The sequence below is a fragment of the Helianthus annuus genome, chromosome 11, assembly GCF_002127325.2.
Source record: "Helianthus annuus cultivar XRQ/B chromosome 11, HanXRQr2.0-SUNRISE, whole genome shotgun sequence".
NCBI lineage: Eukaryota > Viridiplantae > Streptophyta > Magnoliopsida > Asterales > Asteraceae > Helianthus > Helianthus annuus.
In genome coordinates this window covers 17,426,139-17,498,227 of record NC_035443.2, presented here as the reverse complement: position 1 = coordinate 17,498,227, position 72,089 = coordinate 17,426,139, and the positions used below count along the sequence as shown (strand labels likewise).

Below are 72,089 nucleotides of genomic sequence, written 5' to 3'. Positions count from 1 at the left end.
TATGTGTATTGACTATCGTGAGCTCAACAAGCTTACTATCAAAAACCGATACCCTCTTCCTCGCATTGATGACCTCTTCGATCAATTGCAAGGCGCAACCTGCTTTTCAAAGATCGATCTTCGTTCTGGGAATCATCAACTTCGAGTACTCGAAGAAGATGTACCTAAAACCGCTTTCAGTACGCGTTATGGTCATTACGAGTTCGTGGTCATGCCCTTTGGTTTGACCAACGCACCTGCTGTTTTCATGGATTTAATGAACCGCGTGTGCAAAGCATACTTGGACCGTTTTGTGATCGTCTTCATCGACGATATTCTCATCTACTCCAAGATGCAAGAAGAGCATAAGCGACACTTGCACCTTATCCTTGAACTCCTTCGTACTGAACGTCTATACGCCAAATTCTCCAAGTGTGAATTTTGGCTAAAAGAGGTTCAATTCCTTGGTCATACTGTCAACGAACTTGGAATTCACGTTGACCCTGCTAAGATCGAAGCTGTGAAAAATTGGATCTCACCTAAATCTCCGTCTGAAGTTCGCTCGTTTCTTGGTCTTGCTGGTTACTATCGTCGTTTCATCTCCAACTTTTCAAAAATCGCTGTTCCTTTGACCTCCTTGACTCAAAAAGAGAGACCTTTTGTTTGGGGTCCCGAACAAGAGGAATCTTTTCAAACGCTCAAGGACATGCTTTGCAATGCTCCTATCCTAACGCTTCCTGATAGTAACGATGACTTTGTCGTGTATTGCGACGCTTCAAACCTTGGCCTTGGTTGTGTCCTTATGCAACGTGACAAGGTTACCGCTTACGCATCGAGACAACTCAAAATTCATGAGAAAAACTATACTACCCACGACCTTGAACTTGGTGCAGTCGTTTTTGCATTGAAGATTTGGCGACACTACCTTTATGGTACTAAATGTGTGGTCTTCACCGACCATAAGAGCCTTCAACACATCTTCAACCAAAAGGAACTAAACATGCGTCAACGTCGTTGGGTGGAATTGTTAAACGACTACGATTGCGAAATCAAATACCACCCAGGTAAAGCGAATGTAGTAGCCGACGCTCTTAGTCGTAAAACTCATGTCAAAAGTATTCGTTGTTTCCAGCTCGTCCACGATCTCCAAAATCGCATACGTAACGCTCAGTATACATCCGTTAATGAGGGTAACCTCTACAACGAGATGCAATGTGGTGCTGAAAATAGTCTCGTGTCCAAATCTGATGGCATTTTATACTATCTCAATCGTATCTGGATTCCCGACCGTGATGATCTTCGCAAATTCCTGATGAAGGAGGCCCATAACACGAAGTATTCTATTCACCCTGGTGCCGACAAGATGTACCATGATATGCGTACATCCTATTGGTGGCCTGGAATGAAGAAGGATATAGCCACTTTCGTCTCAAAATGTCTCACATGTTCCAAAGTGAAAGCTGAACATCAACGTCCCTCTGGCTTACTCAAACAACCAAGGATTCCTATATGGAAATGGGAGAGCATTGCCATGGATTTTATCACTAAGCTTCCTCGCACTACTGCTGGTCATGACAGCATTTGGGTAATCGTTGATCGATTGACCAAGTCAGCTCACTTCCTCCCTATTCGTGAAGATTTCAAAGTCGAGAAATTGGCTAAGGTCTACATGAAGGAGATAATCTGTTGTCATGGTATTCCCATCGACATCATTTCTGATCGTGATGCTCGTTTTACGTCTCGTCTCTGGCAAACTTTTCAATCTGCTATGGGTACTAAACTCAACCTTAGCACTGCCTTCCATCCTCAGACTGACGGTCAAACCGAGCGTACTATCCAAACCTTAGAGGATATGCTTCGTTCATGCGTAATAGATTTTGGTGGCAACTGGGATTCACACTTGCCCTTGGTCGAATTCTCGTACAATAACAGTTATCACGCGAGTATTCAAATGGCACCTTTCGAAGCATTGTATGGTCGCAAGTGCCGTTCGCCTATTTGTTGGCACGAGATTGGTCAAGCCCAAATCACCGGTCCCGAGCTTATACAAGAGACGACGGACAAGATTTTACAGGTTCGAGACAACTTATTGAAAGCCAGGAGCCGACAAAAGAGTTACGCTGACAAAGGACGCAAACCTATGGAATTCGAGACAGGTGACTTCGTGCTTCTCAAGGTATCCCCTTGGAAGGGCGTGGTTCGATTTGGCAAGAAAGGGAAACTCGCACCTCGCTACGTTGGTCCTTTCAAAATTCTCGAGAGGATTGCCGAGGTTGCGTATAGACTGGACCTGCCCGAAGAACTCAGCAATGTACACCCCGTCTTCCATGTGTCCAACTTAAAGAAATGTCTAGCTGACGAAGGACTCCACGTTCCTCTCGAAGACTTGCAAGTCAACGAAACACTTCACTTTGTGTAATGATATGCATGCTAATTACCTTGCTTACAAATTGCCATGTGGATTCGAGTAAAATGTTTTTATACTTATGTTATACTATTTAAACATTGTGTACTCGCCTTTGCTTTTGCATTGAATTTTATTTTAACATGTTACAGGTTGATGATGACGATGCTATGAAATGAAGTAGCAATGATGCCTAGATACACATATAGACGTTTAGGTTTAATATGTTGTATCAATTTTGTTATGTTGTTATGTTATTTCGTTAAACTTGTCGTATTTGAAATTTTTGCAATGTTGACAGTTTATCTTATGAAATGAAATCGGATTATTTAAATACTTGTCACAATTATTAGCGTTATGATGTCTCGAGCAATCTTCACACTTCGTCTCATCCCGATGTTTCCGCCATTGGTTGGGGTGTGACACTATCGTTCAATCAGTTGAGTCAATCTAATTATACCACGAAACCCCATATTGCCGATACACATACACATAAACAAGACACCAAGGAATGTAGGTTAAATCCATAGGTAACATACTAACCGAGTTACAAGAAAGAGGAGTAACGTGCAAGACTAGGAAGAAGAAGAATTCAATCTCGTGAGGGCTGCCGTCGAGCTTAGATAGATTTAGGGTTTGTGTGTTTAGAAATTATGAGGACAATCCATGCATAATCGCAATATAAGTTAGGGGTGTACGGCTCGGGTTGGGCTTCAAGTGCTATGGGCTGAGGGAATCAAACAACACATGTGGTGAGTTGCGCTCAGATGATTCGGGTTTGACATGAGTGTATGCGGCCCATTACATATGCGGCCCAAACATAACAACTTCTGACACTAAGGATAGCCCAACTACACACTCAAACATATTCCAATACGTTTTACGTTTAACAAGTTTATCATAGCAAAACGTTTAACAAAATATTTAATCTAGCAAAAATGTGGAATGAGAGGATTATGAAAAGTTAGAATCACGAGACTAAACGACACTAACCTTGAAAGTTCGGGCTGTCGCATCATCCCCAACTTGAAAGAAATTTCGTCCCGAAATTTGCTAAGTAAGCACAGAGAAGTGAAGTGATAAATCAAGATTGCTGCAGATTTTCCTCAGGTGCCACATCATCCCCAACTTGAAGCGGAATTTCGCCCCGAATTTCACCAGTGATCCCAGAATTAGCTTGACCAGTAGGGAAGAGTTTAGGATATTTGAGCTTCATCTGATCCTCGCGCTCCCACTTGAACTCCGGTCTACGCCTTGAGTTCCAACGAACCCTCACGATCGGGATTCGATTATGCTTACGAACCTTGACCTCCCGGTCCATAATCTCGATAGGTTCTTCGACAAACTGCAACTTGTCGTCAATCTTGAGTTCTTGAAACGGCACTACCAGAGTTTCATCAGACAAACACTTCTTCAGTTGCGAAACATGGAAGACATCATGAACATTACCCAACTCAGCAGGTAACTCGAGCTTGTAAGCCACTCTACCGATTCTCTCCAGGATTTTAAATGGTCTAACATAGCGTGGATTAAGCTTGCCGTGTTTCCCAAAGCGTACTACACCCTTCCACGGCGAGACTTTCAGCATAACACGATCACCTACCGCGAACTCCAAGGGTTTCCTACGCTTGTCAGCGTAGCTCTTCTGACGGTCGCGTGCTGCCGCTATACGGATTCTGATCTGGACAATCTTTTCTGAAGTTTCAAGTACAAGTTCAGGACCTGTGATCTGGCTGTCACCCACCTCAGCCCAATAGAGAGGAGAATGGCACTTTCGTCCGTACAATGCTTCAAATGGAGCTTCCTGAATGCTGGTATGGTAGCTGTTGTTGTAAGAAAATTCTATCAACGGCAAATGTTTCTCGCATCCTTTTCCAAAATCAATCACACATGCTCGCAGCATGTCTTCAAGTGTCTGGATGGTTCGCTCGCTCTGACCATCCGTCTGTGGGGGATAAGCAGTACTCATATCGAGACGTGAACCGAATGACTTACGCATCGAATGCCATAAATCGGATATGAAACGCGGGTCTCGATCGGAGATAATAGAGGTCGGCACCCCGTGCCTAGAAACCACTCCCTTAAGATAAACAGCTGCAAGTTGTGAGAACATATCCGTTTCCTTGATTGCTAGAAAATGTATTGACTTCGTGAGACGATCAACGATCACCCAAATTGTATTGTTTCCGCTTTGAGTCCTTGGTAAACCGGTTACGAAATCCATAGCAATCTGCTCCCATTTCCACATGGGTATCTCTGGTTGTTGAAGCAGGCCGGAGGGTTTCTGGTACTCCACTTTGACTTTAGCACAAGTCAAACACTTACTCACATATGTCGCTATGTGAGCTTTCATCTTCGGCCACCAATACATGATTTTGAGATCCTGATACATCTTATCCGAACCCGGGTGGACAGAATATCGAGACTTACGCGCTTAGTCCATCACATGCTCTCTAAGATTACAATACAAAGGAACCCATACCCGTTCCATAAAATAATGAATGCCGTCAGATCTCTCCACAAGTCGTTTTCCATGCCCCGCAAGTATTCAGCCTCAAGGTTTTCTTCTTTCAATGCTTTGGTCTGAGCGGAACGAATCTGATCAGGTAAGTTAGAGTGAATAGTGAGCTGCAGAGCGCAAACACGCTTAGGCTTCGTCTCCTTTCGACTAACGGCATCAGCTACGACGTTAGCTTTACCCGGGTGATATTTGATGGCACAATCGTAGTCATTCAAAAGTTCAACCCAACGACGCTGTCGCGTGTTCAACTTTTTCTGATCGAAAATATGCTGAAGGCTCCTGTGATTGGTATAGATAGTGCAGTTGGTACCATACAGATAATGCCTCCAGATCTTTAGCGCGAAAATCACGACCCCCAACTCCAAGTCGTGAGTCATGTAGTTCTTCTCATGAACCTTCAACTGCCGAGAAGCATAAGCTATTACCTTCTCGCGTTGCATCAGCACGCAACCGAGACCCTGAATAGAAGCATCACAATATACCACAAAATCCTCGGTACCTTCAGGTAGATCTTGCGCTGCAGAGTTTCTGTTTCAAGAGTTGGAAAGCATCCTCCTGCTTCGTTCCCCAAGAGTATACAACGCCCTTCTGCGTCAGTGAGGTAAGAGGTTGAGCGATCCTTGAGAAATCTTTAATAAACCGGCGATAGTACCCAGCGAGACCAAGAAATTGTCACATCTCCGATGGATTCCTCGGTGCTGCCCAATTTCTGATAGCATTAATCTTAGTAGGATCTACGTGTATCCCCAATTCGTTAACAATGTGACCAAGAAAGTGTACTTCCCGAATCCAGAAATCACACTTAGAGAACTTCGCGTAGAGTTGCTCCTTCCGCGGGAGCTCCAAAATAAGACGTAAGTGTCGCTCGTGGTCTTCCTTGCTCTTGGAGTAGATCAAGATGTCGTCGATGAACACAATAACAAAATCGTCGAGATACGGTTTGCACACGCGGTTCATGAGGTCCATGAAAACCGCTGGTGCATTAGTCAACCCAAATGGCATAACCAAAAACTCATAGTGGCCATACCGCGTTCGAAAAGCCACTCTTGGAACATCTTCCTCTCGGACTCGCACCTGATGATAGCCCGATCTTAAGTCGATCTTTGAGTAGAAACTTGACCCTTGCAAGTGGTCAAACAGATCATCGATACGTGGTATAGATAACGGTTCTTGACGGTCACCTTGTTGAGTTCACGATAATCTATACACATTCGAAAGGACCCATCCTTCTTCTTCACAAACCGAACTGGGGCTCCCCAAGGCAAGGAACTGGTCGGATAAAACCTCTATCCAGCAGCTCTTGGAGTTGATTTGACAGCTCTTGCAACTCCCCTGGTGCAAGACGATAAGGAGCACGAGCAATCGGGGCTGCTCCCGATGTGAGGTCAATCTGAAATTCCACCTGACGATGTGGAGGTAAACCAGGAAGCTCTTCAGGAAACACATCAGTAAACTCACGAATAACTGGAAGGTCTTCGATCTTCCTTTCTTCAGGTTGCGGATCAGTAACGAGAGCTAGAATAGCAGGGTAGCCCTTTTGTAAGCACTTCTGGGCTTTCATAGATGAGATGATACCAACCATTGCACCACTATAATGGCCTTGTACCGACGAAGATTCTCCACTAAGGAGAGGGATACGCACAATTTTCTCTTTACAGAGATTTGCGCCTGATACTTAGACAACCAATCCATACCGACGACCACATCAAAACTTCCAAGGGTAACGGGGAGTAGGTCAATGTCGAACACTTGACCCATAAGATCGAGTTTACACCCAACGAGGACATGTGAAGCTTCGGTCGATTTGCCATCAGCCAGTTCTACTACATGTTTGTTTACAAGAGGTGTAGGACTCAACCCTAACTGACGACTGGACCCCAAAGATATACAACTCCAATCAGCACCAGAGTCGAATAATACAGAAGCAAATAGATTGTTTACTGAAAACGTACCAGTCACCATGTTGCCGTTATTCCTAGCCTCCCCAGCACCAATAGTAAACACTCTCCCACGTGCACCGTTCCCATCATTGTTCCCATTGTTGTTATTCCCAGTGTTGTTTTTATTATTACCCGTATTCTGATTCAACTGAGGGCAATCCCTCCTGAAATAACCCTCGTCACCACACTGAAAACAACCCTTGCGGTTAACCTGATTCTGCTGAGGCTGCTGCCTATCCTGCTGCTGTGGCTGCTATTGCTGCCTTGGGAGTGGAGCCCTACAATCTCTAGCCATGTGACTCACTTTGTTGCACCTGTGACAGACTCGGGTACACGGCCCACGATGATGAAAGTTGCACTTGTTACACTTTGGCTGCTTCCCCGTGTAAGAACTCTGATTCGAATTGCTGCTCTGGTACTGATTAACAGAAGAGGTCTGACTGAAACTGCGATTGCTACCGGTGTCTGGTTTCTTCTGTGACTGCATCGAGTTAGATGCCTTGTCCACATCATTCCATTTACGCTTGCTGTCAGTGGCGGGAGTAGTAGCTAGGGGTGTAAACGAGCTGAGTCGAGCCCGAGCTCGACTGGGCTCGAGCTCGGCTCGTCATGTTTTTATGAAGCTCGAGCTCGGCTCGATTCGAGTCTACTTATTTGAGCTCGAGCTCGGCTCGCAAGTAAAACCTAAAGCTCGAGCTCGGCTCGACTAGGCTCGGGCTATTTTAAGAACAACCTCGGACGAGCTAAAAACTCAGCTCGAGCTCGCTTCAGTATCACTTAAACGATCCAAAGCTCGTCTCAAGGTCGGCTCGCCAATGTTATCATCATTATTAAATATTATATATAAAATAAATAACTTTTTGTTTGGGCTCGTTTAGGCTCGCGAGCCTAATCGGGCTTTGTATTTCAGGCTCAAGCTCAGGCTCGATAACTAAAGGAGCTCTATTTCAGGCTCGAGCTCGAGCTCGGGCTCGTTAAAGCTCGGCTCACTCGAGCTTTTAACCGAGCCAATAACTAGTAGCTCTCGAGCCTCGAGGCTTGTTTGTAGTAGCTGTAGCAGTAGTAGCAGAAACACGCGGTGGTAGCGAGCCACGCTCCACCTCCTGATCCGTGATCTTATGGGCTAGACGTATGATTTGAGGCAGGTTGTCAAGATTTGCAGTAGTGACCAAACTCTTGACTGACGGTGCTAACCCCTTGATGTACAATTCGATTCTTCGGGGTGGTGGTCGTGATAAGTTAGGACACATATTCGTGAGCTCATGTGACCTTTTTGTGTACGCTTCAATTTCAGACCCTTCCATCTTCAAATTGTAGTACTCGTTCTCAAGCTTCTGAATCTCGTCACGAGGACATTACTCCTCTCGCATCAACTCCTTGAAATCATCCCAAGTAGTTGCATTAGCCATTTCGATGCCCAACATTTGCACCTGGGTATTCCACAAAGTTAAGGCACCATCCTCCAATGTGCCTGTAGCATACTTCACCCAGTCCCCCACGGGACAGTTACACATAGCAAAGACCGATTCTGCCTTCTCAAACCAACGTAGGAGTCCCACAACTCCTTCAGTCCCACTGAACGTCTGTGGCTTACAATCCATGAACGTCTTAAACGTACAGACAGGCCTATTGTTTTGATTATGATGCACCTGTTAACCTATTGACAAAAGAACATAAAACACACAAGTAAGATTCGAGTATACGACATAAGGAGAGAGAGTGTTTGGCACGTATCGTACCAGCTTGCTGAGCTGCTGGAGCTTCAGCCACACGAGTATTGATCAAATCAGTCAATTCAGCCTGGGTCATATTAATGTTGCCACGTCCACTGCCGCGGCCTCCACCACGTCCACCATTACGTCCTCCACGTCCACATTATTCTATATAAGGAAACGGGGAAAAGGTTAAGGGTCGAGATTGAGTGGAAATCAATCTGTACTACGACCCCTTCTACAGATTACTGAGTTATAACTTTACGTCAGACAACAAGGCGGAACCCCTTTCACACTTGTCAAGTTTCACTGGGACTCACATGCATCCCTGTTAGAACTTATGAGATCGTTGATACTTGTGCTGGATTAGTTTAATAGTAGTTTGTAGCTATTTTGAATGTATAGGGGCTTATTTTGTAATTCTCTAGAATTAGTAATCCTGACTTGGTGTAGTTAAGATTCCAGCAAATTTATAAATTTGCTGGCAAGTCAGGAGTTCACTATAAATACCCCAAGCATTGTAACCTAGCCAAGCTTTTGGCTCTTTGATGAATATTAGTGTTGTTACTTTCTCTTGTTGATCTAGTGCTCAAATCTGATATCCAAGGTTGTTTATTGTTATATCTTATTGTTTGGATTCAATACAACACTTGTTGTATTCATTAATCCATTAGCTTCACCTTCATCTTTGTTTCTTCTTGACTTTTCATATCTCAAACACCTAATCAATAGGTGTTGTGGGTTAAAACAACCAACCACTATGATCCGGATACGTTTTGGGACTTACAATTTGGTATCAGAGCCTTTGTGCTCTTGGTTGGTGTGTTCTTGTTGAGATTTTTCATTGTTTTGAAGGTTTTTCAAGGTTTCAAGGTTTTTCAAATTTTTGAGCTTAAAATGGATTGATTTGGTGTGTTTAATCAATAGGTTGTTGTTAATACTTGATTAGGGAGTCATTTTGTACATTTTGTTGCATCAAAACATGGTTTTTGAGCTGTTTTTGAGTGATTAGAGGGTTTTAGTTCATGTTAAACCCTCTGTCCAGCGAAATTAACTTGAAGCTAGCGAACAATATTTGAATGTGGCGAAATTATTTGTTGAAGGCAGCGAACTCAGCGTTGAATATAGCGAAGTAAACCAAATCGTTGAGAGTCTTATCGCATAATCATTAATTTCGCCGACCATTGTTCGAGCGAAATTGTTGATCATTAGCGAAATAGTGTCAATCGTCCCTTGAGCGAAATTATCGAAGGCGACTTCGAGAGCCGTGATAGCGAACCACAGCATTCTTATCACGGTTATCGGTGAAATTAACCTAACATCTGTCTGTGTTTTGATTTGTCAGCGAAGTTACGTGATCGCTCGTGCAGGATTGCATAACTCTCCAGCGAAGGTAGCGGATTAGCTAGCGAAGGTCTTCAGTTATCATCGATCATCGGCGAAATTAAGTCTCCTGTCAGCGAATTTAAGATCTGATCAGCTCACATTTGTCTAAAACAAGCAAAGATGTCGCTAAATCAACTAAGTCCAATTGCTCAAGCGGAACTTGAAACTGGAACTACCACTCGCCCACCAAAGTTGAAAGGGGCGGAAGACTTTAGCACTTGGAAAAATCGCATTCAATCGTTCTTCGAGTACACGGACTACAATCTGTGGCTCTCTGTTACCGCTGGACCTCACATTCCAACGGTAGTTCGAGGAGATGCAGTAGTTGCTAACAATGACGCTACTACCTTCACTGATGAAGACAAGGCTCTCATTCAACGTGATCGTCGCGCACACGCTGCTCTAACCATGGCTCTATCAACCAATGATTGCAACATGTTTGAAGAACACCGAACTGCAAATGCACTCTGGAATGCATTAATCGAGTACTATGAAGGAAATGAAGAACTGGTCGAAAGCAAGAGAGATATGGTGCAGAAACAATACGACATGTTTTGCGGAGTTCGTGGAGAAAGTCTTTCTGATCACATTAGTCGCTTCTTGAACATGATGACCAAAATGAAGAAGGCAGGAAATCCTGTTACAAATCGTGCTGCAATAAAGAAGCTGCTTGATTCACTCCCCAAGGAATGGAGCCTACAATGCATGATGATCAAGAAGGATTTCTTCAACAATCCTAATCCTGTTACTCTGTCAGATCTGATCAACACCCTAAGAGCCTTTGAAATGGATGTTAGCAAAAGAGAGATGAACACTGCTGGATATCAACCTAAGTCAACTCAACCTTCAGCTGGATTGAAGAATGTGGCATTTCTCGCTTCAGGGGGCATCACTCCACAAGCTTCTGACTTAATTTACGCGAACGCTTCCGCAAGCGCATCTAAAGCTCCACAACTTGTTGAGAAGACCATCACTGTGGATACTCAAGCGTTGAAAGTATCCACTGAAAATGTGGCACTCTTCAACACATTTCTGAGCAGCTACGAAGCCCTAATGTCGGGGGAACTGAAAAAGGAGATGTTCACTGCTGAAGACATGTATCAGGTTGATCCAGATGATATGGAAGAAATGGATCTGAAATGGCAAATGGCCATGATCACTTTGAGGTTAAAGAAATTTCAAGACAAGACAGGCAAGCGTTTGGGTCTTGGAAAAGCTGGCTTTGACAAATCTAAGCTAAGGTGCTACAACTGCAAGAATCTAGGACACTTCAAGCGCGATTGTCCTATGTTAAAAGAAGGAAACAGTGAAACTACTCCTGCTGTAAAGCAAATCACAGTTGAAGAGAACAAAAACAATGCGTCTCCCAGCACGCCAAAAGCTTTAGTCGTTGAAGACTATGATTGGAGTGAGGAAATCACTGAAGCAAAGGAGCAAGTTAACAAAGCCCTGATGGCCAAGATCCCAGGTGAATCATCTGCAAGGCAGTTTGAGAAGCAGACAGCTGGAATTCCGACTGGAGACAATGCTGCTGACAAGGGATTGAAAAGCATTCTTACTTCAGTGGAGACTTGTGATCAAGCAGAAAAACATGTTGCTAAAGAAACATCTGAGAAAGGCAAGGATAAGGTCCAAGCAGCAGCCATGAAAGCAGATTCATCAAAAGAAAAGGCTGACAAGGACTTGGTAAATAGTATTCCACTTAGTTTTAAAGAAAAATTATGCTCACCAGCATGCGTTGATGTCGTGGCACATTACAAATTCTTAAACCTAGAATTTGAAAGGCAAAAAGACAAAGCTTTAAAATTTAACAACGAGCTTAAACAGAACGAGGCTGCATATCAGAGAAAGTTGAACTCAACTTTGGCTGAAATGCAAACCCTTAAAGAATTTGTGTTTAGAAAAGATTTTATCATTAATGATCTTACAGAAAGATTAGAAAAAGCTTTGAACGAAAAGAACAAACTTCAAATTATAATAGATAAATGGAATGTCAGTCAAAAGGCCTTTACTGACATTAAAAATTGCCAACGACCAACGTTTGTGAAAGACGGGATTGGATATAAGGATAGGCACGGAAATGAAAGAAAACTCTTCTTTCCACCTCACAGCAAAAACTACGTGCCTATGCCGACTCCTCATCCCGAAAATGATCTCATAAATGAAAAGGCCTCAGTTGAACAAAATGAATTTTATGAAAATGAGACTACCGCTAACTGTTCTAAAAGCAATGCAGATCCCATTGAGTGTATAGAAGATGTGTGCGATGAGGATGGAGACTGCGGCGGGTCAAAAATAGGAATTGGATATTCAGGCGACAGTTATTCCACCGTTAACTGGTTCGTCTGGAATTGTTCTAAGAAAAACAATGTTAAGGATGAATGTAATAATTTAAGTAGGATGGATGACTGTAATGGCCAAGTGCCTAAATTTAAATCCTTGGATGACTGTAAGGGCCATGTGCCTACATTTGAGACCCGTGATCGTGAACATTTTGTGTCTGAATGTCATGATTTGAATTATGTGTGTTGTGATGATAAATTTGCTTGTGAATCTCCTGTGTTTGTTCCAGAACTGAAACAAAACAGATTCGGAAAATTCCTCACGGAGGAAATTCCAGAATTTGTTCCTTGTCACACAAGTACGCCAGAATCAGAGAAAGAGCTAAATGAAGAAAGTAGCAGCAAAGACTCAAGCACCACAACTTCAGAAGGAGGCGAAGGAAGCTCAAGTGAGGATCAAGGCGATTTAGATTTTCAATCATACCAAGAATGGGAAAGCTCAAATGACTCGAAAACTTCAGTAACAGATGCTTGTAAAACGATTGAACACCTTGAACCATCGGGTGTTCAAGAACCAACAACCTCAAATGACACTCCAAGTCCAGTCAATCAAGATCCACTAGAAGAACACTTAGTTATTGAAGACTGCACAAGCTCAGATGATGAATCAGTGTTGAATGAAAGTCTTGGGGAATTAAATATCAAAAGAACATCTGAAGTTATCAAACCTCACGTTAGTCAACATGCTGAGTCAAGCTCAAAGCAATCCCTGCCTCTAGTTGCATTACACGGAACTACAAAGTCTCAAAAGTCATTCAAGGCTTGTTTTAGGTGTGGAAAAGAAGGTCATGTGCTCAAACAATGCCCAGAACGACACGATCCAGACGGTAAAGACAACCAATATTACTTCTCTGGATCAAAAGGTAAAAATCACACATCTTTGAAAGATCGGATGAAAAACTTTCAATCCAAATCTCCACATGTGAAGCCGGTTTCACATGATTCAAAGATGAAAAGGACCTACACATCAAAACCTCAATCTTTCCCTCCGGGTCTTAAACATAAGATTGTTTCAAACTTTAAATCTTTTACAAACAAAATTTTTAAACCAACACAAGTTTGGCGAGTCAAACAAGTGGTTGTAAAAGAAATCAATGAGGGAAAAGATTTGGCATATCGGGAGGTTTATTATTTTGATGAAAGGGGACAACCCAAGACTGCGATGGCTTGGGTTCCACTCTCTAACTGAATTGCTTATGAGTGTAGGAACATCCAAGGAGGACTGTTAGTAACACCGGTTATTATCAGTGGTTGTTCCATATACAAGTTCGAAGAGGAAAATCACAGGTTTGGTTATGGTATCTAACCTGGTCGCGCACTCAACGGCAATGTGACACGCTCATTTTCTTGTTGACATATGCTTTTTGTGTGCCTGATGTGGAAGACTTTATTTTGTAAATACGTGTTTTATAATTTTTAATTTTTCAGTAATTGATTGTACATAAATAAAATTTTAGGGGGAGTATTAAAATACTGCCTAGACCATGAGATGTGATTATTGCAAAATAGTCATGATCTTATATGAGAAATGATAGGAACTAACTTGATTATGTCTTCGCATGAATAGGATCTGATGGAGGATACGGCTCCAAGTTAACGATATGTCGGTAGGTTTAGCATTTCAGACAAGTAAACTGCATCTTGGTGATAAAGATAACGTCTACACAAGGATTCTGGCTTTTCTCAGGCATTACGCATCATAGCGGGTAACACGTTGCGACATATGGCTTAATGGTCTTAAATCTTGCGTTGACAGATTGCCAAAGTCCGAGATTTCGGGTCTTTATATTGGTGTTTCATTCAGAGGATATCATAGTTGTTCTTCTGCTGCATCCAGATACATGCTGACCTAGACGCTATGATATTCTTTTAAATAATAAGTGCCTTAAAAAAAATGGGCCAAACCCTTTCTAATAAGTGCCTTTTTTGGCCAAAACCCATAATAAGCGCCATTTTTGGCCAAAATCCTTTGATAGATTAGTTTGGCAACTCTGCTGTACGGTGGTACTGACCTGTTAGCCGAACTGTCTGTCTCAGCCCTCGATAGCTCTTGGGATCTCTGTTGTACGAAAGTACAGACCTGATCATCGTTCTATCGTTGAAGAGAATGAAGCCAATATACTCACCCGTTATGAGGAATCTTTGTGCATACCTTGATCGCGGGGGTATGTCCTGATGTGGGACTCACGAGGGCGTAATGATTCTATTTTCAATAGCTTGTGTGGGGGCCATCGAAGACTTGTCAATATTACCAAAAACATGATAAAAAGAGCTCTCCGAAGGTATGTTGAAAGAAGGATGCATGGATTTAAGCGGACAAACATACCAGCAATCGTTCTTGAGTCGTAGCTATCCTAAAGAAAGTTGAAGTGTGGCTAGACTTTTCAAGTTGGTATGATCTCATATTTGATCATATCTATATCTCAAAGGTTGAAAGTTAAAAAAAATGTTAAAAAAATAAATAAAAAAAATCTAAAATCCAAAAATATTTTTGAGTTGTGTACAGTTGTTTTTCTAAGTCTTCTATATCACATCAATCGTGTCTTAGACCGCTTGAGATACTCTTTCCACTGCACACTACAGATGAATACGGTTTTGTCTGTACTTTGAATCAGTCTAAAAGAAAATTTGGAGTTGTGTTTGTGTTTGTGTTTGTGAACAGGTTACTTCGACTATTTGCTGCAATGATGGCCGATCATCAATTGAGCAAGATACTAGACCAAAGCACCTATTTCCTCAAGATTGCAGAAGATACCGAGCTAGGAATCCTCCTCCTACGTCTTCGGATTCACTCAAGAAAATGAGAGAGAGAAAAGTTTGTTCCGGCTTGTGAAAGATGATGCATGTAAAAAGGGGGAGCTTGTCAGTTTAAAGTTCTCAAAGAGCAAAGTGTCAAAAGAAGATCTTCAGTGAAGAATATTTGGAAAGCATCAGTCTAGGGGGAGATTGTTGGGTCTAAAATTGAGACTGAAGCTTGCCAAATTGAAGATTACAACACGCATGATGTTGACGGTTCTAAAGATGATGCAAGAGTTTGATAACATTAGCCTAAGGGGGAGATTGTTGGGTCTAAATCGTGTAGTCTAATGTTATCAACGAATCAAGTCAACAAAGTCAATGCCAGCAAGTCTAAGTCAATGCACAAGTCGACACGTGAAGATCGAAGAAAGATATGGCGTGTGAACGTTCGAGATTTGATAGTTATACTGCTTTGGATAATTAAATATATTTTGTTTACACAAAATATATTTATTATCTTATTTAATTTGTTGTCATGTTTATTACTACTTTTGGTAAGTCTTAATCTCTAGGGTCCTAAATGTAATTAGCCAAAAGTTGTTTTGGCTATAAATAGAAAGTGATGATTAGGGTTTTAGGGAACACACATATCTAGAGAAGATTTGGGGGCTAACATTGTATTATCATTTGCAAATCTTTCAAGGGTTTTAAAGTTATTATATTTTGAGTGTGTTCATCTTGATTCTTATTCAAAATCAGATTTTGGCTCGATTTGATCCTACAATCCCACATTATTATTATGTGTGCACCCATAATAATAATCCAGTTTGCATGTTTATCTCAGCTCTTCCCAACTCGTGCTTAAAGGTTCCTCAAATTCGAGTAATAGGACAAAAGACACCACAACGTAGATTATGAAAGTTCAGAGGAGTGTCACACATTCAAAGCATATAACATGGGTTGGTAACACAGGAACTCATACTGCAGTGCCAAGTGTGCATTCACGTGTAATGTCATACATAAGTTTACACTAGATATGCTATGCAATAAGTAAACGAGAGACGAACCTTGCGATCTGGAGCTGAGTGTCATGGTCGATTTCGGAACTGTTCGGTTATAGTCTGGTTTTATAAAAACGTTTTAAAACCAAGTTCACTATAACCAGTGGCTCTGATACCAAACTGTCACACCCCCAAAATACCACATACGGAAAACCCCGCTAGGCGTGTGACGTACCAGGATCTAGCCACGAATCATGTTGAACTCATAACAAGCTTTGAAATGAATTTGCTAGTTATAAATAAAATGTACCAAACAATAAGTTTAATAAAATCTAACAAGTTCAGCGGAAGCAATAAGTAAACCATAGTTTAAATGTTTCAAAGCAAGTGTGTGAAATCAATAATCCCGTCATGTTTATCCAATCAGTTCGACCCATGACCACTCCAGCCACTCCAAACAGCACGTTCCAAATCCAAGAAATCTAACGACCTGCGAGCATGCAACAAGTGTATTAGACAAAGCTGGCGAGTTCATAGTTTGTGAAAATGTTAGTTACCAAGTGTTTAGTTTAATTCATAGATATTAATGTTGATAATAACTCAAGTACCGTACAAGATGGCTATCAGATTGTTTTTCCCATCCCCAATGCCCCTATCCAAACATTGGTCATGATTTAAGGTCATTAGTTCACGCCTGTCCTCTCAGGTACGGTGTGAGGTTGCCAAGCCTAATAGCGCTATTAACTAATACCCTGTTTCCTCTCAAGTAACTAATTCGGCATAAGATGGGACTTAAAGTGATAGGAAATGAGTGTATTATCTAACATCCCAGTTTTTACCCAAAAGACTTATTCCTCTCAGGAATACCCATTTGATTGTCCCACCCACCGGGACGCATGCTCAATAGAAATGAACTCACCTTGGTTTGCTCAGTAAAATTAGGTATTTGTTTATTAGTTGATCAATCACGTCCTAAAAGGGTTACCGATAACAATAAGTTTTACATACAAGTGGTTCACACATTATCACTACTATGCTAGCAATATGCATACAATAATCATGTCTCATGTTCTAAGTCCCTCATACAGTTCACATATATGTCCACGATTCATCAGCGTGTATCATTTTAACTATCATCACATAATACATTGTAGACATTTATATCACATAACATTACCAACACAGTCCATGCTTCGGGTATCACTTTCACGACCCAACATATTATTCAACATAGTGTGCGGCCCAGTTGGTCTAATGGCCCAACTAACGTAACCCAGTGGGCTATACGACTCACGGAACCTCTTGGCCCATTAAGGAGCAGCCCACCCGAATGTGCGGCTCCCCTGTATTGCGTGACTCAACCCACTCGGCCCAACCTGGTGAACAGCCCACCCGTTGTTTGCCAACAATCCATTCAACCCATTGCATAATCAAAGTAATTTCCAATTTCATCAAGAATATTAATTCATTCAAATTTTCTTTTATCATCATAAATCATTAGTCCATTAAATGATTATCACAGGATTTGCTACACTAAAATCAACATTCAATTCAATCAAGTTACACAAGCATCACCTAATCATGGAATCCTAACTTGCCGTCAATTGATCAAATCGCATAGTCAAAGTTGTCAAGTTATCGTCCCACCGTGTTCATCATCCTAGCACATATTACACATCCTAGTTAATCTCTAAATCCATGACAACTGATATCAACACAGCCAATCGGTTACTACTTCTATGACCATACTATGCTAGTCATTCATATCCTATCGTTCAATCAGTTGGGTCAATCTAATTATACCACGAAACCCCATATTGCCGATACACATACACATAAACAAGACACCAAGGAATGTAGGTTAAATCCATAGGTAACATACTAACCGAGTTACAAGAAAGAAGAGTAACGTGCAAGACTAGGAAGAAGAAGGCTTCAATCTCGTGAGGGCTGCCGTCGAGCTTAGATAGATTTAGGGTTTGTGTGTTTAGAAATTATGAGGACATTCCATGCATAACCGCAATATAAGTTAGGGGTGTACGGCTCGGGTTGGGCTTCAAGTGCTATGGGCCGAGGGAATCAAACAACACTTGTGGTGAGTTGGGCTCAGGTGATTCAGGTTTGACATGAGTGTATGCGGCCCATTACATGTGCGGCCCAATCATAACAACTTCTGACACTAAGGATAGCCCAACTACACACTCAAACATATTCCAATACGTTTTACGTTTAACAAGTTTATCATAGCAAAACGTTTAATAAAATATTTAATCTAGCAAAAACGTGGAATGAGGGGATTATGAAAAGTTAGAATCACGAGACTAAACGACACTAACCTTGAAAGTTCGGGTTGTCACATCACAAGTCATGTCTCTAATAAAAGGTGTCATCCGAAGTCGAAGGGTTTGGGTTATGTATTTTATCTTGGATAAGATACATGGCTCGAAACCTAGTTAGTTAGTGTCTTTTGTGAAGTCCTTATGGATCTAAAACTTGTTGGTATTGTATTTTGAACATGAAGTCTGTGCTTTGGGATTTAAAACAATGTTGCTTGTAACATTTTAAAACTATCTATGGATGGACATCTCGGTTTTATCATATAGTTGTTTGTTATGGTTGATTGCAATGATATTAAACAAGTCACACGTAATCACGCTTCCGCAAAAGTCAGGTGTGACAATATACATATATCAAAAAATTATATATAAATGGAATTCGAATTTCGAATCGAATCGAATTCAAAATCATAAATTCGTATTCGATTATTGAACTCGAATACGAATCAACTCGAATTCGAACCTTTTTAATCGAATTCGAATCGAGTCGAATTTCGAATTTTTCAAATTCGAATCGAATTCAAAATCATAAATTCGTATTCAATTCTAATTCGATTACTGGACTCGAATACGAATCAACTCGAATTCGGACCTTTTTAATCGAATTCGAATCATGTCGAATTTCGAATTTTTCGAATTCGAATCGAATTCTGAACACCCCTAGTCAAAACATAGCATTATTATGTCTTAAAAAGTCAATGTATCTATTATAAACTCAATATGGGTACAGTTTGACCACTGAAGTCAAACATAATGGTATTTAGATTATTTTGACATTTTCAGAGACTACTTGCCAAGAGAATAAAGGATGTACTTGAGCAAGCTTTTGAAGGTTGTTGCCACTTAAAACATCACCCAAAGTTATAAAAATTGATCTAATATTGAAAATTGAGCAAGTAATCTGTTATATTCGGACTGGTCAACTCCTAGACTTAGAAGCAACTTTCCACATGACGATTATTCCACGTTTTCTTTATCAGCAAAAATTATACTTGATGAACTTTCCTCAGGCCCATCACTCAAAACATGACAATTATCAATATATTTGTAAGATGTATTTTCTATATACAACCCATGTAACATATGAGAACTTAATTTTCTTTATATAACCCATGTAACACACGGGAAGTTAGAATAGTTGAAAATAAAGTAATAAACTATAATATAACCGGTCCCAACTTGATTAAATTTGAGGTTAAAAGATTATAATTAGTAGATTGTAGATGGTTTTCCTACGAAATATCATAACAACCTACCAACTATATTGAACCAAGCACATTTTTTCTTTTCTAATTCGTGGCACCAATCACAATTGAACATGAACCAAAGTAGTTTGAAAGCAATAACATGGTCCCGGTTATATAATTATTATAATGTAGAAGGTGTGAACAAATGATTAACAATGATACCATAAAAAGACTAATTAGAGCATCATATCCTCACGTTTTTTTTAAATAAAGTTACTTGTGCGCCTCACACGATCAATGATATTTATCAACTCTATTTGAGAATCACGGATCCAATTTGTGATACATATATACGTACGTACACATAGGGTGAGGTCAGGGGCGCAGCTTCCTTGGGGCGGGAGGGGGCGCCCGTCCCCCGAACTTTTCGACGCGTAGTGTCCCCCCCCCTTCCCCCGGAATTGGGAAAAATCGATCCTCCAAGTTTCGCCAATGGATGAGGTTTATTATAAAACAACTAATTAAAAAGAAATCAACTCTATTACTCTAAATCGTTTAGTTTTACCCTTGCTATATTTTAGAGTAAAGGGTGCACCTTACCCACTTAGCCCTAGTACTCAATCATAACACCCAATATAATCATGCCACATCAAAACTACTCTAAATACTCAAAAGTTCTTATTTTTCATGTGCGCACCTTACCCCAAGACCTAAGTACTCACCCTATTTTTTCTTTTAATACTAGACATTAGTTAAAAATAAATATTAACTATGAATACTCCAATTAAAAATAAACATTACCATATTATAAATTACCAAAATGTTGGTGTTTAGTATACTTATACCTTAACCTTTGGGGGTTTCCTAAAAAGAATGTTAATGTTTAGTAGAGTTGTACCTTAAACTTGGGTTTTTTTTTTCAAAAATTATATATAACTTACAAAACACAACAAGTTGGTAACATTATAGATCTTATAAAAGTTATTTATATACTATTAATTTGAAACATTTGTATGCATGTTTGGTTGTAAGTTGTTTTTAAATAGTTGTACCTTAATCAAATATTGGTTGTAAGTTGTGTTTAAGTGATTGTACCTTAATCAAATAATGGTTTCATTACCTTACCAAATTCAATCTGTTTTGTATGCGTGTATGGTTGTAAATTGTGCTTAAGTGGTTGTACCCTAATCAAATAATGGTTTCATTATTCAATCGGTTTCATTATCTTACCAAGTTCAATCTGTTTTGTGTGCATGTATGGTTGTAAATTGTGCTTAAGTGGTTTACCCTAATCAAATAATGGTTTCATTATATTACCATACTAGTCTAAGTTCCCGTGTGTTACACGGGTGGTTTCAAAATAAAATATATCATTTAACAGTGTTGACATAAACTTTTAAATGTTATATGTTTAAAATGATAACTTGTAAATAATATTTGGAAATGAAACAAATATTGCATTTCTATCATGCTTATCTCGCTTGGGAAAGAGCTGTTTGTTCTTTGTTATACCACCTGTTGAAAGATTACCCACGCATTACGAAGGGCATTCGATCAATGTTGATGTTATTGGTTATAGTACCAGTAACATAAATCTTTCTTTAACTTATCTGGTTCATTTTTATAATCCAAGACGTCTAAAAGTTTGATCCACAAATCAAATAAGCAATACAATAAGCATGCCCATTTACTTGGATAAATACCTTGGCTAATTGTCACTCCATTGAAACATGCCATTTGTATAATAAATCTAAATAACCGTGACATGTTGATCCACTACTTATTTAAAGATTGTAAACACAATAAACAAAAAAGAAGAAATAAGAAATAAGAAAAAGATCACAAGTCGTTAAAGAATTTATTATACTAACACATTTGTTCTTCGTCTAAATAGACATTATAAACTTTATAGTAGAAATAGACCTCTACATCTATTTTAGTAAAGTTGACATCTAGATGAATGATGGAAGAGCCTTTAAATACTTGTCACTTTTGACCAGTTACTCGATCCACCTATTTATTATGTTGACCAATGAGTACCTCAATGAAATACAGGACAAATATATTGAAATGAAATAAAGCATAAATGAAAAGGGGAGTTTACTTGTAATAGCTCCATTTCTTTGCTTCACCAACTTCCTACAACAACATTAGCAATGCTTTGCTCGGGTACCTATTGTCAATGGTTCAAAGTGAAGATTTAAATAAATAGTTTATCAAATAATTATGCATATACCTATCGAAAGCAAACAAAATCCCACATCACAGTCTTTAAATATTAATTAACGCTTAAAAAGGCGTGAAGTTTGACAAATTGACGATGCTAAAAAAATCAATAACATATCAATTGCCCATTCCTAAAAAAAAGTCTTCAAGTTATCATCAGATATGGGTCGCACGGAGCGACAACGGTAATCTGTGAAGTGCGAATTATGGTTACAGTTAACATGATAGAATACCATACAATATTATAATATTATGAAAACCATACCTATTAACTGATTATTAATCCACAATAATCGTCGCAGGGGAACTGATTTCTTCATTACCAGAGCCGTCGTCTCTACCTTCAAAGATACTGACATGGGTAACATCATTAAGATTTTAGAATAATAAAAAATAAAATATTTTCAACTATACTGTACTAAATAGTTCTTTTCTCATCGGTAATGTGGTATGTTTAGCTTTTTTGACACTAAAAACTGTAACCTCTCCATGGTTGACATGTTCACTTTTTCCTACAAACATAAAATCAAGCAAGAGGTGATTTCAAGATTCATTAAACACGGAAAAAAAATATTGGAGAAGATTTGTAACTGATTGATTGAGAATTGAGTGGGTTTCCATAATAGAATTGAAGGAATTGAAGGAAATTGAAGCAAAATAGCGAGAAGAGGAAAATGCCACCCAAAATCCCAATTCTCTGGCCAAAGAGAATAGCCACATCAAAGTCAAATAGTCAACACTATTTTGCTTTAATATAAGAGATAGATTACAGTCGTGATTGCGACAGTCCTTAATGCAGTTATTTGTAGACAACCAGCTTGTAGGCTGTAGCAGTAAGCAATAGTTAGCGAAGCATATATCAAAGGCAATTTGATATATAATGAGTAAAAACACCTTGAGCGAAGTGGCAAGACACGAAGAGCCTAAAACTGGATATTTAATACCCGAAAAAGAACCAATCATTAACAGTTAGTGTATGTATATATCCTCTTTCTCTGTTTACCTAAAATGGGACCATCATAGTTAGTGTATGTATATATCCTCTTTCTCTGTTTACCTAAAATGGGACCATCATAATTTAGCTACATCAAACCAAAAGATAGAAGAAAGGGACAATGGAGTACCTGTACAATAGTGAGATAATTTGACTACGACAACAGATTTTCTTCATGACATTACCCCACTTGCATCCATCTTCAGAAGTTGCTTATTCAATACCTAAAATGGCATTTAAAAAGAGATTTATAAAATATGGTGGAAAGTCAATTAAAGGCGGACCTCTTAAAAGCCAACCCAACCAACCAACCTACACCTCTTAACAAATAGAGTTAGTTAGTAAACTGGAATTTTTTGTAATGGTATTTACTAAATTTAATATAAGAGTAACAAAATAATCCAAACACTACATCAGTTAGACCATACAAACAAAACACGCACATACCAGACTGGAGAGACGTTGATTCAACGACGCTTCAACGAACGATTGAGCTTGTTGATTAGTGTCAACAGTAGCATTCAGTGATTTAATTAGCAACTGCTGTAAATAACTGTGAATAAATAAATACCTCATCACTCATCACTCCAGCCCTCAAACCTCCCAACAATATGAAAAATCGGAGCGCGTGATTCGGCACTTGAACGGAATCATGCGCACACTCCTCACTCATGCCTTTTCAATCGTCAAATTTTTAATTATTGGACTCTTTTTAAAGCTCATTCATTGAGCCCTTTTAGCATATTCGTATTAGCATAACCTAAATAGTATCTAAGACTTAAAAACTTCATCAACGTACTTTATTCTAACCTAAGTTCTAACGCTACTTTTCTTGAACCCACTTTGGATTACACATGTTAGGTTAATTTTTGCAATTATGAATTATATATGAATTAGATTGTTAAAAGCTTAGAAAAGTAATAATTTAACTTTTCTTCGTAATTTTTTATATAATTCAGTTTATTCAAATGAATTCGAAATCGATTCGTATTCAAATAACCCTTATTATTCGAATTCGATCGAGCTTTAAAATTTCAAATTCGAATAAGTCAATTAGAACAATTCGAAAAACTTGATTAGAATAATTCGGATAACTCGATTTTGACCCCTAAGGAACTACTACTTCACTATCCCACTCCACAGCCTTTTAATTAGACTATACTATTATCATTTCTAATAATATTTAACACATTAAATATTTATGAAAAATGATAAAAATAACAAAAGAGTGTCCATAGTGCAACAAAATAGACAAATGTTACCAACCAATATTTAAATTATCTAACTGAATATATATATACAAATAGTCACTGAATGCCTCAATGATCTGATGATCTTAGTACATCAGTCGCTAAAAACTCTGTAAAGATGGAGAAGTGAGAATATACCCGAAAGCAAAATGATTATGAACTTGCGACTATTTGGCGATCAATGTGTTGAGTGTCTTCCTCGATAGAGAGTATCTGTTGCATCAATGAGGCGAGTTTTGCAACATTTTCTTCTTTGTTATGAGCTGGCACCTTCTCCTCGTACCCCTTGGCACTCATCGCCTTGTTTAAACTATCCTTTTGCTTGCTCAAATATAGAGACGTCAATCAATGAGGGAAACTTTCGACCTGTTTACTTACGAATGGGTCAAATCAAGTTGGAAATATAAATAAAGAATGCTAACTAAAGGATCAAGTCAAACGGGTCAAATGTCGCTAGAAGTGTATTTTTAAAGTATAAAACCTTAAAAAATTATATTATTAGTAGAGTTACGCCCCAATTTAGTGCCTGAACCATAATCGTAATTCCACTTTTAGTCCCTAGGTTTCAAGATTGAACATTTTAGTCCCTGAACTATTCTTTGAGGGTCAATCAAGTCCAATTGACCAAAAAAAGTTAATAATTTAGTCCCTGAACTATCACCGTAACTCTCCTTTTAGTCCCTAGGTTTCAAAATTGGACATTTTAGTACCTGAACTATTCTTTGAGAGTCAATCAAGTCTAATCGACCAAAACAAGTTAAGAGTTAAGTCCCAATTTAGTTCCTGAACTATCACTGTAATTTCGGACAACACAAAAAAACTTAGAAATTAACTATTTTACCCAACCCACCAACTTTCCACGCCTAAAATGGATTCCACAAGATTGATTTCCCGTCCCACTACTACTACTATTACATAAAGAAAACATGTAACGACTAAGAAGAGGTTTGCTTACTTTTGTAATTCTGTAAACTTAGCATTGAGCTTCTCTCGCTCCTTGTTAACATCAATAACTCCTTGATTCTTCAGATACACTGAAAGGGCTTCATTTACAACCGCCACTGTGCATCCGACTGTGCATCTGACTGGAGCAGACCAGTAACTTTCAAGGGGGGATCCTCCCAAATGGAGGTTACACTATCCGAGTACAATCGATAAGATCACAAAACAAATGTCACTTTCGTCATAAAGAATTCAGAAAAAAAGAAAAGAAAGATACATATTTTTTCCACTATCTTGTTAACCTTCAAATGGAAATTAAATATTATTACTTACAGATTATAGCCTCCGAGAAACCACACATCATGAAACAACTACAAATCACAATAAAGCATGTATCTATATTCGCATAGTAACCAAATAATCCAAACACTACATCAGTTAGACCATACAAACAAAACACGCATATACCAGACTGGAGAGAAGTTGATTCAACGACGCTTCAACGAACGATTGAGCTTGTTGATTAGTGTCAACAGTAGCATTCAGTGATTTAATCAGCAACTCCTGTAAATAACTGTGAATAAATAAATACCTCCTCACTTATACTTAAATAAAAAAAAATCATACCTCATCACTTCTATTAGGAAGCTGGTGACAAATCATATTCGATTCGTTGTAAACAGGAAACGCTTCTTTAACCGCCCTTCAAGATAAATACAATAAAGATCACTAAAAATGATTCAAGATTAAAAGATGAGCATTTTTAAAAAAAACATCAAACACGATTCAAGATTCAGAGAGTATCTGTTGCATCAATGAGGCGAGTTTTGCAACATTTTCTTCTTTGATATGAGCTGGCACCTTCTCCTCGTACCCCTTAGCACTCATCGCCTTGTTTAAACTATCCTTTGCCTGCTCAAATATAGAGACGTCAATCAATGAGGGAAACTTTCGACCCGTTTACTTACGAATGGGTCAAATCAAGTTGGAAATATAAATAAAGAATGCTAACTAAAGGATCAAGTCAAACGGGTCAAATGTCGCTAGAAGTGTATTTTTAAAGTATAAAACCTTAAAAAATTATATTATTATTAGAGTTACGCCCCAATTTAGTGCCTGAACCATAATCGTAATTCCACTTTTAGTCCCTAGGTTTCAAGATTGAACATTTTAGTCCCTGAACTATTCTTTGAGGGTCAATCAAGTCCAATTGACAAAAAAAAAGTTAATAATTTAGTCCCTAAACTATCACTGTAACTCTCCTTTTAGTCCCTAGGTTTCAAAATTGGACATTTTAGTACCTGAACTATTCTTTGAGAGTCAATCAAGATCAATAAAAATGATTCAAGATTAAAAGATGAGCATTTTTTAAAAAAACATCAAACACGATTCAAGATTCAGATTTTAGATTAAATAACAGTTGTTTAAAAAACCCTAAAATACGAACATATATGAATGATACATAAAGTAAAGATCGTCAGTTGCTTTAGATTGAAATCTTGGGTTTGTGAATGGATCGGAGATAGAGGAGGGCATTTGAAAGATCAGTCATTCCATCATAATGAATGAATCGGTAATCGGTGTTGATTCCTTTAGGGTTTATAGAGCATGATGAAGAGGGAATAAAGGAAATGTATTCATACTCTGTCAATAAACATGATAAAATGAATACGTCGAAGGGGTTAGTATAACACTATAATTTATCAAAAGAGAGCATTCCAGTTTAACTATTGAACAAAACCCACCGACAACACCATATCATGTACAATGAAAAATCTGTTAGAAATCGATCACAAAAAAGAAAAAAAGAAAGATACAGAAAAAAAAAACAAATGTCACTTTCGTCATAAAGAATTCAGAAAAAAAGAAGAAGAAAGATACATATTTTTCCACTATCTTGTTAACCTTCAAATGGAAATTAAATATTATTACTTACAGATTCTAGCCTCCGAGAAACCACACATCATGAAACAACTACAAATCACAATAAAACATGTATCTATATTCTCATAGTAACCAAATAATCCAAACACTACATCAGTTAGACCATACAAACAAAACACGCATATACCAGACTGGAGAGAAGTTGATTCAACGACGCTTCAACGAACGATTGAGCTTGTTGATTAGTGTCAACAGTAGCATTCAGTGATTTAATCAGCAACTCCTGTAAATAACTGTGAATAAATAAATACCTCCTCACTTATACTTAAATAAAAAAAAATCATACCTCATCACTTCTATTAGGAAGCTGGTGACAAATCATATTCGATTCGTTGTAAACATGAAACGCTTCTTTAACCGCCCTTCAAGATAAATACAATAAAGATCACTAAAAATGATTCAAGATTAAAAGATGAGCATTTTTAAAAAAAACATCAAACACGATTCAAGATTTAGAGAGTATCTGTTGCATCAATGAGGCGAGTTTTGCAACATTTTCTTCTTTGATATGAGCTGGCACCTTCTCCTCGTACCCCTTGGCACTCATCGCCTTGTTTAAACTATCCTTTTGCCTGCTCAAATATAGAGACGTCAATCAATGAGGGAAACTTTCGACCCGTTTACTTACGAATGGGTCAAATCAAGTTGGAAATAAATAAAGAATGCTAACTAAAGGATCAAGTCAAACGGGTCAAATGTCGCTAGAAGTGTATTTTTAAAGTATAAAACCTTAAAAAATTATATTATTATTAGAGTTACGCCCCAATTTAGTGCCTGAACCATAATCGTAATTCCACTTTTAGTCCCTTGGTTTCAAGATTGAACATTTTAGTCCATGAACTATTCTTTGAGGGTCAATCAAGTCCAATTGACCAAAAAAAGTTAATAATTTAGTCCCTGAACTATCACTGTGACTCTCCTTTTAGTCCCTAGGTTTCAAAATTGGACATTTTAGTACCTGAACTATTCTTTGAGAGTCAATCAAGATCACTAAAAATGATTCAAGATTAAAAGATGAGCATTTTTTAAAAAAACATCAAACACAATTCAAGATTCAGATTTTAGATTAAATAACAGTTGTTTAAAAAACCCTAAAATACGAACATATATGAATGATACATAAAGTAAAGATCATCAGTTGCTTTAGATTGAAATCTTGGGTTTGTGAATGGATCGGAGATAGAGGAGAATCACATAGAGACATCAACAACAATCGCAAATCAAGTGGGTTGAAACATAATCGATGAATTTTATACCTGATTGAGGCTATCTTCAGCTTTGCGTTCACCATGATTCGGACTTTGCTTGCTGTTTCATCAACGACATTTGAAAGATCAGTCATTCCATCATAATGAATCAATCGGTAACCGGTGTTGACTCCTTTAGGGTTTATAGAGCATGATGAAGAGGGAATAAAGGAAATGTATTCATACTCTGTCAATAAACATGATAAAATGAATACGTCGAAGGGGTTAGTATAACACTATAATTTATCAAAAGAAAGCATTCCAGTTTAACTATGAACAAAACCCACCGACAACACCATATCATGTACAATGAAAAATTTGTTAGAAACCGATGATAAGAAAATGTGTCGGACATGATATCATGTTCACCACAGAACATGCCAATACTTAATTGTGCATCATCTCAGAATCAACAACCGATTATCCCATTATAAATTTAGGGTTATTCTACTTCGTTTAGATGGTGAAAAATAAATGCAAAATCGAAACAACAACCAGATCTAAAATAAAACACAAATGAGAAATCAAATTAACCTAAAATTGAAATCAAACCTGAGAGTTTTAACGAAGCTGACACTCGGCTCCATTCATGGCTCATTGAACGTCATTTCTTGATTTGACTGGAATCAGGGATCCTCTTGTGTAGCCGCTATTGAAGGGATTGAAGGAGAGCACAGCGGCGTGGAATCAAAACAATCGATTATAGAAAATAAGAACAAAATATGTAAATAAGAAACTTACAAAGACATGAAACACAAATCAACATAAGAAACTTGCGTGAATTAGGTTACGGATTGAGAAAAAAAACTTACCAGGTGATGTGGCAAAGGGTTTTCAGCATCTGTATTCATTCAGCCATATCATGTAATTGTAAAATCAATCAATCGATCACAACATCATGGTTCAATTCGAACATATTAGGGTTTCAAGGTAGAAGAATAACCCTTTTGACTAATTGCAAAAGATTGGAAACGCTTCCATATGATCTTCCAGTAATTGAAGAATTATTCAAGTTTCCATATATAATCCAAGGAGCGTGTGAAAGAAGAATGAAGGAATTGTAAGCAATAAGGATAATTGAATGAGAATAGAGAGAATAGAGAAATGGCGCTCAAAAAATGAATTCTCTGGCCAAAGAGATATGCCACATAATGGTCAAATGGTCAACCCTTATTTTGCTTTAGTATAATAGATAGATTCAATCGGTTTGATCCATTCAAAGTTATGTTGTTTTATTTGTAAATTATTATTTATAATAATCTACTTAATTTGGCCAAAATCTTGTATAAATATAATTTGCAACATATTGATGCAATGGTTGTTGTAATGTATGCATTATGGTTTGTATATATATAGATTACGATGAACCTGTCAAACAGGAAAAATAGACATGGGTTCATCGCAACGCACGAATCCTAGATCAACTTAGTTATTTTATTCCATGTTTTACGTTTCGGTTTAATTTCTTCGCATTAGCACCGCAACTTCAGTGTCGATGATCGTTGGCAGTAGTGTGGCATTAGTGCTCGCCCCCGTCGCAACGCGGGGGTTCTTAATACTAGTTAATTAAAAAATACAACAATCAAAATTTAAAAAAAAAAAACATAACATAATTAAGGTAGAAAATAAAAATGAATTCTCGTCCGAATCATCAGTGTTCTAGTCCAGTAAGTAGCAACATGTTGGACAAGATCCTTTTGAAGTCTAAAGTTTGTATCTTCATCTTGCAACTCACAGATTACATCGTCGTCTAAGACCACATCAGTTAGAGAGTCCAACATGTAACTGGATATTGTGCAATATGATACATGCTTACATCAAATTCCGTATTTTTTACGCTTCATTGCCCCTTACGGTTTATTATGTATACGTCATCTAGATATCAAAACACCAAGCCCTCGCTCGACATCTTTTCTTGCTGCCTTCGTACATTTTTTTGAACTTTTTTTCCATTCGGGTCAACCGGGTATGGAGAAGATTTCACAAAAACATACCAAGTCAGGTAATAGCATAAGCAAGATAGTAGCCATGTTTGTATTGGTGCCCCTTAACCTAAAAAGGGCACTTTGGGGGCGGTTCCATGCATTTCGGTATTGATCAACGGAGACATTGACGTCGTTATTCAACCGGGAGGATCATCGTACGCATGCCAAAACCACAAGTCATATGAGACCACCGCTTTGAGCATAATCATTTGGTATTGATTATCACATCTCATAAATTGTCACACCCAGCGAAGGCGAAAACATGAGACGTGACCGAAGGTTTTCAAACATCTGATTGGCAAACATCTTATAATGATTAACCCATTAAAACGATAACAAAGAGTTTAAAGAGTTACAAACCATAGTAACAAGTTTAGGGTCTATATGACCAGAATAAAACATAATAAGTTCAAACATTTATCAAAAGTTTGAATTCATATATATAATAGATGCCACACAATTGTGAATATATTTTGTTTGAGTGATAATGACCCGTTAAGTGAAAACTTTAAGGAAGAAATGTTCACGTTTAATTTTGTCAATGTTCTAATCCGATAAAAAGATCAATTACTTTGGTGAGAGGGGCACTCCACTCCTCTTTTAGGGGAGTCCCCTCTCTTACGCACGGCCAATCAGCACGCGCCACGTCAACTCCCCTCTTAACTCCCATCACACCCTCAATTTGATGGCGGCACTCCTCTATTAGGGGACTTGCTTTTTTATTTTTTTTATTTGTTGTAATTATGCATGTTTATAAATTAAACAAATATTAATAAAAATTAAATAAAATTTAATAAAAGACATTTCATTAAATTAAAAATAAAAATTACATTCAAACTAGAAAAATAAAAAAACAAACTACTCGTCGTTGGAACTCACTTCAAGGTGGGGTAGAACTAAACGTCCGAGATGCTCAACGAGATCGTGTTTTAGTCTTCAATGCGTTTCTTCGTCAATGAGCTCGCTATAAGCTGTATCATCGAAGACGGGTTCGACTGGAGGATCTTGAATGTGTATCGGTGCTATCGCCCTTCCGTCGTCTTTTATATTCCGTCGTCCATTTTTTTTAAAGATTGGTTAAAAAAATTAGATGAGTTGAATGGGTGAGAGTTGTTTTGGGTTTGAAAAATAAAAAGATTAAAGAGGTAGTATTTATAGGGGTTAGGAAACTTTTTTTTTAAATGTATAACGGCTATATAGCCGTTTAAACCTCGATCCCCTCATCGGTGAATACACACCGATCCTGCTCACCGATTTCGCTTCCCGCGGTGATGGCGGCGGTGTTCCCGCTCGGGGACTTGGGTCACCGCAGGCCTCCCCGAAAAGTGCCCCGTATACCCTTAAAACCACGTAAATCAAAGCCGAAAACTTTTAACACTGATTTCAAGATCCGTCATTGCATCTATTCTACGTCATCTCACAACATTTTAGTATTTTATTTTACCATGTCTTTGTAAAAAAAAAACAGATACATTTTGTATTATTCCATAAAACACTAATATACGCACAATCATAATACAAGATGAATATTTAACAATACCTCCATGTGTTTCTGAAATTTTTAATGTGTGAAAACTTGTTCGATTTATAAAAGGTGGCATGAATCATGGCAAACTTTGAGACCAATAAACAATGCGATAGTCGAGGAAGTTTAGAGTTCCTAAGTCAAGGGCCACCCACACCGGGTACCTTAACTCCCGCTAATCTACTTACGCCACATCAATTAGACAATTCACTACCCTAAACTACTTTTTTTCGCGGCACCACTTAGACCTTCAAACTCTCTTCCCTTTTTTATAAAATAATTTAAGTTTTTAAAAATAATTTACGGCTTTAAAATAATTTAAGTTTTTAAAAATAAATTAAGTTTTTGTTAAACTCTGTCCAAAAAAAAACCTAGATAACATTTACACGTTATCAGTCGACATCCCATAGACCACCATCACGTTTCTTCTTCAAAACCCTAAAATTCTGTTAACAACAACCATCTTCGTTCATCACCTTATCACGCCTATTTCTTTCACTCAACCTCCCCCCCCCCCCCTCCCGCCCAATTTAATTTCTAAACATGCGAACTTTTTTTATAACATGCGATATTTTGTTTTTCACAACATGCGATTTTCATTTTTCATAAACATAACGTGCGATTTTGCCATCGCGTACGCAGCGTACGTTAAGACATATTCAACGATATAATTTATATATAATTTCTACATAAATCCCTTAACCTAGCGGCAAAGAGATGAAAACAAAAGGTGACACCGTACATTAGAGAAAGGGAGTAAAAAAAAATCCAAATCAGAGGATGAGAACTCTAGGGATCTAGCGAAAGAAAGGGACCTAGAACATACCTGCTTCTTCTGGTATTACCCAGTCAAACTAATGCAATGAAAAGGTGAAAAGTCCACTATATAAACGACCTCACTAAAATTTGGAGCAACAAACATACTTAAAGCTTTGTGATTTTCACAATAAGTTTTTCGATGATCTAATTTAGTATATATACAGTCTTTGCATAAAAAAACGCTCTCGAGAAAACGAAGAGTCTCTCCGGCCGTTCTAGCCCAGGCACTGCATAACAGCCGGTGATTGATCGGAGGATCCTCTCCCCTCCGATCATAATGAGTCTTGTTAGCAGAGCTGTTTGCGCTCGCTCGTTTCTGGATTGATTTCTTCTTCCCTTTCGCCGACCAACCTCTGTCCGTTCTAGCCCAGGCTCTGTATAACAGCCGGTGATTGATTGGCGGATCTTCACCCCTCCGATCATAACGAGTTTGTTAGCAGAGCTGTTTGCGCTCGTTCGGTTCGGTTGGTTCTTTTTACCCTATCATACTCCAGAATCTGACCGTTCTATTCCAGGCACATCTATCCATCTGTCATGACGAAGGAGAAAAATAATGGGGAGTTAGAGGAGGGGGAGTTACCACAGGGGGAACAGAACACTAAAACAGGTGGGGAAACAGACGGGAAACCTAGAAGAGAAGATGCCACGACTTTTTACGTTACCAACATACCTGCATGGATGACGGATGCAGACTTGTGGACAGAGTGCAGGAACCTAGGTTGGTTGGTCGATGCCTATATTGCAAAAAAGAAAGACACGTTGGGCAGAAGATTTGGCTTCCTAAGGTTTGCGTTTGTCTGGGATGCCGATAAGCTCGTGAAAGCAATCAACATGCTGGATGTAAAAGATGCAAGATTAAAGGCAAACGTAGCAAAGTTCAACTATGTCAACAAGAAAATGAAGAACAATAAAGGATGCTCTTGGCAAAATAAAGGCAAAGGTCAAGTTGGATATAATCAGGGGCAGTCAAGTCAGAGGCACCAAGGGGAGCCAAGACAGACACAAAACGAAAAGGGCTATGGGGGCGGCCAAAATCACTGGAAAGATGCTCTTTTAGGCATCAGGAGGAACAATAAGATGCAATCGGAGAATAGCGAAATGCTACATTTTAATAACGATGCAGAAACATGCAAAGAGTGGATACGAAGGTCGTTTGTGGGATGTTTCAAAGACTTTGGTGGGTTGAAGAAAGCTCAAACATTAAGGACTCATGTGAGGAGTCAAGGAGGTTTCTTAAGATTTACAGGTGGGTTAAGCTTTATTGCCACTTTTAATGAAGAGAAGGTAATGCTAGATTTCCTTGAAGGAACGAGAAGGGTATGGGAAAAGGATTTAGAAAACCTACAGGTTTGGGAGGGGCAAGTGATACCATATCAACGTGTGGCCTGGTTGTCAATCAAAGGGGTGCCCCTACAACTATGGTGTAACTCAACAATGAACGAGATAGCCGGAAGATATGGTAGGGTGATTAGTGGATCCACAGCGGACACATGGGATCTAAATCTAGCCATGGATGTTGTTGGAGTCTTGGTGCATCAAGGCAAAAAAGTTGAAGAAAAAATCGGGATCACATGGAAGGGGCAGAGATTTGATGTATGGATCTCTGAGATTAACGAGTCTTGGGCACCAAGCTTCATCTCCAAAGCCAATGGAAACTGGTCACCAGAGCCATCCGAGAAAAACGACGCAAACAGGCCGGAAAATCAGAAGAAGTCTGAAAATCAGGCTGTTCCGGTGACCCCGCCGTCATCGGAAGAAACGACATCCCATGAGTCACCTGGGGAATACGAAAGATCGGGGGAAGTGGAGTCATCCCAAGGGTTACCTAGGAAGGAGGAGATTTCGAAAAATCCAAGGAATGCTGGACTCAAAAAAACTGACACAATTCCCAATACTATGCCGCCTAAAGAAATTAACACTAGAGATAATCCCAATAGTGAGTATATTCAGGTAGAAAGTCAACCGGAAGTGGACGTGGATGTTAGGGGTAATATACCCAAGGAACCCGTTGGGCCGGCCCAAGAGAATCACAATGTACAAAATGAACTGGCCCACAAGAAAAGAAAGAGGAATCGGATTGCTGATGTAAGAAACAATGCACTAAAGCCCTATAGCCAAGTCAGGAAACACAAAGGCCCGGATATAAACTTGGAGCTGTCGGATGAATCTAGATTAAACCCTAGAAAGAAATCGACTAAAATGAAGTTCAAGATGAGAAGAAATAAAGCAAGGGGCAAGTTGTCACGTGATATGGAGGACCAATGGGAAGACAGGGGCCACACAGTGGATGACGAGTACGACTCAGACTGGCAAGACGAATCGGAATCGGATTTCACATTGGCACCGGATACAAATCCAGAGTACAGTGTGGAATCAGGAAACACGAAAGCAGTAAATGAGGAGATAAGAGGCACAGAGGAAGTTGGGGAGGCACTAGGTATCGATATGACAAGAATGAAAGAACAAGTAACAAAGGTCATTAATGATGAACAGGTGGATGTCATGGATAAATGAATTGGGCATCTTTAAACATGAAAGGAGCAGGAGGTCCGGGCAAGGCATCGTTGGTCAGGAATCTAATAAAAGATAACAATGTGGGGTTCATTTCATTACAAGAAACTCAGATGAGCAATATGCCAGATTCAAAAATCCGAGGTTTTTGGAATAATTCGGCCATGGAATACGTTAAGGTGGACGCAGCAGGGAGGTCTGGGGGACTGTTATCAATCTGGAATCCAAGTTTATTCAAGAAAAATATGGAAATAGTAGACCAAAACTTCATATTGGTGAAAGGGGAACTGATGGGAGAAAACACAGAATTAGTGGTGGTAAATATATATGCTCCAAGTAGCGGTACAGAGAGAAGACAAGTGTGGGATAAACTACTGGATTTAAGGGATTCAACTCTAGGTATGTGGCTGATTATTGGTGACTTTAACGAAGTTCGGGTACCAGAAGATAGATGGAACTCCAATTTTGACGGTAACAATGCTCAACACTTTAATAATTTCATTAGCACAGCAGGTTTGCTGGAGTATCCAATGTCAGGTAGGAAGTTCACATTCATGTCAGGGGATGGGAAAATTGAGCAAGACAGATAGAGCTCTGGTTAGTGAAGATTTTATGTCAAAGTGGCCGAATGCATCGCTTAGAGCCCTGGAAAGAACATTATCGGATCACAGCCCACTGGTTCTAGCGACTGGATGGGCGAACTACGGGCCTACTCCGTTTAGATTTTTCAATAGCTGGATGGAGTCCCCAGGTTTGGTGGAGGCGATAGAAAAGGGTCTCGAACAACAAGTGGAAGAAAGTTTCAAAGACTTGATGCTGGGTTCTAAATTAAAAAACATTAAGGAAGAGATAAAAAAAATGGAGAAGGGAAAGCAAAGATACCGAAGAAAAAGAATACAAGGAAGCAACTGAGCAGTTGAAGAAGCTGGATGCAGACGCTGAGGAGAGAGAACTCGAGGATTTTGAGATAGAAAAGTGGAGAGAAAGTAAATGCAATATAAGGGAATGGTTTCGAAGGAAGGCAAAAGACTACAAACAGAAAGCTAGAACGAAATGGATATCGGAAGGCGATGAGAACTCAAGATACTTTCATACAGTGATGAATTGTAATGTGGCGAGAAACAAAATTTCGGGTATTTGGATTGATGGGGTATGGGTTGTGGACCCGCCAACCGTTATGAAGTACATCCAAGGAAATATGAGTAAAAAGTTTACAGAACCAATGAAAATTAGGCCCAGAATGCCGCCAGAAGGGTTTTCGAAGATTTCAGAGGTTCAAGCGAATCAATTAGTTGAGAAGTTTTCAAGAGAAGAGGTTAAAGCTGCTGTATGGGAATGTGGTTCAGACAAGGCTCCGGGCCCCGATGGGTTCACTTTCTCTTTTGTTAAGAAATTCTGGAAAGAGCTGGAAAGTAATATTATGGAGCTGATGGATCAGTTTCATACACACGGGTCTATCCAAAAATCTTGTAGTGCCTCCTTCATATCACTAATCCCGAAAGTAAGTGACCCGGTAACTTTATCAGATTTCAGGCCCATATCTTTGATAGGTGTCATAAACAAGATTGTTTCAAAAACTCTGGCAAATCGGTTGAAAGGTGTGCTTGATAGTATTGTATCGAAAGAACAGTCCGCCTTTGTTGCAAATCGTAACATTGTGGACGGACCTCTGATCTTGAATGAAGTGGTATCCTGGGCAAAGAAACAAAAGAACCGAATTTTCCTTTTCAAAGCAGACATAGAGAAAGCATATGACACACTGAATTGGAAGTTTTTAATTACAGTACTTACGCACATGGGATTTCCCTCGAAGTGGAAGACTTGGATGATGGGGATTATATTTTCTGGAAAGGCGTCGGTCCTAGTCAACGGATCCCCGACGGGGGAATTTCAATACAAGAGAGGCCTAAGACAGGGAGATCCGCTATCCCCGTTCTTGTTCACAATTGCAATGGAAGGTTTGCATGTCCTGATGACAAAGGTGATTCGTTCAGGTATGTATTCCGGTTTAGCGTTACCAAACAACGGGCCCTGCTTATCACATTTGTTTTTTGCGGATGACTCCATCTTTTTGGGGTTATGGGACGAGGAAAATCTGATGACACTGCGTAGAATCCTGAGATTATTCTACTTAATGTCCGGGCTTAAAGTGAACCACAAAAAAAGCTTTCTATATGGTATTGGGCCAAACGAAGCGGAGATCGAGTCCTTGGCTCAAACCATGAAATGCAAGATGGGCCGCATGCCCTTTACGTACCTTGGTCTAAAGGTGGGGTCAAACATGAATAGGGTTGGGAACTGGAAAGACGTGATTGATAAATTCAATAAGAGATTGTCAATTTGGAAGGCAAAGCTTCTTTCGTTTGCGGGTGGACTTACACTAATCAAGTCGGTCTTAGGATCCCTACCAAATTACTTTTTATCCTTGTATAGGGCCCCGAAGAAGGTAATAAAAACACTTGAAGGAATTAGAAGACGTTTCCTTTGGGGCGGAGGTGGGGGTGTGAATAAGATCCGTTGGATGAAATGGGAAAGAATAATTGGATCAAAAAACATGGGCGGCCTCGGTGTGGGGGGGATTAGAGAAATGAACATGGCGTTACTGATGAAATGGAGGTGGAGGTTTAAAGAAGAACCGGAGCAGTTGTGGGTAAAAGTAGTAGAAGCCCTCCATCATAACAGAAGGACGATGAAAAGCGTCCCGGTAAAGAAAACACTATCCGGGGTTTGGAAAGCAATTATTGGAGTGGAACAGGAGTTCGCAAAGAACGGCATTGCAGTCGAAAATAGCCTAAGGAGTAAGGTGGGTATTGGGGACAAAACTTTATTTTGGTTGGATTCGTGGGCATCCAATCGGCCTTTGAAGGAGGAATTCCCGCTTATTTTTGGTCTGGCTAAAGATAAAAGAAATAAGGTGCAACACAACTACATAAGAAATCATGGTGGCCTATTGTGGGACTGGAAGTGGTGCAGACTTCCTAATTGAATAGAAGAAAAAAACGAGTGGGAGGAACTGAAAGTGCTATTACTTCAGCAAACTATAGGTCGGAACAAGGATACATGGAGGTGGAAGAACAATGCAGCGAATGGATATTCGGTAAAGGAGATTCGGAAGGAATTGGCTGGAATTGTTGATGTGAACGCAGAACCAAATATCTTGGAATGGAGCAAAATTGCCACGGCCAAGGTAAATCTGTTCAACTGGAGAGCCATCGAAGAAAAGATTCCAACACAGGTTGCCTTAAGTCATAGGGGAATACAAATGAGTTCAGCGGGCTGCAAAGTTTGTGGTTTAGCTCCCGAAACCGCAAACCATATGTAACACCTCGAAAATTTACGTCCAATAATGTATTGACACGTGTCACAGACTTTGCATATGCGAAAACATACTTTAGAGGGACTAAAGTTGACAAACAGTGAAAACTATGGAACGTAAGGGTCCAAAGTGTCAACAATGGATAAATGGACTCTATGATAACCCTACATAATGTTTATAACCCTAAACGGATGGATCATGGATCATACAAAGCGGAAATTGCCCGAAAGTGAGGAATTACAAACTATAGGGGCTAAAAGTGTCAACATGTTGAATTTATACCTTTGAGTGAATTTTTGGCAGACCCGAAGCTTTGTAATGCTAAAATATACTCACTAGAATATGTGGTAAAAATTTCATGAAGTTTCGTTATTATAAACCTTTGTTCCAGAATAGGAGGCCCAGTAAAAGCTATCTACACTTACCAATTGTGATTCATACTTACTCAGGTAAATACTCTTTAACTTATTTTCCCTATACGGGCTTGGGGTACGGTATATAGAATACCGCTTGATCGAGCGTACAAATCTTGCACCCTTGGGTATGCAATTGGAATAATTTGATCGGCTCGTTTAAACAGTCTTGTTTTACTTTAAGCCTTTGGGGGGTTAATGACCGTGTCCCGGATATCCTTGCCATTATCTTACGAGATGGCCACGACCAGAGCATGGGGTGTAGGCGTACACCCGTCATGTATAACTCTTTAATGTGGTGTGTCTATTAATCTTTAACCCGGACAAGATCCCGGGCTACCGAACGTACGAGTAACATGTAATTCGTTCACAAGTTTATATTGCATAATTATCCCAAGTTATAAAAATATTTTTATGCCATGTGCATTTAAATCAATTTTCAATCATTTTCAAAATGAGTCAGTTAATTTGTATTTACCAGTATAAACTGACGTATTTTCCCAAAAGGTTAAGTGCAGGTACTAAACGAAATAGGCTGGCTGTCTCCTAGAGCGTCCACAATAGTCTCGCAAGCTCGGACGACAATAAATTGTTGAACAATATTTCTTATTTTATTTTGATCCGCCTGTGGATCCGTTTCAACTACTCGTGATATTTAATATTACATTTTATTTAAAGTTGAAATGAATCTATTCTGCTTCCGCTGTGCATTATTATATTGTGTTGTTTGTCTATGACGATGCCAACTACGTCACCATACCCCACACCGGGCCCACCGGTGACACGTGGAGATCGGGGTGTGACAGGTTGGTATCAGAGCCAACTCTGAGTGAATTAAACACTAGCCTTCTGTGTTTAATCTCAGTTACACAATTGCACATTCCTCGATTTTCGAGTCTAGACAAAGAACTTAGGAAATGTTCAAATTTTTTTTCTTTCCTTATTTTCTAACTTTGTCTTAATATCTTGTCGTGCCACTTGTTTGATTTTTGACAGGTTCAAGATGCCGCCACGTGTACGAGGAAGGGGACGAGGAGCATTCGCCACCTCTCATGACCATGAGGCAGGGCCCTCGCATAGGCGAACCCCATCAGCATCCCATAACACTGATGCCCGAGATCTTTGGAGATCGTTCGCTGAACCCGCTAGGCACTCACTGAGTACCTCACCTTCCCTACCACACTCTTTTGGGCCTCATTCTGAAAATGAGCCCCACAACTCCCACCAATCCTACATTCCTCTTCACCAGTCACCTTACGACTACCCAGCACCCGTTTATCAGGGCCTGTACAACCCTGATGCCTATTTGGAAGAACCAGTGGGTCATAACCCACTAGGACCGGAAGACCACTTCCCGGGTGGCAATGAGATGGAGGTCGATGAGGATACCGATCCTTCCATGCCACCGTCCGGCACACCGAACCACCCCATTGAGATATCTGATGGGTCACCGTTCAGGGGATCACCTTACAACGGTGTTGACAGCTACGAGGAGAGGTTTAAGCAGCACGACTGGGTTTTTACCCCTAGTTACCATAACTCTCCCATGCACCAGTCCTACCACAGCTCTCCCGTGCACTCCCAGCATCACTCCCAGCAGCAGCTTCAGCAGCAGCCTCAGCAGCAGGATCCTTCAGAGGGTTTCTGGCGAGACGTAGTCACTCCGCCGCCGCCACCACCTCCGGTTTTGCCTCCTCCGCCTCAGAGGCAAAGGAGGAACGCCCGTATGTCTACGCGAGGAGGGATACACATTGGCACCCCTCGACATTCAGGTAGCAGCCGCTACTCGCTGCTTCACGAGGAGTCAGAGATGGGAGAATCTCAGCATCCCGTCTCAGAGGTTACTTCTGCGCCTATTGCGCCACTGCCACCGCAGAACTTTGGAGAGCCAATCCCTGCGTATTCTAGCGCAGCACAGTTCAACCCTTTCGAGCCGACTTTTCCCCCAGGTTATGACTATACAGGGGATCCTTACTGGATAGCTTCGGGCTACAACCCTCTCAACCAGGAGAGTGCTTTTGGAGGTCCCTGGGCTACGGGACAATCAGCTTTTGGATACCCACCGCATGGATACCAGCAGCCGCAGCCTCCTCAACCACCGCAGTATCAGCCACCGCCGCCGGCGCCGATGATGTCGCCCCCGCAAGTCCAAGAAATCCTGCAAGGGATAAACGATGTGCGACGTGAATTGCGACATGAAATGCGGGAAGATCGCCGACATAACCGCGGAATGTTTAAGAAGATGGTTGACTTGATCAAGGGTAAGGGTAAGAAGGATTATTAAATCCTGTGTTTGATAGCTCATTTACTCATGTCCCTACGAGGACATTTATTCCTGTATTCTACCCCTGCGTGGGTATATTTCTCTTATTCTACCCCTGCGTGGGTATGTTGTTTCTGTTAACCCCTGCGTGGGTTTGTTTTGTCTGTTTGTTTGTTTGTTTTGTTTTGTTGATTTTTGGTTTAGCCCCTGCGTGGGCATGTTATTTGAGTAAAAGTCCCGTTTAGGGCAAAGTTGTACTAGTCTACTTCTATTTAAAAATGGTTAATTTAAGTTTTTCATTTTATCTATATGCATGACATAATATACAAATAAATGAAAAATATCAATTATTATTTTGATTTACCATTTTAATAAGAATCTTAAAAAGGTAAAACCTAGCCTGAATGTCTTATTAAAAGGCCTGGCCAATATGGTAAAGCCTGGTTAAAAAGATTCAAATCTCTGTTAACATCTGTAAACATGTTAACATTCTTGGCCAAGCGTGATCTGTAAAATCACACAAGCCACCCTTTTAATAAATTATTCACAGATTATATCTGTATACAGGTCTGATTATGACTTGATGCCTACGGGTTTTGACTATGTCATATAAAACAAAAAGGCAGTTGTGGTTTATAACTCCCTGCCAAGCAAAGGATTATTTGTTTAATTATACAAATTTTAATCCTATAGAAATCTAAATTTAAAATTTAGAAATTTGTCCAAGTGACTAGGCCTATTGTGCCAATATATATATTTCATTCTATGATAAATGCTGTTAAAAGTGCTGAATGAAATTAAATAAATTAACTATTATGGCTATTATTACCATGGTTAATAAATCATCAAGAACGATAATACTGTTAGGTTTCTAAATAGACCTTGTCCTTACTTTATTGTAGCTCTTAAAGCTACATGGCAAAATCGGAAGAAACAAACAGTCGTTCTGAGGAACACCCTGATAACACCAAGATTCATGTAACTGGTGCGGAACTACAAGCACTGGTAGAAAATGCTGTTGCCAAGGCCATGGATAGGCAATTCAGGGAATCGAGCGGGACTCGGAGTAGGACCCGAACCGTATCGCACGCCAAGCCCAAGACTCATTCAGAGGCTCATAGCAAGCCGCCCTCTAAGAATGATGTATCAAAGAAAGATGAGCCAAAGAAGAATGATGAGGATAATCACTCCTCCAACCACAGCAGTATCTCGAAACAGGAGATCAAGCAGAAGCATGAAACGCACAGCAAGTCCTGTACGTATAAATATTTCGTCTCATGCAAACCCAGAGATTTTACTGGGGAGAAAGGAGCAGTCGACTGCATGACGTGGTTAGATGAGATGGATACGGTTGTTGATATCAGCGGGTGTGCTGATAGGGACGTAGTGAAGTACGTGTCCCAGTCATTCAAAGGAGATGCTCTAGCATGGTGGAAATCTCTCCTACAAGCCGCCGGTAAGGCCACTCTGTACAGTATGACCTGGGATCAGTTTGTAGCCCTGATCAAAGAAAATTTCTGCCCGCAACACGAAGTCGAAAGGATTGAGTCGGATTTCGTATCCCTGGTGATGAAGAACCTCGACTGTTAGGCATATCTTACTACCTTCAACACTCTATCTCGATTAGTGCCATATTTGGTGACCCCAGAGCCAAGAAGGATCGCCCGTTTTATTGGGGGTTTGGCACAAGAGATCAAGGCGAGCGTTAAGGCATCAAGGCCTACGACGTTCAGATCAGTAGCTGATCTATCCCTCTCCCTCACTCAAGATGTAGTCAGATTGAGAGCTATTAAGAACTCGGAGGAAACCAAGAGGAAACGTGAGGACGATACCTCACGGAGATCGGAGAAAAGACACCGAGGGAACAACGACCACAGAAAAGGGTCGGGATTCAAGAAGGGAGATCATCAGTCGGGTGAGAAACCCAGGTGCTAGGTTTGTAGGAAGCATCATTTTGGGAAATGCAGGCAGGAGTCTAGACCTCAATCTCAGCAAAAATTATGTGGGATTTGTAAGTCCCCGGATCATAAGGCATTAGATTGTAAGAAACTTAAGGATGCAACTTGTTATGGTTGCAATGAGAAAGGGCACATCCGACCAAATTGCCCAAAGAATGCTAAGAAAGCCGATGATGGAAAGAAGACCAATGCAAGAGTCTTCAAAATGGACGCCAAGGAAGCAGTTCTAGATGACAACGTCATTACAGGTACTTTTCTTGTAAATGATGTTTTTGCTAGAGTCCTATTTGATTCAGGAGCTGATAGGTCATTTGTAGATGATAAGTTCTGTAAATTGTTAAACCTACCTGTTAAAACCTTAAGTGTAAAGTATGAGGTGGAATTAGCCGACGGAACCATAGAAACCGCCTCGACTGTTCTAGATGGATGTGTTATATCCATTAGGAATCATTCTTTCCCGTTATCCTTGCTTCCCTTTAAGCTAGCTGGATTCGATATAGTGATAGGCATGGATTGGTTATCGCATAACCAAGCCCAGATTGTGTGCAATAGAAAGCAAGTGGTGGTGAAGACTCCGTCTGGTGAGTCACTTACTATCCAGGGAGATACCCAGCATGGATTGCCGGAGCAAGTGTCTATGCTCAAGGCATCCAGATGCCTGCAGAAGGGATGTGTCATTTATATGGCACAAGTTACTATTGATGAGCCAAAGCCTAAGATCGAAGACATCCCTGTCATCTCTGAATACCCTGAGGTATTCCCTGAAGAACTACCCGGTTTACCACCGGATAGGCAAGTGGAGTTTCGAATAGACATCATTCCGGGTGCAGCGCCAGTAGCAAGAGCACCATATAGGTTGGCACCAACGGAGATGAAAGAGTTGAGGACGCAATTGGATGATCTGTTAGCTAAGGGTTTTATTAGACCTAGCTCGTCTCCTTGGGGAGCGCCAATCTTGTTCGTTAAAAAGAAAGATGGGTCGATGCGTCTGTGCATCGATTACTGTGAGCTTAACAAAGTCACTATTAAGAATAGATATCCGTTACCCAGGATCGACGATCTGTTCGATCAGTTGCAAGGAGCAAGCTACTTTTCGAAGATCGACCTGAGGTCAGGTTATCATCAGTTGAAGGTCAAGGATGAAGATGTGCACAAGACAGCGTTTAGGACTCGTTATGGACATTACGAGTTCCTAGTGATGCCTTTTGGGCTCACTAACGCACCAGCCGCATTCATGGATCTCATGAATCGTGTCTGCAAGCCTTATCTAGATAAATTCGTCATCGTCTTTATTGACGACATCCTTATCTACTCGAAGAACCAAGCTGACCATGAGAAACACCTTCGTTGTATTCTCAAACTCCTACATCGTGAGAAACTTTATGCCAAATTTTCGAAGTGTGAATTTTGGCTTCGAGAAGTCCAGTTCCTTGGACATGTGGTAAGCGAGCGTGGTATCCAAGTGGATCCCGCTAAGGTAGAAGCAGTCATGAATTGGCAGGAGCCGAAGACTCCTACCGAGATTCGCAGTTTCCTTGGATTGGCAGGATACTATAGGCGATTCATTGAAAACTTTTCAAGGATTGCTGCGCCCCTAACTTCGTTGACTCGTAAGAAGATTAAGTTCGATTGGGGCCCTAAGCAGCAGGAATCCTTCGACATTTTGAAGAAGAAGTTGAGCAATGCGCCAGTGTTGACATTGCCCGATGGTATAGAAGAATTCGTGGTGTATTGTGATGCATCACATACTGGCATGGGCTGTGTACTTATGCAAAGAGGCAAAGTCATTGCCTACGCTTCTCGACAACTAAAGGTGCACGAGAAGAACTACACCACCCACGATTTGGAACTGGGTGCAGTTGTATTTGCATTGAAGCTATGGAGACATTACTTGTATGGAACCAAGTGTATAATTTATTCGGATCACAAGAGTCTTCAACACTTGTTCAATCAGAAAGAATTGAACATGCGACAAAGACGGTGGATGGAAACTTTAAATGATTACGACTGTGAGATAAGATACCATCCAGGCAAGGCAAATGTAGTTGCCGACGCCTTAAGCAGAAAAGAAAGAGTGAAACCAATCAGAATCAATGCCAAGCGCATTGAAATAAGGAATAGTTTGAACGAAAGGGTGTTAGCCGCACAAAAGGAAGCTGTGTTGGAAGCTAACTATCCTGAAGAAAAGTTAGGAGTAACTGAGGAGCAGTTATCCTACGACAAAGATGGAATGCTTAGGCTGATGGACGAATATGGGTTCCAGTTTATGGAGGACTTCGGGATGTTATCCTCCAGAAAGCCCACAGCTCTAAATATTCCGTTCATCCTGGAGCTGATAAGATGTACCAGGATCTAAAAGCAAACTACTGGTGGATTGGTTTGAAAAAGTCAGTAGCTGAGCATGTAGCTAAATGTTTGACTTGTGCGCAAGTCAAGACTGAGCATCAGAAGCCGTCAGGTTTGCTTCAACAACCTGAAATTCCCAAGTGGAAATGGGAAACGGTGACAATGGATTTCATCACCAAGTTGCCGAAGACGAGAAAGGGAAATGATACCATATGGGTCATAGTAGATAGACTGACGAAGTCAGCTCATTTTCTACCCATCAAGGAGACGTATAGCTCCGATATGTTAGCTCAATTATACGTCGATAAGATTGTAGCGTTGCATGGTATACCTGTATCTATTATCTCTGATAGAGATACTAGATATACGTCGCATTTTTGGAAGAGCTTCCAACAATCATTGGGCACTCGTTTGAATTTTAGTACGGCTTATCATCCTCAGACTGATGGTCAGAGTGAGCGTACTATTCAAACTTTGGAAGACATGCTTCGTGCATGTGCGATCGATTTAGGTGGTAGTTGGGATAAGAACCTACCACTAGTTGAATTCTCCTACAACAATAGCTACCATTCCAGCATAAAAGCTGCGCCTTTTGAGGCCCTATACGGTAGAAAGTGTAGATCGCCCATCTGTTGGGCAGAAGTTGGAGATGTCCAACTATCAGGACCAGAAATTGTTTTTGAGACGACGGACAAGATCGTTCAGATCCGCGATCGTTTGAAAGCTGCCAGGGATAGGCAGAAGAGTTATGCGGATCCTAAGCGCAAAGATTTTCACTTCGATGTAGGTGATAAGGTATTGCTTAAAGTATCGCCCTGGAAAGGGGTGATGCGATTTGGTAAGAAAGGCAAGCTAAGCCCGAGATATATAGGACCTTTCGAGATTGTCGAACGTGTTGGGTCAGTTGCTTAGACTATCCACACTCACAACCCAAACCAACCTAACTTTTAATAAAAAACTAATTTCTCTCTCTTCCACCTAAACAACCCAACCTATCTCAATATTTCACACCCATTAACAACCCAACCTAAACTATTTTTTACTAAATATATTATGATTTAGAATTTAAATTATGATATAAAATTTATTATAAGTAATAAAAATGTTTATTTTTTTAAAACTATATTATTTTAAATATAAAAAATGATTAAAAAATTACATGCATCAAAATACTTAATTAAATAGATAAATAAAGTTACAATCGGAACATGGAATCTAATAATACAATTACAGACGATACGAACTACATAATTATTCATCAACGGAAAATTTTTGCCATATATGCTCAATCAGATCATTTTTTAAAGCATTATGAGCTTCTCTATTGTGAAGTTGTGTCCTATTGGTCATATAACTTGATAGATCTGCAATTCGTTCAGTTGAGTATTGAAAAGATTGCTCATCACCTTCAGTAGAGCTTGTTTGATGCCGGTTTGTAGGTGTGTCATTTAGAAATTCAGATGGATCATAATAGTGAAGGTACGTGTCTCGCTCATCCTCAACGATCATATTATGAATGATTATACATGCAATCATAATTTTACCCATCATATCCTTGTCCCACACAAGACATGGGTGTCGAAGAAATGCGAACCGAGCTTGTAGAACTCCAAATGCCCGTTCAACATCTTTTCTAACGGCCTCTTGATGTTGAGCAAATAATTTATGTTTCCGAAGCTGTGGAGAAGTTATGGACTTCACAAAGGCAGCCCATGAAGGATATATTCCATCAGTGAGATAATATGTCCTATTATATTCCCGACCATTCACAACGTAACTCACATGTGGGGCTTGACCTGACAATACATCATCAAAAACAGGAGATCGCTGAAGGACATTAATGTCATTGCACGTACCTGGTGTTCCGAAGAATGCATGCCATATCCATAAGTCATATGATGCAACGGCTTCTAAAATAATTGTTGGTTTACCGCTTCTACCTGCATATTGCCCGGCCCAAGCAGTGGGACAATTTTTCCATTCCCAGTGCATACAGTCAATACTGCCTACCATTCCTGGGAATCCACGGTCTGCCCCAACATGGAGTAGTCTTGCTAAATCACCATTATTTGGCCTTCTAAGGTACTCTTGACCGAAGCATGAAATAACACCTTCTACGAACTTTATAAGAGAGGCCCTTGTTACAGTTTCACTCATTCTCAAATATTCATCATGTGCATCTGCTGATGTCCCATACGCTAACACCCGCATAGCTCCAGTACACTTCTGCAATGGTGAAAGACCTTGTCTACCTGTGGCATCACGTCTTTGTTGAAAATATATGTCGTTGGCCGTAACGGCAGCCACTATACGTAGGAATAATGGTTTTTGCATTCGAAATCTACGCCGAAAGGTTGCTTGATCATACGTTGGGTTATCAACAAAGTAGTCTTGCATCAAACGTGCCTCACCATGCTCACGTTCTCGATTGCAGTACCTCCTTCTTGCCCGAGGATGATCTTGTATGATCATATTAGGCTCACTTATGAGTAATTCAATCATGATGTCCTCAAGTTGACGATTTGATTGAATAACTCGTTCGTGCCATGCATCAAAATCATTCGAGTCCGATGAATCGGAACTCGAACTCTCTAATAAGCTTTCATTATATGACATTTAAAACAGATGGAATTGATAAGTTTGGGTTGGATGAGAAAACATGTCAACATAATATTCTATTTATACAGGAAATAATGAATGTTATGATAAGATAGAGTCAAATTATCTTATCTAAATAAAATCTAAGCTACCAATGAAATTTTGACAAATGGAAAATCAAAGATAATGTTATTTTGACCGGATAGAGTTAAATTATCTTATCTAAATAAGATCCAAGGAACCAATGAAAATTTGACAGGTGGAGAACCAAAGATAATGTTAATTTAACCGGATAAAGTTAAATCATCTTATCTAAATAAGATCCAACGAACCAATGAAAAGTTGACAAGTGGAAAATCGAAGATAATGTTAAATTGACCGGATAACGTAAATTATCTTATCTAAATAAGATCCAAACAACCAGTGAAAAATTAACAAGTGGAAAATCGAAGATATGTTACAATAAGCAGATAATATTAGATTGTTATATCTTACACATACATGAAATACATAACTTGATAATCAAATATCTTACAAATGCATTAAAACATAATAGATAATCTTACACACATATGAAATACGAAACTAGATTCATTTTCCATAAAACTTCGACATCAGAAAGTTTTTCATGTCTTCATCTTGAGGCGTCAAATGATCCTTTGCTAAAAGAGTGTTAAGATGCAGAAGTTGCATTTTCTTCGTGTCTCTTTCATCCTTTTGACGTAGTTTTTCTTGCTCCAGGTCGAGTTTTCTTTTAAAAAGTTCATTCTCAGTGTCTCTACAAAGCGTCAATGCATAAAGTTGTTCAGCAACTCCATCAGAAACCTTACCTTTACCCTTTTTTTAGCTGCATCTCTACCTGTTGGACGTTGAATTGTGGAACCACCACTATTTGGTGTTTCTGGCTTGGAATAGTTCCCTTCTTCAGTAGTTCTTGATCTTTTCGTACTGCCTCCGCTTTCTGCTTCCTCCGTTTCACATTCTGGACGAGAACGTGTTGTGTCGCGATGTATTTGTAGCTCCCACTTCGGGTGTTTACACATAACTTCATTAAAAACCACAGAATCAGTGAACTTGCTTTTAACTTCATGCTCATAAATTTTATGAGCTTCACCCTCAACATCTCTCTGGCTCATTCCGCTTTTTACGCGACGATATGCTTCCCGGTATGCACCAACCCACTTTTGGACACTTTCGTTAAGCCGTTTATAACGACCTTTCATTTGTTCTACATTCCTTACACCAAGCTTTTCTGGATTTTCTGCCTGAGCTTCGTCATACAACTTCTTTACTTCTGCCCACAATGCCATAGATCTCTGGTTCTTGCCACGAATTTTATTTTCACTAGCAAGACACCATGATGACATTAAAGCGACATCTTCAGCAACATCCCATTTAGTACTTCGTGTATGTTTCTCAGTATTTGGTGAGGTTTGAAAATTTTCAGTGACATGAACATGACTCGGGTTTGAAAGAAACATAGTGTTTTCATTGTACTGACTATTCGGGTAATCTCCAGAATCTCCAAGATTCACATAAAAATTTGGAAATGAAGAACCCATGTTAGAAATAAAAAGTAGGATTAGATATGAATATAAGCTAGTTATATGTCATATTTATAACAAGTTTCATCCATTTTTAAATTAGATAATGTTAGATTTTAGATAACAAAATTTATAAAAAAATCTAACAAACCAATAGAATGTGGACACATGGCAAATAAGATAATGTGAATTTATATATAAAAAACATTTTTTAAAAAAAATCAGTATATTTACTTTCATTTTTGAACGAACTCTGTTTTTAATAAAATTTATACCGGTATGCTCACAAAAAAACTAAGAAATACAGTATATTTAGTTTTATTTTTAAGTTTAAATTAGAAAAGTTATTTAAGTAATTTAATTGATAGGGGAAGAACTTATTAAAGTAAAAATTGAAAAATAATATTAATTTGGTGTACCAATCATAGTGAGACAAGTGGCATTGGAAAGTGACAAAAATTGAAATTGGATGGGTTGTGACCTCGGTCGCTATACCAACCAGGTTGCCAAGATTTTTTTTCTTTTTTTTTTATTTTTTAAAAAGAAACCAATACAAATTGACCAAGTGGCAACCCAACTCATTTGAGGTCACCAATGGGAGTGGTCTTACAAGTTAAACTTGCCTGAAGAACTTAGCGCTATTCATAATGTGTTCCACATCTGTAATTTGAAGAAGTGTTTCGCTGATGAATCACTGGTTATACCGCATACAGATATACACATAGATGAGAGTTTGAAGTTCGTGGAAAAACCATTGTCGATCGAGTATCGACAGGTGAAGAAGCTTCGAAGGAAGTATATACCTATTGTCAAGGTCAAATGGGATGCTCGTAGAGGTCCCGAATATACGTGGGAAGTGGAATCCACGATGAAGGAAAAATACCCTCATTTGTTTCAGTAAATCTTGAGGTCGAGATTTCTTTTAAGGGGGTGAGGATGTAACACCTCGAAAATTTACGTCCAATAATGTATTGACACGTGTCACAGACTTTGCATATGCGAAAACATACTTTAGAGGGACTAAAGTTGACAAACAGTGAAAACTATGGAACGTAAGGGTCCAAAGTGTCAACAATGGATAAATGGACTCTATGATAACCCTACATAATGTTTATAACCCTAAACGGATGGATCATGGATCATACAAAGCGGAAATTGCCCGAAAGTGAGGAATTACAAACTATAGGGGCTAAAAGTGTCAACATGTTGAATTTATACCTCTGAGTGAACTTTTGGCAGACCCGAAGCTTTGTAATGCTAAAATATACTCACTAGAATATGTGGTAAAAATTTCATGAAGTTTCGTTATCGTATAAGAAAGTTATGGCCAAAACCGTACTTGAGGGGTTAAAAGCGTCAACGTCGAATTTCATGACTTTTCGGGTGAGCGCAAAGTTAACCGAGGGCTTTACCATGTTGGTAAATGTCCCAAGGTTCCTAAAAACCAAGTTTAGGGGTTTACGAGTCAAAATAAATAGCCAAAACCTCGCGTGCGAAGACAGGGACCAAAACTGCCACTTTTAAACAAAGTTTGGCAGCTGCAGACACCAGGCGGCCCGCCTGGGCTGCCTAATGCGGGCCGCGACCCACTGTCAGATGCAGTAACTCGCGAATTGAGCTATTTGGGTCCGATTTTGTGAGTTGTTGCCAGCTTTCTCCACCTCCCAAGCCCTCCAATAAGATTACATGCAAAGTAGGACACTTGTGGACTTCTTAGAACATCTGGAACTCCATAAATCAGATCAAATGCTTCATTCTTGTGGGTCTTGAGCTAGAGAAACAAGAACATCACAACTATCAAAACTTCACAAGGCATTCCAGGAGCTTTCTGGTCGTCAAGGCAGCCTCATAGTGCTATCTAAGCTTCATTAGAACCTTTGTAAGCATTCATAACCCTCTCTAATTCGTTCTATCATAGATTATTAGCTAAAAGTCAATCCGTTGTTCATATAGTTTGACTTTTCGATTAAACGAATTTGGCTCTGTCATTTCTCAAATTGGAACCACTTATAAGTTGGTATTTATGTGGGAAACAAACCCTCAAAAGGGTATTCTCTGATTCCCACTCTAAGCATGCTATTTGTCGAGTCAAAGTTGTTCTTAAAAAGTCAACAGAAATTGTTTTTGTGAAATATAGCACAAATGGTAATGTAGATGACATGCAATCAGTTTGATCATCAAAAATAACTTTATAATGAATATAAGAATATGTTTTATCATGATCAACTCGACAATCTTTAATATAAACTCGGATCGGAACCGAAAGTCTTATAAAACGACTTTCTCGTTGACTCTCGATTCGGATCCGTGCATGCATGTTTGAGATCTGTATTAGAGTATATTTTTGACCATTTTTATTTAAGTTTAACTCTCTGGAATTTTTACGACTTGAGTCTATGCTTAACCGATTCATATGCATGTTTCCGATTTATGCTTAAAGTTGACTATTTTGCCCTTTTTGATATAAAACGTGATTTTTGGAAAAGTGAAAGAGTAGAAACCTTTATTACTAATTTATAAACTTGCACCGAAAATTTTAGATCAGTTGGTGGTCCAGATTTTGAGTTATGGCCGATATCGTAAAACTATAGCTTTATGTTAAAGAAACGGCGCATTTAGCGTATAACCTATTTAAGGCCACTTTTTGATATAAAACTTTTTACCCACTGATGTTATATAATATTTTGGGATTTTTAAAGATTTTTATTTAATTTTTGGCTGATCGTATCATAGGTCGCTAAGTTCAATTCGGTTAATACCGGTTTTGACCGTTTAAGCCATAGAATGAGTTTTATAAATCCTTTTGACCCCAAACCTTTTTCTACTGATTTTATTTGTTAAATAAATTATTTTGAGCATTCTGGAAATATAAAAATCTCAGCTTTCTTTTAAAAACCCGGAAACGGCTCTAAATCGCATTTTAAGCGTTTTTAGCGCATAGTAAGCGTTATACTCATATTAAACAAATAAGATTCATACCTACTGATGTATTTAGCATATTTTCATATAATAACAGTAAGTATAAATTTTTGAACTCAGATTTCCAGTTTTGACATTTTTAGCCCTTGTGAAATTACTAAAATACCCCTACGGTGCATGGTTGATTTTAAATGATAAGTTTTGTATATGGGTCATACCCTACTGTTATAATATGTCAAATTAAACATATTTACTGTATAAATCAGACCTGTAACTCAGATTTCCAATTTAACTCTTTTATAACATTTTTAAATGACCAAAATGCCCTTATAAGGCATAAATTGAGTTTAAATCCATTCGGGGCATAATAGAACATAACTTACTGATATTATATCATATTTAAAGCATATTATCTCAGGGAACTTGCATATGACTCTTTTGGTCACCCGTAACGCTCTTTTAGCGTTCGGTTCGGTTTATGTAACTAGTTTGCATAAATTGACCGAAACGGGTCAAACGTTATCATTTTTGTCTCAAAATCCAGAATGTATTTAGTATACCCATATTATACAAGTATTCAAACTTGTCGGGTCTAAATCACATTCTATCCGGTCTTCGCTTAATCGTGCGCTTGAACCGTATCGTCCTTAAAACTAACCGGTCTAAGCTTAGGCTTAAATAAAGACCCGTTAGGAATCTAATAGGTTATTATAAACCTTTGTTCCAGAATAGGAGGCCCAGTAAAAGCTATCTACACTTACCAATTGTGATTCATACTTACTCAGGTAAATACTCTTTAACTTATTTTCCCTATACGGGCTTGGGGTACGGTATATAGAATACCGCTTGATCGAGCGTACAAATCTTGCACCCTTGGGTATGCAATTGGAATAATTTGATCGGCTCGTTTAAACAGTCTTGTTTTACTTTAAGCCTTTGGGGGTTAATGACCGTGTCCCGGATATCCTTGCCATTATCTTACGAGATGGCCACGACCAGAGCATGGGGTGTAGGCGTACACCCGTCATGTATAACTCTTTAATGTGGTGTGTCTATTAATCTTTAACCCGGACAAGATCCCGGGCTACCGAACGTACGAGTAACATGTAATTCGTTCACAAGTTTATATTGCATAATTATCCCAAGTTATAAAAATATTTTTATGCCATGTGCATTTAAATCAATTTTCAATCATTTTCAAAATGAGTCAGTTAATTTGTATTTACCAGTATAAACTGACGTATTTTCCCAAAAGGTTAAGTGCAGGTACTAAACGAAATAGGCTGGCTGTCTCCTAGAGCGTCCACAATAGTCTCGCAAGCTCGGACGACAATAAATTGTTGAACAATATTTCTTATTTTATTTTGATCCGCCTGTGGATCCGTTTCAACTACTCGTGATATTTAATATTACATTTTATTTAAAGTTGAAATGAATCTATTCTGCTTCCGCTGTGCATTATTATATTGTGTTGTTTGTCTATGACGATGCCAACTACGTCACCATACCCCACACCGGGCCCACCGGTGACACGTGGAGATCGGGGTGTGACACCATATCATTATACATTGCCCGTTCGCTAAAGAAGTTTGGTTACTACTTTGGTCTTGGATGAAAATACCGATCAGAAGCCATGGTGAAGAGCTGAAAACAAGACTTCATGAGAAAACGGAATGGCCCAGAAATAAGGTAAAAATAATATTCGCAATCCATCTCTTAACCGGTTGGCACTTGTGGAAGAATAGAAATAATAAAGTTTTCAATGATTCACTTACTACCCCGGGTAAATTGGTGGAAGAGATAAAGGTAGAAGCGTTTGATTGGATCAAGTTGAGATCAAGGCATATTGGAATAACATGGAACGAATGGAGCAAATTTACATTTTGGAATGATCCACCCTAGAGTGTTTTGAGTAATATGTATCTTGTTTTGTTTCGTTGATCCTAGATATAGTCGCGATGTTGTAATTGTATTCCTGGATGTACTCTTGTGTTGATAGATGTAACGTATAGCATCTTGCTATTCGTTAGGTCTCTCGTTTTGATGAATAAAGTTTCGTTGTTGCCGTTAAAAAAAAAATCTAATTTGGTAATAAAGATCATTATCCTTATATTAATTTTTGTAGTTTACTTAAAACCATAGAAATCAAAGCTGAAAACTTTAACACCGACAAAAAAAATTCTAAGATCTGTCACTCTACTTGCTCTACGTCGTTTTACAACATTTTAGTATGTACCATGTCTTTTATTAAAATTAAAAAAAAAGTTACATTATATTATATTATATTATATTATATCTATTACATTTTCCAACTTGATGTACAGTAAATATATAATAAGATTGAAATTACAAGTATGCCCTTAGGGTAGAAGGGGCACCATCGGCGACCCCTTCGGTGAGTGATGTTTGCCGCACTGTGAAGGGCCGCCGCCCTCAAATCGGTGAGCGGTGAGTGATGTTGGCGGTGAGTATTCACTGATGTGAGAAGAGAAGATAAAGATGAGAGAAAGGGGGTTAATGGTGGGCCCTAACCCCTTTCAACCAATCATACTTTAAAAAAAATGTTTACCAGTCTCCATGTGTTTGAACACCCCTAGTGATTGAGTGAAAAATGAGGAGTGAAAGAAGAGTTGACATTGTATGAGATCATTGGGTAGCGAAAGTGTTTACCACTCCCCATTTGGGGAGCACTCCTTCCACCCTTAGTTGTGAAACTTGGGCCAAACCAATTTACGATTTTGTCCCGCTTTAAAATTACGGTTTTCCCATCAGTTTAAAATTACGTTTTTACCTTCAGTTCAAAATAAAATTATGTTTTTGCCATCGGTTCAAAATTACGATTTTGCCCCGTTTAAATTTACAGTTTCGCTATTAGTTTTGTTATCTTCCTCCCCAGGTAAATTACAATTTTGCCCTCAATTTAAATTTACATTTTTCTCATCGGTTTTGTTTGCTTTCCCAGTCAAATTACGATTTTGCCCCCAGTGTATAACTGCAGACACAAGATGGGGGAATAGTGCCAGACAGCTTCCTGAAACTCCCCCATTGACCCAACAATCTTACGATTTTATACCCGGTTTAAAATTACGATTTTGCCATCAGTTCAAAATTACGTTTTTACCCCAGTTCAAAATAAAATTATGCTTTTGCGCACAACTAAAAATTATAATTTTGCCATCGGTTCAAAATTACGATTTTGACATGTTTAAATTTACAGTTTTGCAGTTAGTTTTATTTTTCTCCTCCCAACCAAATTACGATTTTGCTCTCAATTTAAATTTACATTTTTGCCATCGTTTTTCTTTGCTTTGTTGTTTTTTTTTTGTCCTTTTCCGCTTGATGTATATATTATAGTTATTATTGCGCGAAACTATTAAGAAAAACTTTCGCAATTCAGTTGGTTGTATGAACATTCAAATGTAGTGAGTATCTCGGGTTCGAAGCCCTTCATGGGAAAAAAAATTTATTACCTAGTGCCAAATAAAAGTTTAAGTAAATTGTTTCATTTATTATTATTTTTTGTTTGTCTATTATTCTTAATAATATTTTCTATGATTTATTCCTTCTACTTTTTTCACTTTTATATTGTTTTCTCTGCTTCTAAATTTGTAATTTTTATAACCAACCGGTACGATACCGGTATTTATAGATAAAACACCGGTAAGTAACGATACCGGTATCAAACCGCTGTATTCGATACCGGTACCACTTTTTCCTGAACGAATACCGTGCTCATCCTGTTATAAAATGAAATGAATCGATAACTTACGCCGAATTTCACTAGTTTTAATTATACCTCCATGTGTTTTTTTTTTCCAAATTTTAATGTGTGAAAACTTGTTTCGATTTATAAAAGGTGGCATGAATCATGACAAGATAAGGATGCACAATAATCCTGTCCAAAATTACTATGAATTGAATTTAAGAAGATATGCAACAACAACTACTACTACAACTACTGCCGCTTTTATTATTAAGAGAGAATGTACGACCTTCACCATTGCACGTGTTTAAAGAATGACCACGGCGCAAGACACGGAAATAACAACCGACTAGACGCGTGTTATAGCCGGGGACAACGTTGTCACTTTCACATCCACGTGGCCTTCTCTTATTCGTTCTTGTTAAACGTCGGTACACTCCCCCTACCCCCACTTGCCACCCTATCCCCACTTGCCACTTGTTGCATTTATGGCTTGCTATAGCCAGCTTTAACCTCCTCTTCTTACGTTACCTCATTCTTTCACAAGGTTAAATTGGTAATTTCACATGTGTACGGTAACTGTAAGTAAAATTTGATTGGAATTCATCCTTATCACAAATGGCATATTTATCCTTATCCAGTTATCCTTAACTACTAAAGTTTGGTACCCATCTAAGGCTGTAGGGTGTGGTCATGACCCTCATGGTCACCATGATCCTTCACATTGACGCCATGTCATTCACTTCTAATCCATCATTCAAAACCACTACCCTAAGGGTGTGGTCATGACCCAAACCACTATCTTCCTATTTTAATTTATTTTTGTAGAAAAGGAAAATGAATCATTGAAAAAGGAAAGTAGACTCATGTTGCCATGGTTTAATCCATGCCAACCATGGTGGATGAAGGAAGGGGATGGTGTAACAATGCATTAATGATCCTATGTGGCATTAATGACCCAACTAATGCTCCCCATACCCTTTAGCCTAACAATATTTGCAATTATGGTAAACAATATGATATTTATGTGACAAATTTATAAGATAATTTGTACAATCTTTTATATTTTTATCGGCAACTGTTATCGCTATGGCGTTTATATAATAAATAGAAGTTTGTGGATAAGAAGGTAAGGTTGACGTTGATTTCGTCTATGTTGGGATGTCGTTACGTCATGTTTATAACAAACTTCTTGAATGTTGTCAACTGCATGGTATCTTATCTGCACGGGCTTATCCAAGGATGTTTTTGGGGTTTTTAGGAACTCCCTGGGTTTAGAAAAAAAAAAAAAAAAACTAGTGGAGACCGTGATAATTTATCAAAAGGAACCCTGTGTAAAAAAATTCTCGGATCCGCCACTGTTTATCTGTTACCGACTGTATGGATGTTAATTCATCGTTTCGTTGAATTTTTTTTTTTTAAATGAAAATTTATTTCATTCCAATCAACAGCGCAAATTACATAAGAATAGCAGGTATACGAGCAATAAACTTCAAAGTTTACACAAATAAAAGATAAATGAGAATGTGTTATGATATTTTTTATAAAGATATCCAAACTCACATTGAATTAGAATAGAAAAATCTATTTTTTTTCTCATGTGTGCCATTCTTTCTAGAATCTTGTAATAATATTCTAATAATCTTTGTCACTTGTAGAGTCTTGAAAGCATCAAGTTTGAAAATGAACACACAATTGCAATTGAATATTCAAAAAAATATCCGGACAAGGTTACACCTTTCATGGTGGTGGTTTGGCACACATAGATTTTGACCATGCTACTCATTATTATTAATAAAATAATAATAATTATTATTTAATATCTTGTGTCATAAATCATAAAGTCAAATTTGAAATTTGACTATCTTTCTCTCTCCTAGAAACAGCCCAGCAATACCCATATCCAATGTGTTTACATTCCTTTATATACCCATCATCTTTTCACTTCATTCTTCATTGTTTCTTCACATTCTTCTTCTACTACTCATTCTTGAATTCACAAAAAAAAAAAAAAAAAAACAAATCATATTTCTTTTGTTATTCAACATGGTGACTGTTTCAAAACCTCTTATTGAACAGTTTCTTGTGAAACCAAACACAAGCCCCTTAGTCATCCCAGATATCCCTCTCATTGACCTATCAAAACCTGAGTCAAAACAACATCTTGTTAAGGCTTGTCAAGATTTTGGATTCTTTAAGGTGGTCAATCATGGTGTTCCTTTAAAGTTTATAAATAAACTTGAATCAGAAGCTGTCAACTTCTTCAATTCTCCTCTTGCTACTAAAGAAAAGTTCGGCCCACCCGACCCGTTTGGCTATGGGAACAAATGCATTGGGAGAAATGGGGATGTGGGTTGGGTTGAATACCTTCTTCTCAACGCCAAACCCGAATCCGATTACCCGGAAAATTTCCAGTAAGAACTCTCACTAAAACATACTACTTATGTTTATATACTTATTTCGGGTGAAACCAGCATTTAAAATGCGACGTTTTCAGAACCAGACTAGACTGTATCAGCCTGTTACCGGTTAGACCGGATGCTAAAGTTTCTATATTCTTTTGAAGTCTTATTATTTCAAGTTTTACTTTTTTTTATTGATATTACAAATATCACAAAACGTAAAAAAAAGGGTCTTATTATTTCTTTTGATATTTAAAAATTAAAACTATGGGTTAAGTTCACGTACTACAAACTGATTTATCGTACAAAACGTACGAAAAAACATGAAATAACCAAAAAAACGCGGCGCTATTTTCATAATTATTTGCTCGTAAGGTAATTATCAAAATTACTCTACAAATGATCTTATCAAAATTACTCTACAAATGATCTTGTAAAGTAATTTTGATCTTGTATGGTAATTATCAAAATTATTCTGCATTAAAATTACTCTACAAGTGTATCACAATTACTCTGCAATTTTATCAAATAACATACAATTTTCAAAAACTTTACAAGATCATTTGTAGAGTTATTTTGATAATTACTCTACGAGTAAATAATTACGAAAATGTCATCGCGTTTTTTTTTTACATTTTCACCCTATTCGTACGTTTTGTATGATAAAGGGTATTTGTATTTGATGTTTTATCTTAAAACTATCACATTATTTTTTACATTATCAGTATTTTAAAACCGGTCAAACCAGCGAACTAGTAAGACTACCTATCTGATAAGCGACACGGTTACCAAACTAAACTTTTACATTATTTATTACGTTATCAGGTTTTTAAAACCGGTCACTAATGATCCGTTAGTTAGTCTGGTTATGAAAACATTGATTAAAAGTCGAAACAATTATCTTCTCTATGGCATTATGTTAAACAACTTAACTCTATTTTCTTGTTTTGATTTGTAGGGGCATTGTGAATGATTATGTAACATCAGTGAAGACAATGGCTTGTGAGATTCTAGAACTATTAGCAGATGAATTGAAGCTACAACCCAGAAATGTGTTCAGCAAGCTGTTGAAAGATGAACAGAGTGACTCTGTTTTCCGGGTCAACCACTATCCACCATGCCCAGAGTTTCAAGAAAACGAAAGAAACGGGTCGAAACTTGTGGGTTTTGGAGAACACACAGACCCGCAAATCATCTCGGTTTTGCGATCCAATAACACTTCTGGGCTTGAAATTTCATTGAGAGATGGAAGCTGGATGTCTGTTCCACCTGACTCTGAATCTTTCTTCATCAATGTTGGTGATTCTTTACAGGTATTTGGTTAATAATATAGTCATGGGCGTATCCAACGGGTTTTTGGGTCACCAGAAACCCCCTCGGTTTGATAAAAATGAAAAAAAAAATAGTGAAAATCAGTGAAAATATACCAAAAGTAACCTTCTATTTTTTTTTTAAATCCGTCACTAAATATTGTACAAGTTTTAATAATGATGTACATATGTTTATGTGTTAAGAGACATTGGTCTTGTTTTTATTTTTTTATTTTTTAAACTTAAGGTTTAGAAAACAAAGAATGAGGTCAAATGAATATGTATAGATTCTCCATAGTGGATCCTGGTGTTTGCTTCCTTAGTCAAAATCAATCTTTATCTCAAGTCCTACAAGTCACTTCCTTTATCTAAGGTCCTAGTCAGTAGTCATATTTTGCTTAAGATATTATAAAATAATCTTAAGTTTATCTCAATATTACCGTTATTATATTTTTAATATAACAATAAACATTTTCTATAACATTGATAACCACTATTTCAACCGACGGGACTTAAACGCTTACCATTGTTTCAAATAGACCTTTTTGAAGAATAAAATTTTCACTTATTATTATTATGATTATAATTTTAAAAATTTTAATTAGTTAAATGTTTTGTATGTATTTCATAAGTTGTATATTTTGGGAAATGGGTTATTTAGTAAATGGTTATATATTTTGAGTTTGATTATAAAGATGTTTGCTTTGGACATGTAGGTGATGACCAATGGAAGATTTAAGAGTGTGAAGCATAGGGTGGTGGCCAATGGTACAAAGAGTAGGGTGTCAATGATATACTTTGGTGGACCACCATTGAGTGAAAAAATAGCACCATTGCCATCACTTATGCAAGGAGAGGAGGACAGTTTGTACAAGGAATTCACTTGGTTCGAGTACAAGAAATCCGCGTTCAATTCAAGATTATCTGATAACAGACTTGGCTTGTTCGAAAAAATCATTGCGTCTTAGGGTTTTAGCCTTGTGTTATTTCTTTTGATTTGTTTAAGGAATAGGTATAGAAGTAGTTGTGTTATGACCTTTAGTTAAGAATTGTATATCTTCCTTGGTTTTTGATTCATACTTCCTTTTGATGTAAACTTCCACTTGTGTCAAAATTACTTCATGTAATGTTGTTTCCTTTGCTAAAGAGTGAAACACAAATCTTATTTATTTTCGTTCCTTTTTTTTCATGTTAAAATCCTAGTCGAAATGATCATATTGACGATTCCGTGTGGTACCATATGATGTAAACATCACACCCTTTCATTATCTGTCTCCCCACATTTCTTAATTAACTAGGTTGTGGGTCGTCCTACCTTAACATCGATCCACCTTAAATCGGTTCATCCATGGACCATGAACTGAGCGGTCCATGACCTTTGACAATGGCTTCATGGCACCACTTTGAATTGATTAGTGGGGGTTGGGTTCAATAAAGTGTAGAAAGCATGTACACATGTTGTCAGGATTTGTATGAACCATTAAATGTTACATGACTTTTCAAGATGATATACAAAGCATGTAGTAAAAATTGAAAAGAATATAAATTATTTTACCAATTATTTATGGATACATGGATTATTGTAGTTGTTATGTGAAGATCCAAAGGTCCAATTTAGATGTTTGTTGTGGATTTAATGAGTGGTTGATCATTTTAGTCCATTTTCCATCCAAGTTTGGTACTTGTCACATGAGTTGGTTTACTTGGGGCTTTACCCTTTGGGGACCTCTTGTGTTTTCCGGATAAACAATTACAATAATTTGCCAATTTTATAAACATTGTTTTGGAAATAAATAAAAGATGATACGATGTGGGCTCCCTTTGCTATCATGATTGTATGATCTATCTTGGGCGTGTTTATAAACCGTTGAAGTCGATCAAACAAATTATATCAAGGCTAGTCGGCCTGTTTAAGATACAAATAGATTGGTACACGGCTCGATTTTCATGGTTTGGAGAGTCTGACAGTTCAGTCATGTTTGAAACTTGGAACGACCCTTGTTAACCGATTTGGCTGTTTAACTTTTATTATTTGTATATTTTTCGGTTTTACGTATGTGTATTACAATCATCAACCATCTTTAGCATTTTAAATATTTTAATATAAATTAATGATATTTAAATTAAAAAAATCTGCTTCAAACCATCAAACCGTAATCACCAAAGCAATAGAATTGGCCAGTCCGGTTGACCCACCCAACCCAATCGGTTTGTTTGGATTTGTTATTCCTAAAACCGTAGCAAGGAGTTCATCCAAAAATATTCATCAAAACCTACCGATCCGTACCGCTAGCACCCCATAGAAATTATTATAGTAAAATTCAGGACAAGCATGGTCAAAAAATAGTATTTGGCCGGTGAGGGACTACTCTCGAACATGAAAAGACTTAGAACGATGATAAGCCTAACTTTGCCTCATATGGTTTGATCGGTTTTCGGATCATACCGCTATTGCAATGCATACAAAGCAGGGCCGGCCCAAGTCCAAGTATTTTGAGACTTGTGCCTTTGGCCACCAAATCTATAGGGCCTCAAGATTTAAAAAAAAATTATATATTATATGGGTATTAGCCTTGTCATTAAAAGGTTGTAGCCCAGTTGGTGCGCATGTCATTTGTATACCTTAAGGGGGCGGGTTCGAATCTTGTTTAGGCCGATCGACCGTCTTTTATTCTTTTTGGATAAGAAAAAAATAGGCAAAAAGGGCTCCAATTTTGAAACTTGTTTTAGGCCTCTAAAATGGTTGAGCCGGCCCTAATACGAAGTCGTACGTAAATCTATGAAAATACATTTTTTGTGTTTGCTATTTAACCTAATAACCTTCATGTTCTTGAGCCCACATAATAAGCCCACCTTTTAAGTTTTCTTAGTAATTGCACTATACATTTTGCATTTACAGGTTTTGTTTTTTAAATTTTTTTTCCTATTTACTTAATCATGATATTTAGTTATAAAATGTTAAAAAAATCATAGATTTACTCTAGTGGAGTAAATATGCGTAATTACTCTATTAGTGTAAATACATAATTTTGTTTTTTAGATTTTGAGACTTGTTTTTTTTTTTTTAGATTTTGAAACTAAAATATGTGTTTAACAAGATGAGAAAAAAATATCTCTTTCACTTCTCATGTTAAGCTTTGATGTATTGCAAAATACATCAGTTATTCGTGTACAGTTTGTATAGTTTTCGTTATATTTAGTTTTGTTTTTCGTTAGAATATGCATACTATTGATCAAATCGTGTTTCGCAGGTCTTGATGTTTAAATATGCGAGAAACCGAGTGGAACAAGCCAAAATATTGAAGTATTAAGTCTTGAAGCATGTTGGAAAGGTTGAGGAGTTGAAATAGAGTTAAAGAGCTGAAAAATCATTCTCTGGCACCCAGTGAGAAGTTTCTGGCACCCGGCGAGAGACTGGAGATGTTACAAGAGGGAAAAAAAACAAGGTGGCACCCTGCCACCCATTCCTTCAGTGGGTGGCGCCCCGCCAGAAGCTTGTAGCTGGCAATTATTACGAATTTAATAAGGGTTTGTTATGGAAAGTCGTATATAATCATCTTAAACTTGGAAAAAACCCTAGTGTCGATTTTGGGGATTCTTGGGGCAATTGTTGAGCATTCTTGGAGCACTTTCGGAGATTTTGAAGCCTAGGAATCATCGGTACGAGTTCGGGGAAGAAGACTTGAAGATCTAATCGGGTTTTCTAATTCTTTATTCTTGACTTTTCTTACGAAACTTGTTATGATGAATTCGTGTTTAGACATCTTTGAATTGTTTTCACGTTTTAACATGCTTGGCTAAATTTATAAACCACCTAGACTTGATGGATGGATTAATATAAGTTTTTGCCGTTTTTGTTAATTGCATGATTATTATGGATTAATTGTGATTTATAAAGAGTTTGTCTTAATGATTTGATGTATATGCATGCTTTGAGTTGGTTTATTGTTATTATTTGCTTCATATGATTCTTAGTGACGGTCTATATCACAACATAGAGTCATATTAGGGTCTAGGATTTCGGTGAGTGTCTATATCACGTTAGAAAACCTTAACTCTTTAGGGATAATTGCGCAATAACCCCTAGAAGTAATTGATAATAATTTACTAAGTCTTAGTGTTCTACTAGTCCTAATACCTGAAAAGTGAGGGGCTATTGGTAGGTCTTACCCGGCGATTTGCTTTAGATAGTCCTTGGAAAAGGTCATGTCTTGGTTTACCTGTCGGTTTTATTAGTCTATCAAGTCAAAGTGATTACTTCAAACTACCCAAGATCTATGATTGGAAAAGAGTAGGTCAACATTAGGGTACTTACACAATAATTAGACAATTGGAAAGGCGTCTAATAACCGGTAGGATTAACAGCCTAGGTAGTTCCACAGGTTTCTCCTTGAGAAGGGTCGAGGGGCTTAGTTGGTTCTTAATAGGTTTAGTATCATATGATCCCGGTTCCATAATTCATGCATTTAACTTAATCGGTAATTCTTTAAAAGTAATCCAGGATTCTTGTCTAGGTGGTCCTCGTTCTCATATAAGAATCGTCTTCGTCTTTATTCGCATTTAGTCTAGTTCTTAGTTAATTAATTAGTTTAAATAGATTTCCTTAGTTTTTACGTACCCCCCTAAAACAATTAAACGAGTTTTAGTCGTGTCTGTCAGTGTCTATTAGAGTCTAGTTTACGTGATACATAGAGTCTCGTGGTTCGATATCCGGACTTCCTAGGTTATACTACATTGATCGGTACACTTGCCGATTGTGTGGTTTTAGGTCGAGTCTAGAATTAAAGCTTTTTAGTGTCTAGTTTAGAGAGTCTTATTTAGTTAAATTTTATAGTCTGTTTAGCACACATCAAGTTTTTAGCGCCGTTGCCGGGGACTATTGGCAATCTCATTCGTTAGCTTTGATAGACTTCATTGACATATACGTGCTACGTGTTTATTCTGTTTTGTGTCTTTTATATTCATCTTGAGTCTTAGTAACTAGTGTTTGTTTGCTTTTCTTGTGTTCAGGTTTTTGCTTGTAGTGGATGCCACATCTGCGCTTGCACGGACCGCCACCGCCAGTCAAGGAGTCATCATCTCAATTGGGCCAAGGCCCTCAGGTTAATTCTTCATCCTCTTCTCGTTTTCCCAATTTCGATTTCACCCCGTTACCCACCCCACCTCCTACCCCACCACCTTCGCCAAACCATTCACCTAAAACCTCACCTAAGGTTTCTCCACCCGATAGTCCTATTTCTAGTTCCTCTAGTAATCCAGAAAACTTAGAACCAATGGCCAACCCTAGGCAAACCGTCCATCAGCAAGCCACCCAAAATTTCACTGGCCTCGCTTCACCCATCACCTTTCCACCCATAGTCAACGAAAACTCATGGCAGATTCCATCTTATGCCATGCAAGCCATCACCAATACCATCCAATTCCATGGGCGAGACGATGAGGACGCCCCGGACCACATTAACTGGTTCTCCCGTATCCTTGCTACTTTTAGCCTTCATGGAGCACCCAATGATGCCACCTACCTACAGCTTTTCCCATTTTCATTAGCCGGTCGTGCGGCTACTTGGTTGGACTCTCAACCAACCGGTACCTTTACCACTTGGGCGGGGCTTCGTCAAGCCTTTTTGAACAAGTAACCGCTAAAGCCTTACGTCTTAGAGACCAAATCCACTCCTTTCGCATGGAGCCCGACGAGCCCTACTACCTTGCTTGGGAGCGTTTCCAAAACCTTTGTGCTCGTTGCTCCCAGCATGGTCTTTCCGATTGGGCTTTATGTGAGAAATTCTACAACGGTCTCACCCAAGAGACTCGTGATCGTTTCGATACTAATGCGGGGGGGGGGGGGGGGGGGGGGCATATGATGGGTATTCTTACAGTTGCTGAGTGTTTAGAGCGTTTTGAGGCATTTGCTCAGTCTCAATCGCAATCGCGAGCCGATCAGCGGTATCAAAGTGGTAATTCTAGTACCACTACTAGTGCACCCACCCGAGGGGTGAACCATGTCACCATGGATCCTAGTTTAGCCGCTGTTTTGGAAAACATGTCTAGGGAACTTAAGGAAATTAAGGCTAAGGTAGAGAGATGTGAGTATTGCCGAGGGGGTCACGATACGAGTGCGTGTCCATTGCTAGTTGGTGAGGAGCAAGTCGATTTCGTAGGAGGAGGTTTCGGTAGAGGTCAACCTAGCGGGTTTGGTAATAATAATAATTTTGGGTCGGGTTGGCGAAATAATAATAATAATAGTAACTTTAATAATAATAAAAATTTTCGCTCAAATGGACCCCCTGGTTTTCAAATAGCTCAAAACCCAAATAGGAGTCAAGGATCACTTTTTGGTGGGGGTTCAAATGGGCAGTTCAACAAAGGGTTCAATGGGCAGGTTAAAGAAGGGGGGTCAAATAATCAGGGTCAAGGTCCAAGTTTTGATTTAGGGGGTAGCATAGAAAGAATGGAGGCTATGATGAGCCAACTAGTTGTTAGGGACCAAACCACTCAAAAGACACTTTCTGAGCATGACCTTATGCTTAAGAACCATCAAGCCTCCTTCCAAGACCTCCAAAGGGTCGTAGGTGATATGTCTAGGAAGCTAGAAGAGAGATTACACGGTCAGTTTGCGGGTAACACCCAACCGAACCCTAATGCCCATGCTAAAGCCATTACCACCCGTAGTGGCAAAACCGTAGGAAACCCGAGCGTAGGAGAGAGTAGTTGATGAGGATGGAGATATTGTAGATGAAGAGATAGAGATGGAGGCTCCCGGCAAAGTGCAAAAAAGGCTAAGCCCAGCAAGTACCGCACAGCCCGGTGAGTCTCAAAGTGAGAAGAAAGTTGAGAAAACCCCTATAGACATTAGACCTTCACCTTTGGTAGACCATGCGTATATCTCATTTCCCTCACGTCTTAAGAACCAAAAATACTCAAGGGAATACGGGCAATTTCTAGACATCTTCAAGCAATTGAAGATTAATCTTCCTTTTTATCAAGGCACTTCAATCGATGCCTAAATACGCGAAATTCTTGAAAGATCTTCTTAGGAACAAAGAGAAACTGGGGGAGTTGTCGAACGTTCCGTTGAATGGAGGGTGTTCCGCCGTTGTGTTAAATAAGCTTCCCGAAAAGCTTACCGATCCCGGTATTTTTGCCATTCCTTGTCTATTAGGTAGTAATACCAACACTAGAGCTTTGGCCGACTTAGGTGCTAGCATCAATTTGATGTCCTTTTCTCTTTATGAGAAGCTAGACCTAGGAGAGCTTGCACCTACCCGAATGACATTATCGTTAGCCGATCGGTCCGTTAAATACCCTAGGGGTATAGTTGAGAACTTGCTAGTTAAGGTAGACAAATTCGTGTTTCCTGCCGATTTCGTAATTCTTGATATGGAAGCGGATGAGAGAGTCCCCATTATACTAGGTCGTCCATTCTTGCGTACCGCTAAAGCTCTCATAGACGTTTACGATGGTAAGATCACCCTTAGGTTCGGTGAGGAGAGAGTTACTTTTGAGATAGACCGTTCCATGAACCACCCGAGTGGTTCGGATGACTATAGTGGTCCTTGCCATTCCGTCTACTTCTTGAATTCGTTCATCTCGTGTGTCGATCATTGCTTAGAGTATATTAGTGGTGCGGACCTAGTGGTAGGAAAGAAGGTAGAAGAGGAGGTGAAGAGTGTAGATGAAGGTGAAGAGGAGGGGATTCCTTTAATCCCCGATGTGTTAGCGGTTAGTGATGACACCACCCAAACCCCACCCTTAGAGCTTAAGGTACTTCCATCTCATCTAGAGTATGCTTTCTTAGGGGAGGGTTCCGAGCTACCCGTTATTATTTCATCCGCGTTAGAGGAAAGTGAGAAATTGAGGTTGTTGGATGTGTTGAGGGCCAACAAAGAGGCCATTGCATAGAGGTTGTCCGACATCAAGGGCATAAGCCCTACTTATTGCACTCACCGGATACTCATGGAGGATGATTATAAACCGGTGGTGCAACCCCAAAGAAGGCTTAACCCCAACATGCAAGACGTTGTGAAGAAGGAGGTTCTTAAACTCCTAGATGCCGGGATGATCTATCCCATTTCCGATTCACCTTGGGTTAGTCCCACTCAGGTTGTCCCCAAGAAGGGGGGGATGACCGTTGTCATGAACGAAAAGAATGAGCTTATCCCTTCCCGTACGGTCACGGGGTGGCGCGTGTGCATCGACTACCAAAAGTTGAATGATGCCACCCGTAAAGACCACTTCCCATTGCCTTTCATAGATTAAATGTTGGAGCGTCTCGCCGGTCAACAATTCTATTGTTTTCTCGACGGCTTTTCCGGGTACTTCCAGATCCCCATCGCACCCGAGGATCAGGATAAGACCACCTTTGGCACCTATGCGTACCGACGCATGCCATTTGGGTTATGTAACGCTCCAGCTACTTTTCAGCGGTGCATGGTCGCCATATTTCATGATATGATAGAGAGTTCCATGGAGGTTTTCATGGACGATTTTTCAGTTTATGGTGACTCTTTCGATGCGTGTTTGAAGAACCTAGAGAGGATGTTGAAGCGATGCGTGGAGACGAAGCTTAGCTAAACTAGGAGAAGTGTCACTTTATGGTGACGGAAGGTATTGTGTTAGGGCATAAGATCTCTACGGAGGGTATTGAGGTAGATCGTGCGAAAATTGATACCATTAGTAGGTTACCTCCGCCCACGAGTGTGAAGTCGATTAGGAGTTTTCTAGGGCATGCGGGCTTCTATAGACGCTTTATTAGGGATTTTTCAAAAATCACCCGCCCCATGCCCCGTTTGTTAGAGAAGGATGTTCCATTCGTCTTTGACGAGGAGTGTCTTAAAGCCTTCAACTTTTTGAAGGAACAGTTGGTTAGTGCACCTATTCTTATCTCGCCCGACTAGAGCTTGCTGTTTGAGCTCATGTGCGATGCGAGTGACTATGTCGTTGGAGCGGTTTTAGGACAAATAAAGGATAAGCACTTCGACCCCATTTACTACGTGAGCAAAATGCTCAATGATGCTCAAGAAAACTACACAACCACGAAGAAAGAGCTTTTAGCCGTAGTTTTCGCTTTTGATAAATTCTGCTCGTACCTCGTGTTGTCCAAGACAATAGTCTTCACCGATCATTCCGCGTTGCGTTTCCTTTTTCAAAAGAAAGACGCTAAACCCCGACTCATTCGGTGGATTCTTTTGCTTAGTTAGTTCGATATTGAGATTAGGGACAAGAGAGGGGCCGAAAATGTGGCGGCCGATCATTTATCGCGTCTAGAGGATCCCAAGAGGGAAGAGATTCGTGAGGAGGAGATTGGAGACACGTTCCCTCACGAGTCTATAGAGTTTGTCGAGGCCGAGAAAGTAGGATTGCCATGGTTTTGCGACTTAGCGAATTATCTCTCTAGTGGCAATGTTGTGAGAGGGATGTCCACATAACAAAGGAAGCGATTCATTAGCGAGGCGAGAAAGTATGTTTGGGACGATCCTTTTCTCTTTAGGATAGGAGGAGATAGAATACTTAGACGTTGTGTGTCGAGAGAGGAGGGGTGGAACATCATAAAACATGTGCATGAGGGCCTCACGGGAGGACACCATGGTGCACACACCACCGCTCAAAAGGTATTCGATTGTGGTTTCTATTGGCCTACCGTACTTAGAGATGTCGTTGAGTTCGTAAAGATGTGTGATGAATGTCAACGAACCGGCAATATTTCCGCCAAAGATGAGATGCCTCAAAACCCGATACAAGTAGTTGAGGTTTTTGACGTTTGGGGCATCGATTTCATGGGACCTTTTCCACACTCCAAAGGAAACCGTTACATACTCGTGGCAATCGACTACGTGTCTAAATGGGTTGAGGCTCAAGCTCTTCCCACAAACGAAGCCCGAGTAGTTTTGAAATTCCTTAAGAAGCTTTTCTCCCGATTCGGGACTCCTAAAGCCTTAATTAGTGACCGTGGCACTCACTTTTGCAATGCCTTGATGGAGAAATTGCTTGCACGCTACGGTGTCACTCATCGTTTGTCTACCGCATATCATCCACAAACAAGTGGATAAGTGGAGAATGCGAATCGCGGTATCAAACGAATCTTAGAGAAAACAGTGGGTAAAAATAGGAAGGATTGTTCCGACAAGCTAGACGATGCATTGTGGGCGTTTAGAACCGCCTACAAGACACCTTTAGGAACTACACCTTTCATGATCGTCTACGGAAAAGCTTATCACCTTCCCGTAGAGTTAGAGCATAGAGCGCTTTGGGAATTGAAATCCGTTAATTTAGACATGACCGAAGCCGCTAGGAAGCGTTTCTTTCAAATTCATGAGCTTGAGGAGCTTAGGGATACGGCGTATGCTCGATCGTTGGGAATCAAAGAGAAAACGAAGTTGTTACATGATAGAAGGTTGAGAAAAGTAAAGGAGTTTAGCAAAGGCGACAAAGTGCTTCTTTATAATTCAAGGTTGAAGCTTTTTGCGGGTAAATTGAAATCGAAGTGGTCGGGACCGTATATGGTTCATTATGTGTTTCCGTATGGAGCGGTGGAGATCATGGATGAGACGGATGGCCGTAGTTGGACGGTGAAAGGCCACCGTTTGAAACACTACATTGGAGGAGCGATAAACAAGGACGAGAGGGAGGAAACTTGTAACGCCCGGCTCTTTTGTACTTTCCATTTATAGAAAGTTTTGTTCGTATTTCTATTTTTGGAAACTTTGTATTCTTGTAATCATTCCCTTCTTTGTAATCATTGTCAAACCGAGACTTGGATCATTAATGAAGCTTGTATTTTGTTACATTTATGTTATACACATTCTATGTATGCTCGTATGTTCGACTTCGTGAATCAATCGATGTTTAATCGTTATTCTTGGAAACTATGTGCGAAACTTGTAATTAAACTAAACTTATGCATTGAACGTATTTTGAACGAGAACGACACTTGATTTGATACTTATACGCTTGATTATACTTGGTTTATACTCCTCATACTTGATCATATCTTAAACTATGCCTTTGTGGCAAATATGGCCCTTAAAATACCTTAAAAGCATCAAATACACAACTCCAGGGGCCAAATTGTAAAAAAAGAAACTTATATCCGGAACCACAAAGGGCCCGCGGCCCGCATGGACTTAGCCTGATACCTCAGGCGGGCCGCCTGGACCTCATGTCTGCAGGAAGCTTGAACAGTCGCGACCAGCTTCGTTTTTGGGCGGGATTCTTTGGTTTAAACCGAGTTTTAGCACTAGTTAACCCCCCAAATCAACCCTAATCACTCTCCTATAAGTACCCAAGGTCCTCCAAGCACTTGGACACTTTCATCACTCTCAAATCTCTCCAAACACTCTCAAATTCAAGCAAGAATCTGCATTTTCGGACAGATTCATACTCTTGCACTAAACTTGGTATAACTTGCTCATTTCTTAACGAAATTACTTGATTCTTCTTCCTACTTGCTTGGTTAATCATGGAGTTTGATTCCTTGACTTCTCCTTGGAGAAATCAGACCTTGAATTGCTCTGAAATTGACCAAGAACTTTCTGTTTTGTTACATACTTGTTTAAGCTTCATCCAACTTGTGTCTAACACATCTCACACCAATGTCCTAATGCTTACAACCCCTCTTATGGTTGGTTAAGCTTAAAAACATGGTTGAGACACTTAAATCAGAGGATTAAACCTCATAAACTTTCTGTTTTGTTAGGGTATTTAACCCACAAGTCATGTCAAGCTTAGACTTTGATGAATGAGTGATTGTGGAACAACTTGGTTTGTTCCAACATAAAATCCTCACATGATTTGATGATTTCTTTTAGTTTAGATTATTTACATACTTGTATTAACCCTAGTTCGTGACCCTCCTTGGTTGTCTTTACATCAAGTGAAGTGGTGAACATTCAAGGGGTCCCTAAATGGAAGCATGTTCTTCCTACCCCATACATGACATTCATGAATAACTCGAGGTGCCTAAACGAAGATCTTAATCTTCTACCTCCTACTTGAATTATTAAACTTAATAATATGTAATACTTAACTTAAATATATATACATACTCATTCGAACCTTTAATATTAAACTTGTGTTTATATGTTAAGGTAGTAGAATACCATCTAAGACTTAACACTCCAAGTATGATTCTAATGCGCATACTACCCATGAAATACAATATAACCCTAGTGGTTACGTAGTGTCATACAAGAGTGTAAGTTAAAGAGGATTATTTTGATATCATACTTTATGTTATGTTAAACTCCAAATTTATAATCTTCCGTTGTACGCCAAACTCACACACCTACGTTTCCTTGTGTAGAAGGACTAGGTGCTCCAACTTAATCCATC

General features: G+C 39.0%; 5 protein-coding genes across 6 annotated transcripts; 3 read left to right on the top strand and 2 right to left on the bottom strand.

Annotated features, from left to right (window-relative positions):
- The first annotated feature begins 34,989 nt into the window (after window positions 1–34,989).
- LOC110905205 lies at window positions 34,990–35,580 on the top strand. Its single transcript, XM_022151097.1, has one exon. The coding sequence runs from the start codon at window positions 34,990–34,992 to the stop codon at window positions 35,578–35,580; it is 591 nt and encodes a 196-aa protein (XP_022006789.1).
- A 10,866-nt stretch (window positions 35,581–46,446) lies between these two features.
- Window positions 46,447–47,933, bottom strand: LOC110907935. 2 transcript variants are annotated; one of them, XM_022152849.2, is made up of 2 exons: window positions 47,143–47,932; window positions 46,447–47,082 (listed from the first exon to the last, which is right to left on the bottom strand). In XM_022152849.2, exons 1-2 carry the CDS (start codon window positions 47,900–47,902, stop codon window positions 46,538–46,540), a joined length of 1,305 nt encoding a protein of 434 aa, XP_022008541.1. In that variant the 5' UTR covers window positions 47,903–47,932; the 3' UTR covers window positions 46,447–46,537. The 2 variants fall into 2 exon arrangements, with proteins under 2 accessions (XP_022008541.1, XP_022008540.1); XM_022152848.2 differs by having other exon boundaries at window positions 46,447–47,933.
- A 542-nt stretch (window positions 47,934–48,475) lies between these two features.
- LOC110905203 (glutathione S-transferase T3-like) lies at window positions 48,476–49,446 on the bottom strand. Its single transcript, XM_022151096.1, has 2 exons — window positions 48,710–49,446; window positions 48,476–48,662 (listed from the first exon to the last, which is right to left on the bottom strand). The coding sequence occupies exons 1-2, from the start codon at window positions 49,444–49,446 to the stop codon at window positions 48,476–48,478; spliced, it is 924 nt and encodes a 307-aa protein (XP_022006788.1).
- An 8,584-nt stretch (window positions 49,447–58,030) lies between these two features.
- Window positions 58,031–60,939, top strand: LOC110910211 (gibberellin 2-beta-dioxygenase 1). Its single transcript, XM_022154912.2, has 3 exons — window positions 58,031–58,464; window positions 59,411–59,765; window positions 60,479–60,939. Exons 1-3 carry the CDS (start codon window positions 58,097–58,099, stop codon window positions 60,728–60,730), a joined length of 975 nt encoding a protein of 324 aa, XP_022010604.1. The 5' UTR covers window positions 58,031–58,096; the 3' UTR covers window positions 60,731–60,939.
- Window positions 60,940–66,508: 5,569 nt separating this feature from the next.
- LOC110913167 lies at window positions 66,509–67,661 on the top strand. The gene is made up of 2 exons (XM_022158015.1): window positions 66,509–66,628; window positions 66,747–67,661. Exons 1-2 carry the CDS (start codon window positions 66,509–66,511, stop codon window positions 67,659–67,661), a joined length of 1,035 nt encoding a protein of 344 aa, XP_022013707.1.
- Window positions 67,662–72,089: the final 4,428 nt, after the last annotated feature.

What these genes read in the sequence shown, in the direction of transcription:
- LOC110905203 (XM_022151096.1), bottom strand. Translation starts at nt 49,446, where the DNA reads ATGGGTTCTTCATTTCCAAATTTTTATGTGAATCTTGGAGATTCTGGA. An exon ending in AAAAAAAGGGTAAAGGTAAG is followed by an intron (nt 48,663 to 48,709) that starts GTTTCTGATGGA and finishes GACGCTTTGTAG; the next exon opens with AGACACTGAGAATGAACTTT.
- LOC110907935 (XM_022152848.2), bottom strand. Translation starts at nt 47,902, where the DNA reads ATGTCATATAATGAAAGCTTATTAGAGAGTTCGAGTTCCGATTCATCG.
- LOC110910211 (XM_022154912.2), top strand. Translation starts at nt 58,097, where the DNA reads ATGGTGACTGTTTCAAAACCTCTTATTGAACAGTTTCTTGTGAAACCA. An exon ending in GATTACCCGGAAAATTTCCA is followed by an intron (nt 58,465 to 59,410) that starts GTAAGAACTCTC and finishes TTTGATTTGTAG; the next exon opens with GGGCATTGTGAATGATTATG. An exon ending in ATGTTGGTGATTCTTTACAG is followed by an intron (nt 59,766 to 60,478) that starts GTATTTGGTTAA and finishes TTGGACATGTAG; the next exon opens with GTGATGACCAATGGAAGATT.
- LOC110905205 (XM_022151097.1), top strand. Translation starts at nt 34,990, where the DNA reads ATGAATTGGGCATCTTTAAACATGAAAGGAGCAGGAGGTCCGGGCAAG.
- LOC110913167 (XM_022158015.1), top strand. Translation starts at nt 66,509, where the DNA reads ATGGAGGCTCCCGGCAAAGTGCAAAAAAGGCTAAGCCCAGCAAGTACC. An exon ending in ACATTAGACCTTCACCTTTG is followed by an intron (nt 66,629 to 66,746) that starts GTAGACCATGCG and finishes CTTTTTATCAAG; the next exon opens with GCACTTCAATCGATGCCTAA.